The sequence below is a fragment of the Lactuca virosa genome, chromosome 7 (assembly GCF_052849685.1).
Source record: "Lactuca virosa cultivar CGN04683 chromosome 7, Lactuca_virosa_CGN04683_v6, whole genome shotgun sequence".
Classification (NCBI taxonomy): domain Eukaryota; kingdom Viridiplantae; phylum Streptophyta; class Magnoliopsida; order Asterales; family Asteraceae; genus Lactuca; species Lactuca virosa.
This window is the reverse complement of record NC_136432.1, coordinates 46,319,941-46,392,029: the sequence shown is the minus strand read 5'-3', so window position 1 is coordinate 46,392,029 and position 72,089 is coordinate 46,319,941. Positions and strand designations below refer to the sequence as shown.

The 72,089-nt window shown below is 36.6% G+C and overlaps 2 protein-coding genes across 5 annotated transcripts; both read left to right on the top strand.

Moving 5' to 3' along the window:
- The first annotated feature begins 44,612 nt into the window (after positions 1–44,612).
- On the top strand, positions 44,613–50,118 carry LOC145124857 (serine/threonine-protein kinase CTR1-like). 4 transcript variants are annotated; one of them, XM_079060326.1, is made up of 17 exons: positions 44,613–44,861; positions 45,313–45,607; positions 45,699–45,902; positions 46,090–46,278; positions 46,407–46,663; positions 46,836–46,910; positions 47,031–47,126; positions 47,226–47,315; positions 47,420–47,513; positions 47,595–47,853; positions 47,924–48,047; positions 48,146–48,165; positions 48,270–48,426; positions 49,078–49,366; positions 49,448–49,520; positions 49,637–49,727; positions 49,815–50,118. In XM_079060326.1, exons 2-16 carry the CDS (start codon positions 45,401–45,403, stop codon positions 49,714–49,716), a joined length of 2,214 nt encoding a protein of 737 aa, XP_078916452.1. In that variant the 5' UTR covers positions 44,613–44,861; positions 45,313–45,400; the 3' UTR covers positions 49,717–49,727; positions 49,815–50,118. The 4 variants fall into 4 exon arrangements, with proteins under 4 accessions (XP_078916452.1, XP_078916451.1, XP_078916450.1 ...); XM_079060325.1 differs by having other exon boundaries at positions 45,303–45,607; XM_079060324.1 differs by having other exon boundaries at positions 45,253–45,607.
- Positions 50,119–57,415: 7,297 nt separating this feature from the next.
- PEX7 (peroxin 7) lies at positions 57,416–58,669 on the top strand. The gene has a single exon (XM_079061549.1). The coding sequence runs from the start codon at positions 57,516–57,518 to the stop codon at positions 58,464–58,466; it is 951 nt and encodes a 316-aa protein (XP_078917675.1). The 5' UTR covers positions 57,416–57,515; the 3' UTR covers positions 58,467–58,669.
- Positions 58,670–72,089: the final 13,420 nt, after the last annotated feature.

Sequence of the window (72,089 nt, the reverse complement as noted above, 5' to 3'; positions counted from 1 at the left end):
GTGAAGACTGCAAAGGGTTTTGATGCGATTTGGGTGATAGTTGATCATTTGACAAAGAGTTCCCACTTCCTAACCATAAGTGAGAGTTCTTTTGCTGAGAAGTTGGCCGAGATTTATGTCCGAGAGGTAGTGGCTCATCATGGGGTAGCGACTTCCATTATGTCATATCGGACATTGGCTAAGCTGCAGACCAATGCCAGGAGAAGGGAGATTGCGCTGGAGACTCAGACGAGAGAGGAGAGGGATACTCAGAGGAAAGATAGGAGGCCAGTGAGACTTCGGGTAGTCTACAGGGTTGCTGATAACCCATAGCTGCTTATTTTGTGCTATATTATATGTGGTATTTTGGGGAACTCACTAAGCTCCGTGCTTACAATTGTTGATTAAATGTGTTTCAAGTACTTTTGAGGATCACGGGAAAGTGAAGGCTTGATTGTACACAGTCGCCTGTAGTTTATGTTACTAGATATTTTGGGACAATTTGATAATTTGATGACGATTTGTATTTGACATTGTAATTTTCTTGTGATGGTTTTTATGAACAATATTTTTATATGAAATTGAAAATGAAAAATTTGGTTGAAAAATCTAAATGTTACATTATTAGTTTTTCTCAGTACCAACTTCAATAGAACACATTTTGAATAATTGAGTCTGGATTGATTGCATGATTAGAAAATTCGCAGCAAAATTGAATTCGTTTTTATTATTGAATTTCAATTAGTTAATTTCACTGCAATTTTTAGTTTTAGTTTTTAATCCCCCCCCCCCCCCACCTTTATTATTTTATGCATTTGACTAGTATGTGCCATACGCAAAATGGCATCGACTCTTAGACTGTGTCCCTGAGGGTTCGACCCTACTTCCCTGTGCTACCCATTAGTGCATTCAAGCAGTGAAAATATTATTTGCATAAATTGTGTGCGACAACGGTTTAACAATCATCTTCAAATTTCTCATCCAGTCCATTTAGTTTGGATAGATCAACTTCTCTTTTGACAAAATCGACCTGAGAGTGAAGTTGGAGTTTTGAGTGGAGGTTTGAGTAGCAGGAGCATCACTGTTTCTAGACATCTATATTAAGAGAGATAGATTTAGTTAGTTGATATAAATCCTTAATATTTTAACCCAAATTAATATTCAAGGCTAGGATCCAAAATACAGTTTAAAATCAAAAAGAGGGATGACGTAATCTAATCATGGATTTATTAAGGTAGGTGAAACGAATCACCAATTTCAATCTTATGAAATTCCTAGATCATTTGAGATTCATTGAATCATATTAATGGCATGTTTAATCTCAGATTATGCTCTATAATTTTGTGGCTGGGATATCGAGAATCACAAACAAGATGTGAATAACCATGCAAACCCGCTCGACAACCTTGATGTCATTTATCATCTCAAATTGACGTGCTGGTAAACCACACACGCTCCATCAATAATGATAATTTTTCGAGTTGTTCCACCATCTCAACTTTATAGTCCCAAATTAGTGTGTCGATTAACTACACACGCTCCATTAACGACTTATAAAGAATGATGTGCGTTTTTAATGGATTAGCATACATTTCACATTTTTCCTAAAGTAACTAGAGTGAAATTTTTTAAAAGGTTCTAATAATTTATCTCATTATAATTTTAATGAGGTTATGTCCTATCGAACCCGCTCGGCTAACGACCTTCCATCACACAGGGGGCGGTGGGTGAAAAGGACACCCATTCAACGGTCATTTTATAGGTCGTTTCCTTATACCCCTTTAATAGCATGGCTTCGTGATTGAGGCGTACTAGAGATTCAACTGTCTTTTCTTTTACATATAGTAATTAAACTTTTAATTTTATATATATATATATATATATATATATATATATATATATATATATATATATATATAAGGTGTATTTTAAAACTTTTCAAAATACAATGTTTAAATATTAATTATCTAAATTACTCATATAATTAATTAATTAATTTAAACCAATTTGATTTAATATTTATCATTTAATTAAAAAATTAATTAAATCATTTAGGTTTTAAATAATTATCTTAATTAAAACATTAATTAAATAATTCAAATTTAATCCTATCCTTCTAATTTTCGAAAATTAGGGTTAGGGTTACCAAGTATCAATTGTTCAAATTTTAAGGCATTTAAAATAACAAGATAAGGAAACTAGAAACCCTAGTCAAATTTCTAAACTAAGGCATGGCGGCTAAGGTTTCAAGAAACCCTAGCAAAAGTCGAAAATTGCAAGAGGATGGGGTTTATTTTCGATAAACCCTAATCTTGATCAATTCACCTCATGCACAATCAATAGAAAATAATGGCTCTAGTACCACTGACCGGTTTTATATATTATTAAAAAATGTAAAGTGGAAACTCTTAACTCTTAAGTTCACATGCAACCTATACGGATCTATGTTTTCTCTAATTGATAGCAACATACATTGAACATCAAGAACCCTAGAGAAACCCTATGAATTTCGAAAATTACAAAAGTAGGGTTTACATACCTTAGAATTATTATAGCAAATAATTCTTTTGATCCTCTTCCCTTGCTTGTTCAGAAAGCTAGCACTAAAAGTTTAGTGCCTCTAATGGCTTGTACCCAAACCCTAGCAACAAAAAGACAAGTAAAAAGAGGAGAGGGGTAGGAAATTCAGCTATTCTCTTAGGAGTAGGAGTGGACAAAAATGCGGCACCCAAGGGGTCCTATTTATAACTGATAGGAAAACCCTAGAAACCCTAATTTGAAATATAATAATATTATTTGAAACTTGGTATGTATCTAGTTTCCAAATTATCTTGAAGGAATATTCTGGATCCTCTTTTGATCCCTTCAAAACCGTTTATGGAATTCTCTCTTATTCAACTATTAAATAATTACAGCTCAGTCCTTCTACTAATAATTAATCTAAATAATCCCAAAAATAATTCCAATTAATTTCTAATTAATTCTCAACTAATTAATATTATTTCTTAATATATTACCAAATCATTTATTACAATTTATTAATCATATGATAAATCAATTAATCAACCTCTCTCCAAATGTCATTTTATTCAGTTACTAGTTATGAGAGAAACCCAAAAAAGACTTTGCTTCTAATTCAAGTATATACCAATTTAGTTATGAGCTTAGACACCTTAATCGAACCTTAATTTCATAACAATAGTTGACAATGGTGTGCAAGAATTTTCTTGATTTGATGGCTCGACCATCTTTATTATCGCGGAACAAGTCTTTAAGGCTTTTCCAGACATTACGATTCATGAGTACCTTCTTGAGGATTATCTATAGAAGAAAATTGCTTATGGTTCTATATATATATATATATATATATATATATATATATATATATATATATATATATATATATATATATTATATGTGTGTGTGTGTATATATATATATATATATATATATATATATATATATATATATATTGACAAGTGAATCAAGCTTTTTTCATGAGTTTAAGGGTTCTGTCGGGACATTAAAGAAATGATCAGCCACACCGTATGTGAGGTAACAAGTCTCAAAATCATAGTTTGGTTCATACAAGTCAAACATAAGTGAGACATATGCTCGAATGTTAGTAATACTAAACGACTTGTTGGAGCTATCTCGAATGTTAGTAATATTGTTCCTACGCTGAGCGTAGGTGAGCTACGTCGAGCGTAGGTATGTTTATGCTAAGCGTAGTACTGCTGTTTAAAAAAAACCCAAGATTCTTCGATTGGGCACTATTTAAGCATCTCTAACTTTTAGGGCTTCTATGTATCAACCTCTATCCTCTAAAGATTGAAACCCTAGCCTTCATTTCCTTTTCCTCCATGCTTATTGTGGGTGCTGTTTTGAGAGTGTTCAAGGAAGTTCACTATTCTTTGGAGCTTGAGTGAGTTTCTCCAGAAGAGATCCAACTTCTTGTGAATCTTGTGGACTTTTGTGGTATGTGCTCGCGATTTTTCCTGTGTTGACTCGCGTTCAAGGCGTGTGGAATTTCAATAGTATTCAAGTAAGTTTCTCATTATGCCATGTATCCTATTATATATATCCTTTGTATGATAGGATAGAGGTACCATTAGAGTACAAGTATGCTTGTGGCCTAGGGTAAGTTCTTGTTTTGCCTTACAGTTTAGAACACTTGGTGCTTTAGTATGCTAGACTGGAAGATTCTTGACTGTTGATCGTATGATTATGTTAGGAGTTATGTTTGGTTAGGATAACTGGGGTGGGCCAATTATCAAGTTTATGTAGGAATGACCACTGAAGGACTTAATTGAGAAGTGGTCAATGACAGGGTAACTAGGGAAGGCTAGTTGCCAAAGGAATGTACTATGTTAGTTTATGAATGTGTTTATGCTATATGATTGTGTGGAAGTGATAGCTTGGGTTATATGTAGTCTAAGTTGGATAGCCTAAGAAATCTTGATCAAATGCTTGATTATGATGTTCTTGTCTGATTGTTCACTTTCGGGTAGATCATCCATTCGACTGTCTATCTGGTCCCTGACTATATATGACTTTATGTCTTGTATGGAAGACCAGGAGGGGGTTCATGGCAGTGGAGGTTAGGATGGGCCCGTTTAATCCCTAGGCGGGTGTAATGCCCGTGTTTCTCATTAGGCATTAATAAAATGACATACTTGTAATGGTCAACAATTGTAACCTTTATATGAAGTAAATAAAGAGAATTATTGAGTATTATGTGTTTTATGTGTAGTTGCATGTAATATACGTGCTTAAAGCGACATAATAAAATAGAAATAAAATATACATCTTAAATAGAATAATAATTATGCCTAATAGCCTTGATGAAAGAAGTAGTCGCGATGAGGATTTCAGGGATAGAAGGAAACCTTAAAGCTGACTTCGTATGGAGAAGTTATGATCGTTTGAAGTTTTGCATTCAACCCGATACGAAACCGAGCGTCGTAAATAATGAATCCGAGATAGGTTGCTTATTAGCTTAAGTAATCTAAAATAAAGTTGTAGTAATCATAAAACCGAGAGCCTTCATATAGAGAACGTCCAAATCTGACTTAGTAACAGGAAGTTATGAATTTTCGAAGTTTCAGTGCAACAGTGCAGACACATAAATCAAATTTTAGATCGGTTGATTGTTAGCTGAAATAATCTAAACGTGAATCGAAGATCTCGTTAATAGAATTTTTTCGATATAAAGACAGTCGAGAACGAATGTCGCATGAAAAAGATATGAATTTTAAATGAAGATTAGTCGTCTAAGCCTTCTAAAATAATAAATAAAAAACATAAAGTGATAATTATCCGACAGAGTCTAAACGAAAGTTGTAGATCTCGTAGATAGCTACGCGTAGATAAAAAAGAACGTCAAAAACGGGGTTCATATGAAGAAGTTACGAATTTTTGAAGTTTTCCGAGTGCACCTCGCGCAAATAAGGCGCGTCGCACACATTCTAGAAGCAGCCACATCGGACCATAGTATGCAGGACACATGTCACACACTGGAAGGGCCAACCAGGCCAGAGAGCGACGTGCCTCTGGTCTGGGCGCGACGCGCCTCCCTAAAACGCGCCCTATAAATACCAAATGCTGCTCCTTTCATTTCCCATACGCTCACATACTTCTCTCTCGAATCTCTCTGCATTTGGCCTGAATTTTCTTAGTGTTTAGGGTATTTTGGTGAAACCCTAAGGTCCCTGAGTGTCCGAAATCTAGTAGCTAGCAGGCTAGAGTTCTGCCAGTGCAATTTCTGGACTTTTGTCTAGGAAGTCTCTGTAAGTTAAATTACACTCAACTTTATCTTAGTGTAATTTATATTTATATTCATAGTCGTTATTATGAATCTATAAATAATATTTATCAATAATTCCAAGTCATTATACTGATTGATCTACTTACGAGGATGATGTTTAGGCTGGATTGAGTGAGGTGTTTAAAGTGGGATTTCCATACAGTATACTCTATAAACCAAACGAAGCCTACCTCTGATATGATCCTACCTGGTTGTTCCTTACTTGATAGATCTTGATGTAGACATTGGGATTGTTGAGGAATATAGACTATTGAATTAGTCATAAGAAATCTTAAACTAAGACTTAGTGATAATGGAACACAGATCACGTTAAAGGAAAGGCCAAGTGTTGAAGCGAAGTGTTGCCCAACTTTCTAGTCATCTACTTTAACAAGTGAGTGCACAGTTACTTTTAGCTTACACATAGATATAAAATATCTAGATGATTAAATATTGTGTGCCTATTATCTGTATTACTTGATGTATGTGTTAAAATAATTATATGATTTTTACTTGATTTAATCATATATGAATTTTTCATATATTATATAAAATATATTGGGTAGTGATGGGTGATGAAAATAATGAGAGGACTTGACTATCGATGAACCAGTCATCTAGCAGAGTACAGGTGGCAATCACTGACTATTCTAGACAGTCTAGTGGAACGCTAACAAGCTTACAACCTGTAGTAGTTAATGAACTATATGTTCATTTGATGTACTCTATCCCCCTATGGTTGCCTTATTGACATATATTACTAAAGGAATTCCCCAAGCAGTATTTTCTACCCGTTGATGTTGATGATCCTTAGGATAGGTCCCTTGAGATCAGTATTTTAGGATCAATATGTGAGAATAACAAGAATGGATAATCGGGTAAATTATTTGATGTGAATTATATAATTAAAGAACTTAATTATTTTGGGTTAAAAACTATATGTGCTCACCAGGCCCCTAATCTTGACTCACTCAGTTTCTTTGTATCACAAGTAGTGGTATGAACGCACTTGTAGGCCAATAGTATAATAAAATGTTGTAAGACCCACTAAGACTTGTTTATGCATGTGTATCTATATTGACGATGACATCTCATAGTTTTTAAATATAAATAAAATACATTTCTTCGGAAATGCTTTGATAAAGTTATTATCATGTTTTGGGAACAAATTCCGCAATAAGTTTTATACTATGAATTTAAATAAGCATAAATAAAATTTGTAAATTGTCCGTAAAAATGAGGATGTCATAGTGGGGCCCGTTATGTATGGTTGGTCGGGACCCGTTATGTTGGGCAGGGTCGGTTATGTAAAGTTGGGTAGGACCTGTTATGTGAGTTGGGTTGGGCCCATGAACTCTTGGGATGTGCCCGTTACATAAGATATATGTATATGGCTAGGAGATTGGTTGCTTGACCAAGGGCCGAGATCTTGTGTGGATGTGATATATGCCATTTTATGCATCTTTTAGGGTAGTTTTTATTAGCATTTAGCATTATAATTTGTAAATTTGCATTTCATTAGTTTAAATAATGTTCATCTCATGTTTTATATTAGAATTCTCGTACTGCTAGCATTTTTATGTCATTTTCAGATAATTCGAGTGGAACAGTATTTTGGGAGCAGCGTTGGATGTGTTTGATGGAGCATTGGAGTTAAATGGAACTTATGAAGGATACCAAGGAATTCTTAAAATCTATTTTGGTCAAGAAACATTCGATCGAATTGATTTTACGAAGATATATTGCTACATTCTAAAGCCTAAAGGATGTTGTTGTCAGCTTTGATCCCATGCCAGTATTTTGACCATAACTCATTACTCGTTACTCCAATTGATGAGATTCAAAATGTTCCGAAAACTAGAAAAAAATTCGGATGACTTCCGTGTTTACTTAAACTGAAGAATTGCGACCGAAACGTGCCAAAAATATAAAAATGCGATCGCGTTTTTGACTTCTACAATCGCATTTGTTGGTAGAAGTTTTGTAGGGTTGAAAAAGGTCATCTGGAAGAAAAAAAATCAACTTCTACGATTGAATATTCACTTCTGCGATCGCATTTTTGTGACGCAACTCTCGAAACTTTAGAAATAACATCGTACATCATTTGCTGACAAATCTGGAAAAAATCCCCATATCTGCGATCACATATCTGATATCTACAATCACATTTTCTGAAAACTTGTTCCAGAAGCTTCTGTCTTGCGTATAAATATGACCATCCTGATCAGATTTGAAGAATAGACAGTTCTAGACGATGAAAAACCCTTCTGAAGGCGATTATTGATACATTTCAGCGATTTATGGAGATCTGAAGGTTGTGTATCATCTCATACACTTAGTTTAGAAGATTAATCACTTCATTTTTCTTTTTATTAGTTTAGATTCGTTTTTAGCCATGTCTGTCTAAAACCCTAGTTTTTAGTTCTGTATAGACTAGTACTTTTCATGTGATCAGTTATCAGATTTGGGTTTCCTTGTGTGTTTCTATCTAGTTGTTTCAGTTTTGAACTTAATGAATATTTTTTAAATTCTTGTTAGTCTGATCACCTAGCTAGGGTTTTATCAATCCAGTTAATCAGTTAATAGAATATGTAATTATTATTGTCAACTGATAATAAGTAACAAGTATCAGATTGGTTCTGTATTGGGATTTAACTATGATATAAACTGAAATTTCATACCTTTATGCTTACGAGCATGTGAGAAGTATTGGGTATTAAGAGCTTATTTAATTTAGACAATAAAAAGTTAGGGTTAACTAAAGAGCTTGTTTTGGTTAGTTTAACTAGGTAAAAGTAATTATACTAGAGCTTGTTATTTTTTATTAGTACCAACTTAGATAGAACGCATTCTGAATAACCAGATTTGGGCTGATTGCATGATTAGGAAAGTCGCAACAGAGCTGAAATCGTTTTTATTCCTATGTTTAATTTAGTTTATTTTCATTGCAATTTTAGTTTTATTTAATAATCAAATCCCCCTTTTTATATTTTCTCTTTTGACTAGAATATGCCTTACGCAAAAAGGCATTGTCTGTTAGGTTGTGTCCCTGAGGATTTAACCCTGCTTCCCTGTGCTATCCATTAGTGCAACCAACAGTGATAAATTTATTTGATTAAACCGTGTGCGACAACGGTTTAACAAATTGGCGTCTTTGCCGGGAACACATTGCTTCTAATAGTTTTTATGCAAATAACTTTTTGTACAGGTACACCACTAGCTTTTGATCCAGAAATTGAAAGCACTGCAAGAAAACTGAAGAAAGAAGCAACAAATAAAAAACAATCAGCTGGTTTCTTTGGTTCGTCATCATCTTCATTACCACCAGAAATCAACACACCACAAGGCAGTCCCTTGTGGAACGAACCAGACCCGACTTTTCCATTTTTTCCGAAAGTACCCATATTCCTCAACACCCTCGGTTAAATTCGAGAAAACAAACTCTTCTGAAACACACTATGAAATTTCAGAAATACCAGAACCTTCAGAACCCAACTCTACAAAATCATCCATCAGTCGAGACGACGCAGAAAAGACTCTCAGAGAGTGGGCCACCCTAGAGGTCAATCAGCAGCCTTTCTGCATCACTTTTCCAGAAGCCCATAATTTCGAACTCAAATCTGGGCTGATACATCTCCTGCCTACGTTCAGAGGCTTGGAAAACGAAGATCTACATAAATTCCTTAAGGAATTTCATGTGGTATGTTACTGAATGAAGCCACATGAGATAATTGAAGACCAGATAAAGTTAAGGGCATTCCCCTTCTCACTTCAAAGATTCAGCAAGAGAATGGTTGTATGTGCTTCCATCTGGATCGATTATTACCTAGACAGAACTCGCGAAATTATTTTTAGAGAAATATTTTCCAAAACACGAGTTTCGAGTATCATAAGAGCAATCCTTGGTAATTAAAAAAAAGAATATGAGCCTTACACACTTACTAGGAGAGGTTCAAAAAGATCCTGGTTCGGTGCCCACAACATGGGATAAGTGACTACCAACTATATAACTGTTTATGTGAAGGTATGACACCCATGGAAAGGCGTTTGATAAATGCTTCAAGTGGCGGATCTCTAGGCGATATGACACCAACAGAAATCCGAGAGTTTATCGACAAGCTTGCAGTAGAGTCAAAGCATTCAACAACTGAAGACGAGTGGTACGCAGATAAGCCAAGGGGAGTAAAAGAAGTTAATAATGCTCATCTGGAGTCCTAAATTTCAGAGCTGACAAAATTTGTTTTATTATTAACAAAGGAAAAAAGCAGTTGCAAAGAAGCAATGTGGAATTTGCTTGAAGACTAAACATCCAACATATATGTGTCTATTACTGCAAGAAGACACTGCTATGGTAAAAGCTGTCAGAGGTTATCAACAGAGTTATCAGAACAATTTTCAGTAACGACAACAATATCAGATGCCACCCAGATTCCATCTGTAGCGAATTATCAGCAGTCGTCCTTTCAACAGAACTTTCAGAATCAGCAACAACAAAACTATCAGAGTCCGAATTTTCAGAACCAACCTACGAATCAACAAGCCAGTAGTTCCAGTGCGGCCTTAGAAGATATTGTAAAGAGTCTTGCCACGAGCACCCAAGCATCCAGAATGAAACCAGAGCTAGTATCAAGAATCTGGTACAATAGGTGTCTCAACTTGCCACTTTTGTGGGTCGGCTGGAAGGTCAAGGAAAGTTAGCGGGGCACACATAGAACAATCTAAAGCACAATGTGAGTGTTATTCCCTTGAGAAGTGGGAAGAGTTATGAAGACCCAAGAACATCTGAAGTAGAAAAAAGGATGAATAAGGATCATAAGAAGTTTTGGGTGATAAAGAAGTTGACAGAGATAAGGAACAAAAACTCCAAAACTAGTGAAGTCGAATCTGAAGGAGTACAAGCCCTTACCTCCATTCCCATCAAGACTGAAGAGTACGAAGCGCAAGTGAGAGGATGAGGATATCATGGAAATCTTTCGTAAGGTTGTGGTAAGTATTCAACTTTTGGATATTATAAAACTCATTCCTTGTTATGCCAAAATTTTAAAGTAATTATGTGTTTCAAAGAAAAAAATTAAAACTAACAAAACATTAAAAGTTGGTCAAAACATTTCAGCTATTTTGCAAAAGGGTTTACCTCTAAAGTGCAAGGATCCGGGAGTTTTTTCGATTCCTTGTAAATTGGGTGACCTTAATTTTCGAAAATCCATGCTTGACTTAGGAGCTTCAATCAATGTCCTTCCCTTTTTTGTTTTTGAAAAATTAAAATCGGGAACTTTAAAAAAGACCGAGACTGTTATCCAGTTGGTTGACCACTCGACAGTACACCCAAAAGGTGTATTGGAGGATGTTCTTGTCCAAGTGAATGATTTGAACTTTCTCCCTGATTTTTAAATTTTGGGCATGGGTAATTTGGACATATAAGATACAAACTCTATTATTTTAGGCAGACCATTCATGAAAACTGCAAAAACAATAATAGATGTTTTTAATGGCACAATTTCAATGGAGTTTGCCGAGGAAGTGATTAATTTTAAAATAAATGTGATGATTTTCCAACTGATAATATTTCTGTTATTTTTTTTGGATATCAGCAGTCCTCTGTCTGAGGACTGCTGTGAGTTTTCTAATATTTTTGTGCAAGAAAAATTTGTAGACAAAAAATTATCTGACACATCAGAGAAGGATCTAGAACAAAATAAGCTTGGGGAAGAAGACAAGAAGCTAATGTTTGTTGAAGAGAAATCTGAGAAAAAACTGAAACGAAAAATGCTTTCAAAAAAAGAAAATGTAGAGAGGTGATTTCAGATATGAATCTGAAAAGAAGAAAATCTTAAGAGAATGATGGGACTGCTAGAAAAAGGAGGATTAGAAAAAGAAAGAAATTTAAAAATTAGAAGAAAAACTTATCTGATAAAAATCTGAAGTCTTTCCATTTTTGTTGCACAAGTTTTAGATCCACCAATCTTGCCATATCTAAAGGGATCTGGAGTGACAACGAAAAAGATTGAGTTGCAGAGAAGTCCCAACCAAACCAGTTAATATATCTGGTTGGCCAAAGTCGAGCCAACGACTTTTAAAAAAGGGCGTGTTTCGGGAGGCAACCCGATCAGTAGTTTTTAGTTTTTATGCTTTCAACAAAGAGATGGTTGTAGTTCCGAGCAAGCGTGGGGAAATTAGAGGATCTTAAAAGATGCTGAAATTCAGATTTTTCGCCACATCTTCGTCAAAATCAGAATTTATGCAAACTTATTATGCACATTCATACGTAGCTGCACCCTTTTGTTTTTGTTTGCCTTATTGAGTTGTTCATTCCTCTCTGAGCATTGAGGACAATGCATCATTTTAAACTTGAGGAGTGGGTTAATGTAAAAAATTACACTTTTAGTTAAAAAAAATTATTTATTTTTTCAGTTTTTCAGTTAAAATTTTCAAATTTTATTTTCCTTTTTGCATTTTATTTTCTGCATTGCACTTGCATTTAAAAAATTCAAAAATCCTAAAAAAATATTTTCTGCTTTTATTTTTTTGCATCATTATAAAAGAAAAAAAAACCCAAAAAAGATTTTATTTTCTGCAATTATAAAAAATCGAAGAAAAAAAGAAAAAAATTTATATGATATAATGACATTCTTGCATTCGATAGCTCTGTATAAATGAAAAATAAAAGTTTGAAGTGATCAGATCGACAGTGGTAAGTTCAATAATAATTCCCATAACTAGGAGTCGCAAAAACATCATGATCTGAGATGCCGACTGTAAAAATAAAAAAAAATGGCGTACCAAAACACTGTGTGGGCGGTAATAACAGTTCAAAATGATTTGCTTATGAATGTTTAAAAATAACCTTTATCGATAAGTCTGAACCTATAGAACATGGTCCTATTTATTGACACGTATTACCCTTGCGGTAACAGAGAGCCTTATATCAGATCCACACAGTCAAAAAGAAAAGAAGGGTACTAACTGTCATATCTGATACCCAAGTTAAAGTTCAAACACTTATTCGAAGAAATCTTAAGAAATGTAAAAGTTGATTGAAAAACTCAAGCTAAAGATAAAGATTAAAAAGTCAAGTTCAAACAAATCAGAAGTCATCTCAAAGTTAAATCTGGCGAGAATGAAGAACTGTGTGATATGATCTTTGTTGCTCTCGAAAAAGTGAAAGCATAGGAGTTGGGGCCCTACAGGTTGGCCCACTGCTTCGGCGAAGGCTGATTTGGCTGTGTCGGGTTCTTAAGGATACTTCGATTCTAGTTCTTAATTATGTAGTCTCGAGGACATGAAATTATGAAATGTGTTAGTTTCGCTTGCAAGGCTAATTAAGGTATAAAGTTTAAATAAAGTTGCACTTGGTTATTGGTTCACACTGTCAAGTTTCTTCCTGACTTTGGGAATCTGTGAAAAATGGAAGGTATTGTGATGATTATCTAGGTAATGATTTCAATGGAGCTTTCCTCGATGTTAAGTTTGATCATGTGAAAAAAAAGAGTGAAATATTTTTAGTTCAAGTTTTTAGTTTCCTTTATTTTGCTCTAAGTTCTTTTTAGGTCATATACGTCTTTCCATTTGTTTATAATATTTAATCTTTTTATTACTTGAGGGAAAGTAAGGTTCAAGCTTGGGGAGATTTGATAGATGTCATTTTATGCATATTTTAGGGTAGTTTTTATTATTATTTAGCATCATAATTTGTACATTTGCATGTCATTAGTTTAAATAATGTTCAGCTCATGTTTTATATCAGAATTCCCGTACTGATAGCATTTTATGTCATTTTTAGATAATTCGAGTGAAACAGTATTTTGGGAGCAACTTTGGATGCGTTTGATGGAACATTGGAGTTAAATGGAGCTTGGAACTTATGCAAGATTACGAGGAATGCTTAGAAGCTATTTTGGTCAAGAAACATTTAATCGAATTGATTTTACGAAGATAGATTGCTACATTCTAAAGCCTAAAGGATGTTGCTAGCAGCTTTGACCCCCTATCAGTATTTTGACCATATCTCATGACTCGTAAGTCCAATTGACGAGATTCAAAATCTTGTGAAAACTAGAAAAAATTTCAGACAACTTTAGTGTTTACATAAACTGAAAAATCGTGACCTAAACGTGCAAAAAAAGCCAAAAATGCTATCACTTTTTTGACTCTTGCGATCGCATTTGTTGTTCGAAGTTTTGCAAGGTAAAAAAAGCCATCTAGAAGAAAAAAATCAATTTCTGCGACCGTATATTCACTTCTACGATCGCATTTTTGTGACGTAGCTCCTGAAAATTCAGAAATAGCTTCGTACATCATTTACTGACAAAACTAGAAAAAATCCCCATATCTGCAATCGCATATCTGATATTTGCGATCACATTTTCTGAAAATTTGTTTCAGAAGTTTCTGTCTTGCATATAAATATGACCCTCCTGATCAGATTCGAAGGAGAGACGGTTCCGGACGACGAAAAAACCTTCTGAATGCGAGTTCTGATACCTTTCAGCGACTTCTGGATATCTGAGGGTTGTGAATCATCTCATACACTTAGTTTAGAAGATTAATCAGTTCATATTTCTTTTTATTAGTTCAGATTCGTTTTTAGCCATGTCTGGCTAAAACCCTAGTTTTCAGTTTTGCATAAACTAGTACTTTTCATTTGATCAGTTACCAAATCTGGTAACTGATCGTGTGTTTCTATCTAGTTGTTTCAGTTTTGAAGTTAATGAATGTTTGATTTTAAATTCTTGCTAGTCTGATCACCTAGCTAGGGTTTTATCAATCTAGTTAATCAGTTAATATTATACGTAATTGTTTTTGTCAACTTGTAATAAGTAACAAGTATCATATTGGTTCCCTGTTTGAGATTTAACTACGATATAAACTGAAATTTCATACCTTTACGTTTCCGAGCTTATGAGAAGTATTGGGTATTGTTGGGAATTTCACACGGATCTTAATGCAACTTTTCTGATCTTAATTAAGAGTTTATTTAATTTAGACAATAAAAAGTTAGGGTTAAGTGAAGAGCTTGTTTTGATTAATTTAACTAGGTAAAATAGAGTATACTAGAGCTTGTTAGTTTTTCTCATTACTAGCTTAGATAGAACACATTATGAATAACCAGATCCAGGCTGATTGCATGATTAGGAAAGTCGCAACAGAGCTGAATCATTTTTTTACTTAATTTTAATTTAGTTTATTTTCACTGCAATATTAGTTTTATTTAAAAATCAAATCCCTCTTTCTACATTTTCTGTTTATTTTCACTGCAATTTTAGTTTTATTTAAAAATCAATTTTTGTTTACGCTAAAAGGCATTGTCTGTTAGGGTGTGTTCCTAGGGATTCGACTCTCTGTGCTATCTATTAGTGTAACCAGTATTGATAAAATTATATGCTTAAATCGTGTGTGATAGCGGTATGATGCATTGTATATATGATGAAATATGTGGTATACTAAAGAACTCACTAAGCTGTATGCTTATAGTTGTGGATTAAACATTTTACAGACCATTCGTGGGAAGAGCTCGACGGGACATTCATTTCCACAGTTTTGTAAACTTAACTCTAATATTGTATGATCTTAATCAAACGAATGTTACTTAATGGTTTTTGAAACAAAAGTTTTAATTAATTATTATATTTTAAAATTAAAAAATCTCTTTGTAATTTTCGGAACGTTACAAAAGCTTTGGGAAAATATTGTTACAACTCTCTCATACCATATGACATAGAGTATTTCTTATGAATCATCGGTCTCATTAATTGAACAATATATATACATCGAGTATGGTCGGTCCTTGTAGGACCAAGTATGTATAAATACAATACATGGACCTAGTACATATAAAATACATACAATACACACTAATATAAGTTTCAAATTGTACATGTAGTCACATAACATTAATTCACATTGTTACTAGGTGTGAATTTCATGGCATCTCTTTTAAATTCCTCTTAGTTAATATGAATGTTATTTTTTCAACGTGAATTCTATATTTTTATGTGGCTTGTTAATGACATTTCGTATATGCAAGAAAAAGAATTCATAATGTGAATATCACGTTATATAATATGAATTTGATATTATCAGTTGAAATTAAATTGCTTTGATGTGTAAGTTCCAATATAGTATTTGTAATGTCAAGTTAGGCATGTGAATTCCATACATTAAGGGGGTGTTGAGTGTAATGAAGCAATCACGAGAGGATCTATTAAATTTGCATATGGCATATAATGAACAAGTTGTCTACCAAGGCATGGTATCAATTAAGTCTGGTAACTATTTAGATAATATTAATTATTAAATGTGACATCACATGAATCTGATTTATAGAATTTGAATTCAAACTTTATCATTGTGAATTTAAAACTATTTTTATGAATTTTATATTATATAGTGTACTTTTCAAGTTTCAAATAGGTATATCATGTTTTCATATGTACATTCGTCACTATTAATGTGGCTTTTTTCTTTTTTAATGTGAATTTCGATATATGTGATTTTAGCTCCTCGGTTGCATGTGTAACATGTTTAATCCTGATATGAAAAAAGACACCCTAATATATGTAAAAAGGGACAAATAAACTAAAAATTCTATAGCAAAGCCACCAAAAAAGTGAGATATTTTAATATCAATTTCTCCTTTTTGCGGAAATCCAAATTACCACCACATATGAGTATATCGGTTCGAACCCAATTCATAAATATCCTCTTTCATTGTATTTTGACAAAATTGCAAAAATGTGGTTATCAAAATTATGTGTTTTGGTCCGAAAAAAGTTTGATGGTGTATCAGTGGTCGAATCTTGGATACATTGTGTGGTTTGATCATTATCAACTTGAAAAGACTATTATACCCCTTGCATTTGTTTTTTATTTTAATTTTATATTTATGTTAATGATTTTACTTAATTAAAAATAAAAGAAGGCCCCACTCTCTCTCTCTCTCTCTCTCTCGATTTCCTGATCACACACACACAATCGTTTATTTTTATTCTTGAATCACACACCGGGTTTTCTATTTAACACATACACACACACGAACAATCGATTTTTTGTTTTGTTCTTCAAGAACAAGCAAATTTTTGGGTTTGTTTCTAGAACTACAAATCGATTTCTGAATCTGAAGAAAGCTTATGGATTTTCAAGAACAATCGATTTTTGAAAAATCAATTTCGTCTGTATATTTTCATATCATTTCTAGGTTTATGGGGTTTATGAAATCATAGAAGTAGATGATAGCACTTAATCAAATCGAAGCTGAAATCATCACATAACTCCATCGAGTCACAAGAATCAAAGCTAAAATCTGAGTTGAAGCAAGAAGAAAGTGTGTGTATGTGTGGGTTGTGTTCTTGGTTCATCAAAATCCTTCATTCCACTCTGCCACCAGAATTGGAGCTAAAATCGGAGTTGACCTGATTTACGTTTCAGAGAGTAGATATGTGAAGGAGATGATGTAACGTTAATGAACAAGCATGGGCAAGGTTATGATGAATAAGCAGATGCACAGGTGGGAGGCGGGTCACGTCATTAGAGTGTGCATCTGGGTCTAAAGCCATTGGTACTAGAGTTTCTTAGGGTTGGGCGGTGATAAACAAGCATGGGTGACAGTAGGAGGTGGGTTTCTCGTCGGAGCTACGGCGTTGAGTTGGTGGTGATGTTCTTAGAGCAACTCCAACCATAAATCACTAAATTGGTGATTTGTTAACACTAAAATAGTGTTTGCATTCCAACCAATCACTAAAGTTGTGATTTTTAGAGGCCAAGTAGTTTGGCCTTCATGTTTGGTGTGTGAAGTTACCCCAAACACTAAAATAGTGTTTTTTAAAGGTTGATTGGAATGAGAACACCACTTTATTGGCCTTTATAATTGTGTTTTAGTGGTTGGTTGGAGTTGGTCTTAGTAAACCTTTATAGAGGGAGAGGATAGACCGGTGATATATATATATATATATATATATATATATATATATATATATATATATATATATATATATAAAGAGAGAGAGAGAGAGAGAGTAAGTGAATGATATTTTCTTTTTTCTTTTTTTAATTAAAATAATAAGAAGTTAAATAAAAGAAATCAAAAAAGAATTTTTTAAGGGCATATTCGTCATTTTAGGTTGGGTGTGGACCAAAACTATAATAAAATATCAACTAGAGGGACAAAACCACACAAGAGATCCAAAATTGGACCGCTTAAGCATCACCAAACATTTTTAGACCAAAACCATATAACTTTGACAACCATAAGGACCATTTTTGCAATTTTGTCTTGTTTTTTATTTGGTTATATTACAACCTTCATGTTTATTTGTAAAGTAAATTATTGAAATTCTCTCACTATTTTGGTTAAAATTGTACGTTTTATTCATTTTTCTCTTTTTTATATTCAATCTGTTTTCTTCTTACGATTTTCGTCCTAGGTAGACTTGAAAAACTACTATAACCTTACTAGATATTTTTATGTATTTTTTAAATCTTTATTATTTATTTATTTCCTTATTATTATAAAATTAATAAAATTTCTCATTATTTTTGAATTTTTTTATAAAGTGTAACATTCCGTTTAAAATAAAATAAATAAAATAAAATAAGTAAATATATAAATAAGATAAATAAATAAATAAATAAATAAACCCTAAAACCCCAAGGTGTATTTTATATTTTATTTTGCTTTAGCCCTAAATACGTAATAATTTATCAGTGTTAGCCATGAGGAGTTAAATGTTATAATTTTGGGAATTTGGAGTCTATGTTGTAATATCTGGACCTAAAATGCAAAATATTTTGTAGAGGAGGGGATGTTGGGTAATAAGTGGATTTAAATTGAAAATGAACTTTGGGGGAGGGACTCGAAGTGAATAATGGGCTTAAGTTGAATATGGACGGGGGCATAACCCGTAACCCTCCTCTTGGCATTCATTAAAAAACACAGCCTCAAACCTAACCCTAACCCAAGAACCTTTGCAGCCGCCACCCTTATACCCCCTCACCTCCAGTCGTTGCCACCTCCACTGTTGAAGTCGGAAACCACCACCGAACGACCGCCGCTACAACTCTGTCGACGGGACTAAAGGCCTACGTCGTGGATGTTATTGTTGTTGTTCTCGGTCGCCGTTCCTTCCCTCCTCCGATTCGTCGTTCGTCACGCCGTTGGTATCGCCGTTTGGTTGCGTCGCCGCCGCTATCGTCGTCTGTTGGCGTCGCTGCAGTCGCTGCTTCGTTCTACTGTTCCTTTCAGCGTCCCTCCGTCGTCGTCCTCCTCCAAGATCAAAGTGCAGTTGCGTGGTGGGTGTTTCCGCTTGTGTGTGTGCGTGTTTCAGTATGTGTTGACGTGTGTTGTTGGCCGAAAAACAATAGGACTACCATGGCAGCCAACCATGGTGGCTGCCGCCCTTTTCTGCCCTTTTCTGCCACCACCAGCCACCGTGTGAGGTAGCTGTGTGTATTATAGTGTGAATGTGTGTGTAATATGGTGTGATGTTGTAAGAACGGTTCTTTGCCAGAAATTGAAGAAAACCCACCAGCACCACCGTGAGGTGGTGGCTACCACCTTCAGCCGCCGTTTGCCACCATCTTGGTGGATGTGTTGGGCATTTTTCCTTGTTCGTTTGATGCTAGTGTGTGTGTGTGTGTGATGTAGAAATTTTTATGTGTGCTTGGATTCTTGGAATTATCACTTGAACCGTCGTCGCCGCCGTGTGTAGGTGGCTGCCGCCTCAGACCGCCGCCGAACACCATTTCCCAAGCTGGCATTGGGTGGTGCCCGAGTTTCTAAACATTAAATTACCTAAACAATTAACTTTATCCCGAGTGGCACGAGTTTGGGTTTGGAAACCCTAATTAGGTTTTAGAAAACCCAAATGTCAAGAAACCCCTAGTTTTGGATTGGTCGAGACCCGCGTTGAAACTATTAATTAAACTTAAAATATTACTTAATAATTCTCTACAATTAACTTAATGTAGCATTGGACTTAATGAATTAAGCCCTTGTAACACCCGGATTTTTAGGTACATTATTTTGTATTTTAATCTTGAGATTTATGGAGAGACTCGACGAGTTGAGGGTCCATTACTGAAAGCTGGAGGAGGAGAGTATTCGCTGGAGGGCGAACTTGCGTAACGGGATTGGTGATCGAGAAGGTTGAACAGCTACTTAGGAAATCTGGGACGATCGGTGTGGAAAGTATGGGTAGATGTGGCAGGTAGTATGGGCCCGTACTACTGAAAGCAGAGGACCCATACTCGAAACAGGGAGAATTCCAGAAGTTCTAAGTAGCGGATTGAGAAGAGAGAACATGGTTCGAGTACCATGATTAGTAGCGGATTGAGAAGAGAGAACATGGTTCGAGTACCATGATTAGTAGCGGATTGAGAAGAGAGAACATGGTTCGAGTACCATGATTAGTAGCGGATTGAGAAGAGAGAACATGGTTCAAGTACCATGATTAGTAGTAGATTAAGAAGAGAGAACATGGTTCGAGTACCATGATTCGTAGCGGATTGAGAAGAGAGAACATGGTTCGAGTACCATGATTCCTAGCGGGTTGAGAAGAGAGAACATGGTTCGGGTACCATGATTCATAACAGATCGAGAGGTGGCCACAAGGTTCGAGTACCATGACTCATGGCGGTTAGTGCTTCTGGTTTTACCAGTTATTCCGTTATGATTGGTTAGACTAAGATCAGATGTGGAAGAGTATGGGGCCAGAGGGACATGTTGAACGAGTTTCAATGAAGCATACCTTGAGAGGGAAATCGAGTTAGTTTCCGAGGGATTTTTGGTGAGATGCCAGTTGGAGTCGCAAGACTCAGGGATGAGTAGAAGATGGTGATTTATGGAGGATTACGGTCTGAATTGAGCAATCGGCCGATAGAGGAGATGTCACTTTCTGTGACCAGAGTTGTGCTATTTCCATTTCCCGTAAGAAGCAGAAGAGATATTGAGACTTTCGGTTTCTGAGCTTGGAGGTAAACCATGTGGGGTAGCATTGGTTGCGATCTTTCACCAGAGTATCCGGGCAGTATGTCTACCGCAAGGTAGTATTATAGTAAGAGAGGATCATCAGATGATCAAGGACAAGGATATACCCTATTTGAGTATAGTAGGGCATGTGTTAGAAGCGGTGCCAGGTAATCAAGAGGAGCATTTTTGGGGCGGTGGTTTTCGTTTTCTAAGTTATGTATCGGCTGGAGAGTGAGGTCTCTTGCTTTTACGATTATTCCCGCGTTGGGAGGATTTCGAGATTTTTGGTCAGAGACAGGATATTTGGAGATTGCTTGGTTCCATTGGGAAGGTCCTTGAGTGATTGCGTAGTACGTTTCAAGATTCAAGTGTGAAATACCTGGTGAAACAGTCTATGGAATAGATTGTTGGCATGTCAATCGGTGATGGTTCGAACCCTGAGTGGGGGAGAATTGGGTATTCTATTAAGGGGATCAGCGATCCGTTCAAGTGCGGTTAGAGAAATGGTTATGGAGATCTACGGTACAGACACATGAGGCCAGGGTTATTGGTGGTCGAGGCGAAGGCAGAGCGAGATAATGCATGTTGTATGTGTTAAGGAAAGGATGAGTGTCCCCACGGCAGGTGGCTGTCGGTCGAAGACCGTGTGGTGGCTCATAAGGATACTTTCAACAGTTAAGAATTTCTGGTTCAATGTATGGTTTGTTATATGCACTTTGGGAAGGGTAGAAGTTGATTGGGCAACCAGTTTCTGGTTCGGTATGGGTATTCTTGCATGGGATTTTGAGAAATAGAGGAGGGAGTTTCGGATGTTCGTCAACGTGTTCTGAGTCGTTGACGATTCTTCCCTGTTTCAATTGAGAGTTGGAATATTCCGAAGTTACGTGTGGTGTGAAATGAAGATTAGTTATGGGGTTCTGAAGGAATGCATTGAAGTATCTGTGTATGATGTCGTAAGTAGGAGATCAATGGTTGAGGCAGGACACCATGAGGTTCTGTGATGGTACTGAGGTATCCGGGTATGATGTTCTAAATTTCGGATTATTTTGAGACTTGAGTTATGAGATGGCGAGTGGCGTATCAGGTATCTACGGTTCCAGTGGGAGCCCTTTCAGCTAATTGACATCAAGCGGGATTATCTGAGAATGTGAATTGCAGCGAGAAAAAGTGTTTTGTCCCAATGGTGGTCGTCAGGAGTAGTGATGCTTAGCCTGGGTGGGTGTGTGTACCTATCTATGTTGGGCCGCGAAGCGTTAGTTAGTGAACGTAGTGCAGTAATGACCTGAGGGTGAGATTGTGGGGTAATAAGCGAGGGGGTGTTGTGATACTGTGGGGAGCCGTAGTACTCACTAGTCAGCGAGAGGGTGTTGTGATACTGCGGGAGCTGTAGTACTCACTAGTAAGGGAGAGGGTGTTGTGATACTGCGGGGATCCGTAGTACTCACTAGTCAGCGAGAGGGTGTTGTGATACTGTGGGGAGCCATAGTACTCACTAGTCAGCGAAAGGGTGTTGTGATACTGCGGGGAGCCATAGTACTCACTAGTCAGCGAGTGGGTGTTGTGATACTGCGGGGAGCCGTAGTACTCACTAGTCGGCGAGAGGGTGTTGTGATACTGCGGGGAGCCATAGTACTCACTAGCCAGTGAGAGAGTGTCGTGGTGCTGCGGGGAGCCGTGTTATTCGTTAGTCAGAGCATGACGCAGGAGAGTTCTTAGGCTTGAGTAGCCTTATTGGATTAAGTCTTTGGGAACCCGGTGGCCAGACCGGGAAAGAGACGAAGGTCTCTATAATGGCCGGGAATCATTATATTCTGAGTTAGGCTGTGGAGACCGCAATCGGAAGGAATCGGAGAAGTGATGTACGCGTGGGTTGCGGGTCATGGGTCGCGAGTTGAGTGTTTCGTTGGGACGAGTGGTTCCAATTCTGTGCCGGGCCAGACTCTCGAGTTGAGTTTGATTCTAGTGGTGTATTGAGTAGGCGGAATGAGATTCCGGATTTAGAGATGGATTTCATTTTGGAGGGGGTATTGTTTCTCATCTGGTGTCTTAGACCTGAGTGGGTCAGTTCGTTGGTATGGGAAAACTGCGAGACGCATAGGACTAATGGGTAGTTGACGACAGAGGTCGAGGTGAAACGATTTTAGTTGGGATTATAGTAATCGCTTGGGGTAAAGTGACCTTCGTGACTTGTGTGTCACAGTGGGCCGATATAGTTATTGTGAGAAGGAAGTCAGTGAGACTTTTTGGAGCATGTCGGGTAACCTTTGGAGGTTCAATTGTTGGGTCGAGAGATGACCTAGTGCTCAGTGTTAAAAGGGGATATCTGAGGAGGGAGTTGGGGTTTATGTTTGTTAGATATCGGAGGATACTGCTAAGCAAGCATGATCTTTTCTTGTGTCTGAGGGCAGGGTGTTGAGAGTTCATCGTTAAGATGGGTTTTGTTTACAGTTCAGTGGATGGGTTCCTGGTGTGATGTGATCTGTTCATTCTTTGAGTATGTTTTGGATTGTTTAATGTATCTAGTTTAAGTGATCGGCAGCCGATTTTTGGGCATGGTCTTGGTTTATCTGTCTCAACGAGAGAATCGGAGGGGGAATGAGTTATCGGGGTCTGTTATTCGAGGAGCAATTATCATGGTGATATCTTGAGAGGACGGATTGGCAGTGAGACAGGCCACTAGAGTTTCCAGAGTCTGGAGAGTCAGAAGGGGGCGTCGTAGCAGTAGAAAGGTCCGTCTTATTTTGGGTTTGGAAGTTCCTGTTTGGATTCAGGTGTCCATGGGTAAAGATATCTGAGTGGTATGAAATCCTTTCAGTGGCGTTGTTCCGGTTATTGGGATCGATCTATGTGTTGTTGGGGGCGATTTCGAGGGCGAAATCAAATTCAAGTGGGGGAGAATTGTAACACCTGGATTTTCAGGTACATTATTTTGTATTTTAATCTTGAGATTTATGGAGAGACTCGACGAGTTGAGGGCCCAACTCGTTGAGTCGAGTCGAGTTGCTCGCATGGAATTAATGAGTGGACTCGACGAGTCAGAGAACCGACTCGCCGAGTAGGTTCTGGGCAGAGAAACCCTAATTTCCCGGGGTTGGGGCCTATATAAGGGAACTTATGCCCCCATTTACACCTCACTAGTTACCCTACACCCCTGAGAGCAAATCCTAACCGCCAATAGAGCTAGAGAGTGAGTGAGGAGCTAGTTTGAGGGGTTTTGTGCATCCTTTGAAGGAGATTTGGAGAGATTGGTGTGTTTGATCAAGGAGGGGCTGTAGATCCAGAGTTCTCCAGTGGTTAGCTTCAGTGCAAAGGTAAAAAGCTCCTATCTTGACCTTTCCTTTGTGAGATCTTAGTTTAGGGAGATTTTGAGGGTTTTCTCCCATCCATTCTTGGCAATGAGTTATTTGAGCATATCATGAGGTTGAAACCTTAGATCTGGAATGTAGAAGGACTTGAGAGACCAAAGATCCAAGCTTTATTGAGCTAGAGTCTAGCTTTTGTGCATCTAGCCCTTGTGGGTGCTTGTTTTGGCATTATGAGTCTTATATGCCATGTTTAAACGTAAAGCTTGCAACTTTACGTGACAATCGACCCTTAGGATGGTAGATTTGGTGTTTGGAGTGATGGATCTGCCTTAAATCGTTTGAATGAGGAATCTAATCGAAGGGACTCGCCGAGTCCATGTCCTGACTCGACGAGTCGGTGAGGGTTTGTCCCGATGGGTTGATTGTGTGATAACTCGGCGAGTTGGGGGTCAAATCGACGAGTTGAGCTGGACTTTTTGAGACTTCTGAGGATATGAGGGAACTCGACGAGTCGCAAGAGTGCACTCGACGAGTCAGGTCAAACATGGACTGTTGACTCGAGCTTGACTTCTATTGACTTTGGGGTTTTGGTCAACATGAGTAATAGATACCATGGAGGGGTAAAATGGTCTTTTATCCACTTCAAAGAGTTAGAGAGAGAAAGAATAGCCTTAAGTTATTTGAGTAGTGAAAAGAGTATTAATTAGAGATATTCATCCTTTGTGTTAGGCGGAGGCTAGTTCGAGATCCGAGCGCAAGGTTATTTGTTCACCTGCTTGCGAGGTGAGTCTTCTCACTATACTTTGCCTAGAATGGTATCTATGTGTGACCAGAGGGTCTTATGTGTTTATTTGAGTACCGTGATATTACTGCATTATGTATGTGTGATTTATGCTATGTGTATCTAGAGTTTATAGAGTTAGGACCGGAGGGTCCACAGAGTTAGGACCAGAGGGTCCATCAGAGTTAGGACCAGAGGGTTCATCAGAGTTGTGGGACTGGAGGGTCCTACTGATACACATTGACCGGAGGGTCTTACAGAGTTATAGCCTCGAGTGGCTAATATGTTGTATGTGGTATTTTGGGGAACTCACTAAGCTTCGTGCTTACCGTGTTATGTGTTATGTGTTTCAGGTTTTCTCAGGATTGCAGGAAGGCACCGGCTTGATTGTACACACCAGTGGAAGAGTTACGATTTGAAGATCCTGGATTTTAATCAAACAATTATGGAGTTGCGATTTGTAAATTAACTAAATGAGATTTTTGTGAAATGTGTTATGAGAATTGTGCGATTTTAAATGAAAAATTTGTTTGAAAATTTACGGTGTTACAGCCCTTAAGGGGTTTAGTGTGGAACACTAACCCTAGTTATCATTTCATGTGGAAACCCTAGAATCGGGGACCTTTATTTTGAACAATGATCGGGCGCATAATTAGGCTGTTGATTTGATTATTATTTCACCCGAGAATGACAAAGTCAAACCTTAATTAGTCCTACCCTTAGGTGATTGAGTCCTTAATGGTTTAAGTGTTCTTACTTAACCCTAATCTTCATTTTATATGAAACCCTAATCGTCATTTCATGTGAGGTGGTCACTGTTGCTAGTGACTATGGCATGTGATCGGGTATTGACTCAAGTATCTTCCTGTAGGTGATTGGAAGTAAGTTGAAGCTGGTAGAGTTCTTCGTTGCTACATTGATTATCTACGCGCATATCAAGGTGAGTTTCGCCTCACTATGCCCGTGGGTCGAAGGCACCAATGCCAGCCCACTAGTTTTGGTTATCTGTTAGTAGAGGGATACCTTAAGGACTGTATATAGTCATGTAGGATAGACTGAGGACTCTTGATCCAGGCTCTCTTACCTGTTCCTCGTTTGGTTGTGGTTCTAGAGTGGGATCATCTGTCCGGGTGACTATCTCACCTCTGAGTATATACGGCCATGCATTCCTTGGATTGTTGATATTAAGTATGTTGCTATGTTGTAGTGATCTGTTAGATCTGTGTTTAGGTATTGAGTATGCTACTATGCTGTAGTGATTTGTTAGATCTGTGTTCTGGTATCGAGTGTGCTGTTATGTTGTAGTAATCTGTTAGATCTGTCTCCTAGTATTGAGTATGTTGCTTCGTGGTAATAATTTGTAGAACTGTATGTTATATGTGCTTGCTGGTTATCATCTATGGAGTGCCCTTAGGGACTATTTGTGTTCATGTAGGATAGCCTGAGAACTCTTGGTCTAGGCTCTCTTGCCTATTCCTTGTTTGGTTGTGGCTCTAGAGTAGGACCATCTGTTCGGGTGGCTATCTTACCTCTGGTTACTTATGGTTACGCATTCCATGGGGGTAAGCTGATAGCGGGAGTATATGATGTGAGAGGATTAATAGGCAGTAATGAGTTGTATGATTGTTGTTTACCTGTATTATGTGCCTACTTGATCCTGATTGTTTATATGTCGTCATATTGTGTTTGGTTTGGGTTGAGGCAGTCCTGCTTTGTGCAGTAGGCCAAGATACCCGATGCCGACCGGTTGTAAGCCGTAGGCACGGAGGCTCGGGAAGAGCGGTAGGGTTGAGGCGGTAGGCCAACAAACCCTGGGTATTCCAGTCCGATGGCTGATTGGACCTGTTGTATATTGGCATTCCAACCTGGGGTATTCTATCCTGAGGATGACTGGACCTAGAGGTTGATTGGGCCTGGGTATTGCAACCTGATGGTTGACTGGACCCAATATGTTTGATTGTATATGTGATATGTTTATATGGTGGTATTTTGGGGGAAACTCACTAAGCTTTATGCTTACCCAGTTGTTTATGGTTTCAGATATTATTGGTTATTGCTGGAAGGCGAAGGCGGGACTGTACACACTCATCAACAACATTGAATATTCCGCGTTTCTACAATACTCTGATTTTTAATAAATGTATTTCGGAATAAATGGTTTTCTTAATTAATGGATTAATAAATTGGGAAGTTTTACCTTAATAAAAATGAAAATTTTTGGTTTTGAAAATGGTACGTTACAAGTTGGTATCAGAGCCCTGGTTTGAGTGAATTGGAGGAACACTTGTGTGAATCCAGTCTCATACTAGGATCTGAGAGTTTTGCAAAATGTTTTTGAAAAAGAAATTTTAATAAAAGAGTTGGGTTAAGGACACGGGCTCAGTTTCTTGTCATGTTCTTGTTTGATGTTTGGCTTGGGATCGGGAATGTGGACCTTGACCTAACTTTGATTTTTCAAAAAGACGCGGTGTGTACAGTTGTCTAGAGCCCGAACAGGAGAGTGGTCCCCAAAATACTCATACTTGTCATGTTTGCTGAGTTTTTATTTTTGCTGATGTTTGAACTATTAGAAAAAGCATGCTAGTGGATACGGTTCTTTTAGAAACTGTTGGATAGTGATGCCTGATTTCTGTGATGCCTTCTGATTTAGGGAGCTGCTTACCTGATATATGTTTTTCTTGATTGTGTGATTGTTGTGTGTATGTTGATTAGTTGTATATGACCCGATTGGATAGCCCTAGAATGATTGACTTGGCCTTACTTCCTGTTCCTTGTTTGGTTGTGGAATTAGGGCTGAGTCGATTATTCGACAATCTATCTGATCTCAGGTTGTGTACAGCAAGCCTGCACAAAAGCAACCAGTGGTGCAGGAGTGAGGGTAATCCTAGGGAGAGTGCCTAGGAAGTTAGTGGTAGCTCATAGGAGAAGTGGGCCTGGTGTGCAGTACTCTATATTGTGATGTGTGATCTTTTCTTGGCATATTTCATTATGGCAGCTATTGGAGGTTCAGGATCAGAATCTGAAGCAAGTGGTCAGGATGGGCCAACATTGACTGAGGAACAAGTCAAAGAGATCATTCGTGAGGAGGTTGTTTCTTTTGTCCGAGGGCAGATGCCGGAGTTGGTTGGGTCTGTTAAGGCCACTATGATGGAGTGCTTCGATGACCGATATGCTACACTTTCTGAGGTTGCTATTGCTGCAGCCACCGCAGCTTTTGCTGCCGTTAGGGCACGAGGAGAAAGAGCTTTCCAGTATTGGGACTTCGATAATACGAAGCCCTTAGAGTTTTATTAGGCCTTGGACCCAATTATGGTGATGAGATGGCTGTTTGACATGGAGGGTTGTTTCTTCACGTGTTCTTGTCCGGATGATCAGAAGGTCAAGTGCGCCCTGAACCTTCTCAGGTTGGGGGCAAGGGATTGGTGGAGACTAGTGAATAGTTCTTATACTCCTGAGCAAAGGGTCGCGATGACTTGGGAACAGTTCTCGGAGATGTTCCGTGGAAGGTATGTTCCCCTGGTAGAGAGGGAGAGACTGGACCAGGAGTACTGGGATCTGAGACAGACAACCGAGTCGGTGAATGAGATCACCAAGATGTTCAATGAGAGGGCTTTGTTCAGTCCTGAGTTTGCTGCTTCATAGCAGGCTCAGATGACTCGATACTTGAGCATGCTCAAGATGGATATTCGATAGGTCGTGTCCACGCAGCACTATGGATCTCTCGCTGATCTTCAGGATGCCACGAGCAGGCGAGAAATTGAGATAGAGACGCAGGCGAGGGAGCAGTGTCAGACTGCAGATTAGTCCCAGCCTGCAGCGAAGCGGTTTAAGTTCGCCGACCAGAGTTCGGGATCAGTTGGAGGGAAGCACAGATCTGTTGCATGTAGCAGGTGTGGCGGGGATGGTCATTTTGGACGAGACTGTAGGCGGAGTACGCGAGTTTTTTTTCATTGCAGTCAGGAAGGCCACGTTAGAGCTCATTGTCCTTTTCTCAGTAAGGCACTGGATCCTACACCCTTAGCTTGGCAGTTACCCGATGGTCGTCAGGGGACCGCCGGGGTCCCGAGGACCGAGATTTGAGTTGGCAGTTCTTCTATTTAGCAATTGTGGTAGTATTGGTATTTATCTGTAATTTCTGTTTGTGTTCTAAGGTTCAGTTGTAATTTTGGATGATCAGTTAAATGGAATTATCTTATTTAGCTTTGTTTCAGTTGATCTCTTGTTATGTATGGATTAATTATCTTTGTCCTCGATTGTATGCGAGATGGAATGTAAGAATGTTGTGTGAATTCAGATTCTCCTATGTATGTGGATATCAGTGGTTGGGATCAAGTAGGGGTGCAAACGAGCCGAGCCGAGCCCGAGCCTGGTCAGGCTTGGCCCGGGCTCGTTTAAGTTATATGAGGCTCGAGCTCGAGCTCGGTTCGATTCGAGCTTCTTGTACTGAGCTCGGCTCGAGCTCGTAAATAATTATACAAGCTTGACACAGGCTCTGGCTCGGCTCGTTTTTTTGTCTGACGTGCCTAAATAAGCTTAAACTCGGCTAGAGCTCGTTAAGAAGCTCGTTTACTAATACCCTAAATCCCTAATCCCCAAATATGTTTTTATTTTAATATATAAAAATAATAATAATGTACTTTATATAAAGGCTCGTTTAGGCTCGCGAGCCTAATCGAGCTAAGTGACATAGGTTCGAGCTCGAGCTCGTTTAATAAATGAGCTTAATATTAAGCTCGATCTCGGCTCGGTCTCATTTAAAATCGGTTTCGAGTCGAGCTTTTAACGATCCGATCCCGAGTAGCTCACTAGTAGCTTGGCTCTCTAGCACCCATAGGATTAAGTCATAAAGTTCGAGTTAGTCGGAGTATCGAAGGACTATGAAGTTCTCAGTTTCTAGCATATTTCAAGTGGGGGAAAGTGGAACATCATAGCAGGAAGACTTTGGGCCAAGATTCGGTATCAGTCAGATTTCTATGAGTTCCAGACTTCCGCGTAACTGCAAAATCTGATGGGTTTTATACAAACAATCCTATGTGTGCATGCAACCCTAGTTTGGATCTATGTTTTCTCTATTAGACATACAAGTATTGAACACAAATAGAAAACCCTAATATGCATCTAATGGATTGAAATCTACACATGAAAGATTAGATCACATACCTTTGTTGCTATATAGTAATAACAACCAAAACTTGAAGATCATTGCTTTTGAGAACAAGTACCACAAGCGTAGTACCTCTAATGGCTCACAAACACACTAGGGAAAGATGATGAATATGAGAGAGGGTAGAGAGGAGTAACTTCCTTAGAAATTCAGATCTTCTAGGGTTATAGAAGGTGCCCGAATTCTTGAGGCAAAGGGCTTTATTTATAATTGAGGCTAGCTAGAGTTTTAAGGTGGAAACCCTAATTCCTTAGCTTAGGGCCTAAGCAAGTCCATGGGCCCCTTCCTTAGGGCTTGGACGAAAATCTCTAGAACCTTCTAGGGATTTTCGGCCCTCCCTAATAAGGGTGATCTAATGGCCCAAAACCACAACTATCAAATATTTGCAAAACAACCCCTGCACTTTTAATCAGTTCATTTAATCCCAAAATTAATTCCGAATTAATTTTTGATTAAATACTAATTAATAATATGATTTCTAATTAATATATTATTCTAATAATATATTAATAAATCATCTTTATGCACCAATTTATTATTCTTAATAATAAACTCAGCCTCTTTCTCCAATAGTCATCCTGTCTAGTTGCCAGTGTGAAGGCAACCCAAAAGGACCATGCTACCATCAAATCAAGTACATACCAATTATAGTTATGGGCTTAGACACCTAATCCAACAGTCTCCCATTTGGATAAGTATAATAACTATAATTGCAAGTATGACTTCAAAGTTTGACTAGTAATCGTAGCTTTCAAAAGTCGTTGTCAAACTCTGACCTAATCAGTGACGCGTCCTTAGATAAGTGATCAATTATCCCACCATTCTACAAGATATCGTATGGACATGAGACATGTATTATAATCAATCTCTTTGTTCAAGATTTGTTTCCCGATTTCCGATTCATAACGACTGATTCAGACTACAATTGAACACATCAACTTAGTCCAGACTTGGCCAAGCACTTCAGATGTCATCACTAAATCATCAAGGGTCCCACAGATATCGCTTTTATCCTATTTAGGGTAAAAGGAACGGATAAACTCCGACTCATATGCTTGCACTATTTACTCATCAAGTCACACACAACAATACGTTTTATAACATCAAGTTACTAATGCGTTTACGTATTATCAATGCACAACCGAATCGTAAACAACAACTCATATGTCTCCGTTTCAAGAATATAAGATATTATCGTCTCAAAATTACTCGTGATAAAATCCATGAAATAATTCTCTGAGCGTGGGTTTAATCCAATACTCAAATCCTATTTCAGGAGTACTCATGAACGTTGCAGAAAACATTTGCAATGTCTAAACACTTAGACAATCTACAAGCCAATTCAGGACAGTCTTACTTCATTACTTACTTCTAAAGTATGATTGACTGTGGATAGTTTGAATAATCCAATTACCCGGGAAATAAAACATGCAAAATGAAACACAAGAATAACCTAATTAACTATGGTCTCAATACATTTGAATATAAATAAAAGCACTTTTATTTAATCACCATATTAATTAGACTTTACTCATTGTATAATGTTTCGAGTAATCAACTTAATACTTGAATTAAAACATTAGTCATGCCATGCACAAAACACGCACACTATGTTTATCTATGGTCTTTTCTTTGTGAAACAGATCAATTGAACACATTTCCAATGATGCTCATTTCACATTTCCAAAATCCATATTATAAGTGTAAGAATGCCAAATTCTTGCCACTACTAGAATCTATTAGAGTCTAACCTTTCATGCAATGATCCTTTTGTAAGGTCGAGGCACCAAAGTCACAGAGACTTTGCCAATGATATTACAAAGCATTCCATTGGGGATTGGTTACAAAACAATTCCATGGAAATGAAGTCTCACATTCAAAGCACATTCCTTGAACATCCTTCTTGCATAAAGGTTTCTAGCTAACACATAGATCTCAATATCCAACTCCCATAATGAAAAACATTTCCATATTTCCATATGACATCCTTTCTTAACAGAACTCCATCTATCTAGAATTACATCAATATGGTCCATCCACTACTATACTTCCAACTGTCCATAAGCAACCAATCTTTAGCGAATCTCAGATTTTCCTTTAACAGTTGTTTAATAACCTTAGTCATATCAGGTTCTAGTCCTTTTCCCTCTTAATGCGCTAGGTATTTGGAAAAATTAGAACAAGTGAATATTATAGCACATGCAATCGATCCTATACCCGAAGCATATATGATTCGTTTCATGATGTCTCACATGATACTTGATCAGTCTCTTGCTATAATATTTCCATATATCGAATTTTCTATGTTGAAACATTTCAACATGATATTCATATATGTTAATGACTAAGTTCCATTAAAATTTCAATCTAAACTTTTAGATTTTAAATGAAGTATTAGTGCCCTCTCCCGTATGCCTTACTATAGCGAAACAACTTTTAAACTTTGCAACTTGCAAATTTATAGTCTTTGTTTCCTACAACCAGCATTGTCTACTTGCAACACATAGTTTACAATTATGCTCCCACTAGCACAACAACTATACTCTTGCTACCATAACAATTATGCTCCCAATAGCCGTGACATATACCCAGAAATCAGTTGGACTTCTAGAAATCAATATCAATTGACTTTCTTACCAAAGTTCAGGTTTCTGATACGTGGTGCTTCGATAAGTCTTTATCTAGACTTCTCAAGCTCACACACCTTTCATTAGATATCTCATGTGTGTGTCTAAAACCTTTCTGAACTTGTAGCGATAAGTCCCAAATGTTCAAACTATTTTCCAATTCTCACAATTCGAACTATGAAAAGGGATGCCGTAATTATAGTTGAATTTGAGAACGCAATTATCATAACTGATAACTCTAATGATATTAATCAATCCTTTAAAATCTACTAGTGAAAGCGTTTCCTCACAATCATTTTCATGAAGTAGAGAGAAACCTCTTAACACTTAGATTTTATGGTGTATGTGTTCCTATCTATGTGAATTTCTCATTTCCATCCACTATCATAAGACAAGGTTTATGACAAATTCAAGCTGATATGGACTGAACTCGCTCATCTTAATTTCTTGCCATCTGGTAGCACAAGGGCCTACCAGTGCTTCCAAGTTATTGAGCAGCTCACCCATACAGATCAACGTACTTTCACTGATAATGGTGCATTGCCTTATGCAGTCAAATGAGAACTCATAGAACTCACATGCATAATCAACTTAAATGGAATGGACACAAAAACAAGAATATGTCAACACGATAGGTTACAAACCTCAGGTCATGTGCTAGTGATAACTAAAAGGTTTATTCTTGATCAGTTCCTAAAACTATTCAAGACCACTCCTACTGACCTCTTGACATATAAGATTCTCTGTCAAGGAACATTCCTCGACAAACAATTATTCAAGAGTTAGTGTGGGTTCTTAAGAAAACACTTCATCTAATTGGTCTTAGTTGGTATTTGTTTTAGCCAAAACATCACAACTACCAATTTCAAATGTGCAAGAGTAAGAAAACATTTCTACTCCACATTTCATGAGGTGTTATAAACCTACTTTGAATACGTTACTCAAGGTACAACTTGGAGTAACTAGAGTATAACTCTAAAACTTAATTTTGGAATTAAGTATGACTCATCTTCTTGATTTAACCATTTCAACAATACCTGATTCCTTTTTTTAGTCATACAAATGCACTAAAATGTTCTTAGAGGATCAATTGTGACATGGTTCCATGATCATAAAACACGATACTAAAGTACTCTCATTTCCTTTCAGAGGATCAATTGTGACATGGTTCCACGATCATAAAACACGATACTAAAGTACTCTCATTTCCTTTCAGATTGGATAAACTTTTATCTTTTTGCCTAATTGATTCTTCTTATTCGTCCTGCTATACTTTGAAACTTTTTAAGGTATCAGAATTATACTTAATCTTATAAGCATAACCATATTTACTGAACCAACAATAAATCATGATGAATAGTCTTTATCGTCCTTTGTGGTGGATCTGACCAGTGCACATCAATGTGTACTAGATCCTTTAGTCTTTCACTTGACTCACATATACACGTGAACAAGGAATTTAGTCTTAATTTTCCAAAGATCAAGATTCTCATACATCACACAATTCAAATCGTATGATTCCAAGTTTCTGTCCAATTGAACCTTGGGTGATGAGAATCCTTCCTTATTTGGTAAATTATGACACTACCACAAGGTATATAACTAAGAATCAAATCCATTTTCAACATTGCTAATAATAGAAATATAAACACCAATTTTCATAAAGGCCATTGCAAGTAATCATAAAGTAAATAAGATAAACCACAAAATTTACTTTCTTGATAATGTGCGGAAAAACTTGTCCTTACAATGCAAATACACATGAAAACTATGTTTCTAAATATTCCTAAGCAATCTATCATAACTCCTAAGTAGCAGCTCCAAATCCTGATCATTGAACCATGTGACTGAAATCCATTTCTTCATATAAGAATTAGCCTTTACTCTTCCTTAAGCTTCCTTCTTTCTCTTATATTCTGCAAAACATCAAAATGCAACTTTCACATCATGTATTAAGAATCTACGAATAGAAACTTAATAAAGTTAGATAGTGGATGTACCTGAAGTAGAGTCATACAATTTGGCTTTACCATCTCTAAGATCTCTCAGGTAGTCAGGGCAGCTTCGCTTCCAATTCCCATTCAATCGACAATAGAGACAGATGAACTCTTTAGGAGTGACACGTGAAACTATCTCAGAACTGGCTTTTTCTTACGGTCAGACTTTTTGACCTTGCCAGATTTCTCTCCCTTAGGAGAAGGAATCATTTCTGGACTATCATCGTTGTCATTGCTTACGTTCATGGAAGTTTGGAAGGTAGATCTTTCAAACAAATTTTCTTGACTAGTGCGCCAAAGCATTGCTGCTTCAGCAACAATTAGCAAATATGCCAGATCAATAAGGGTCACGTCATGGTCTATCATATAATATTCCTTAATGAAATGACTATATGACTCAGGAAGTGATTGTAGAACCAAGTCAACACCTAACTTCCTTGGGAAAACGACACCCAACATTCCCAGTCTGTCACTGTGCAACTTCATCTTCAGGACGTGTGTACACACATAACTTCCATCTCGGTGTCTGCATGCCAAAAAGGGCTTGAGTGATCTTGAACTTTTCAAGTCGACAAAAACGCGGGTCAGGGAGAATCACTGGAGGAGGTGGAGGAAGTGAAGTATGATTTCCAGTTCCACCAATGCACGAGGAAGGGAATGATCTTTCACCTTGATCGACACGTGGAAGATCATCTTCAAAAGGAAATCTTTTTTCAAAAGATTGAGGAAGACCATAGTTGTCAGAACTAGACATCTACAAAAGGGAAAAATTCAAGTGAGTTGATTTAATCCTTAATATAACACCCAAATGAAATATTAAGGCTAGGACCCAACACAATAATTTACAATTCAGAAGAGGGACGCCGTAATCTAATTATAAATTATTATGAAGGTAGGTAAATGACGATTTACCAATTCCACCACGAAAAACGAAATTTAAATAAATTAGGTTTTATTAAATGAAATTCCTAGATCTTTGAGATTCATTGAAATCTTCAATGACATGTTTAATCTCGATTATGCCCTTCAAGTTCATGACTGAGATACCGAGGATCACAAACAAGGTGTGAATAACCATGCAAATTAGCTTGGTACTCTCGATGTCATTTACTACCTAATCAATGTGCCGGTTAACCACACACCCTCCATTGATCAATGATAATTTACGAGCTACCCATTGCCACTCTTTGTTAGTCCATATGAGTGTGTCGGTTAACCACACACACTCCACTAACGACTTGACAAAGTGCAATGTGCAATTTCATGGATTCGCATCAAATTCACATTTTCCTAAAGCAACTAAGATTAGGAATTTATAAAAAACATTTAGTTACTTTATATTTATCATTATACTTATTAATAAGAAGATTAATGGTCTATCCTACCCGTTCGGCTAACGACCATCCACTAGTCAAGAGTGCGGTGGGTAAAAGTGGATACCCAATGGTGGTCATTTTCTAGGCCGCTTCCTTAAACACCCCTTATAGACTAGCTTCGTGAATGAGGCCTACTAACGGTAAGACTGACTTTTCTTATACATATATATATATATATATATATATATATATATATATATATATATATATATATATATATATTATTAAACTTTTAATTATATATGTATATATATATATATATATATATATATATATATATATATAGTATAAGGGTGTATTTCAAACATTTCAAAATACTACGGTTTTTTTAATCTAATTTAAAATTTTCGAAAGTAATACCTTTTAATTTAAAATCTTAAATATTAAAAACCTTGATTTAATAATTATCCAAAATTAAAAAATTAATTTAAATTATTAAATCTCATAAGGATTATCCATTAAATTAAATAAGTAATTTAACCTAATCGTTTTATCCCCTACATTTTGAAATTTTGGGAATGGATAATTCAAAACCATCAGTTATCCATTTAAACAATTAAAAGAAAATACCTACCAAAAACCCTAGATTTTCGAAATCTAATCTCGGGGAAGGCATTTTCGAAATTTCTAGGGTTAACAAACCCTAAAAATCGAAATCATGAGGGTCAAAGGAAAAGGTTTAAAAACCCTAATCAAATTTCGAACCTAGGTTTTTGAAAACCTAATTTCAAAAAATCCAAGCCCTAGGGTTTAATTTCTATAAACCCTAATTTTTCAAGTTCAATCTACTGTATCAAATCTAATTGAAAACAAAACTAAAAGCTCCGATACCACTGATGGGTTTTATACAAACAATCCTATGTGTGCATGCAACCCTAGTTTGGATCTATGCTTTCTCTATTAGACATACAAGTATTGAACAGAAATAGAAAACCCTAATATGCATCTAATAGATCGAAATCTACACATGAAATATTAGATCACATACCTTTGTTGCTATATAGTATTAACAACCAAAACTTGAAGATCCTTGCTTTTGAGAACAAGTACCACAAGTGTAGTACCTCTAATGACTCACAAACACACTAGGGCAAGATGATGAATATGAGAGAGGGGAGAGAGGAGTAACTTTCTTAAAAATTCGGATCTTTTAGGGTTATAGAAGGTGCCCAAATTCTTGAGGCAAAAGGCTTTATTTATAGTTGAGGCTAGCTAGGGTTTTAAGGTGGAAACCCTAATTCCTTAGCTTAGGGCCTAAGCAAGTCCATGGGCCCCTTCCTTAGGGCTTGGACGAAAATCTCTAGAACCTTCTAGGGATTTTCGGCCCTCCCTAATAAGGGTGATCTAATGGCCCAAAACCACAACTATCAAATATTTGCAACACAACCCCTGCACTTTTAATCAGTTCATTTAATCCCAAAATTAATTCCGAATTAATTTTTGATTAAATACTAATTAATAATATGATTTCTAATTAATATATTATTCTAATAATATATTAATAAATCATCTTTATGCACCAATTTATTATTCTTAATAATAAACTAAGCCTCTTTCTCCAATAGTCATCCTGTCTAGTTGCCAGTGTGAAGGCAACCCAAAAGGACCATGCTACCATCAAATCAAGTACATACCAATTATAGTTATGGGCTTAGAGCCTTAGACACGTAATCCAACAAAATCTTCGGGTTTCACGGCAAATCATCATCAGCTGTTGGATTTTCCCTTCGATTTGTATTAGTCTTAGTTGTGATAGCATATGCAGGGCGTGTTTGTGCTTAGACCCTAAGGTGTTAGGAGCTCAGGTTGAGGGTTTGCGTGTCTGTTATTGTCTGATCGGGGGTGATCCCCGGTGTTGATAGTGGATAGCTCAGTTGGGCTGTCGGAGCAGAGTAAGAGTGTGGTTCAGTTCAATTTGAGATCAATTAGAGTTCATTGCGGTGATGCCCTTTATGTGCGGGGTGGCATGCCGACGTTCGACCAAGAAGCTTTGGAACCGATTAACTCCGTGAATTTTCATTCATCTTGGCTGTTGTATGGGAGTGCGTCATGAAGAAGAAGCGAGAGCCGATTTCAGGGACAAAATCTAATTTAAGTGAGGAAGAATTGTAACATTCCGTTTAAAATAAAATAAATAAAATAAAATAAAATAAAATAAAACAATTAAATAAATAAATAAGATAAATAAATAATAAACCCTAAACCCAGAGGTGCATTTATATTTTATTTTGCTTTAGCCCTAAATCCGTAATAATTTATCAGTGTTAGCCATGAGGAGTTAAACGTTATAATTCCGGGAATTTGGAGTCTAGTTTGTAACATCTGGACCTGAAATGCAAAATATTATGTAGAGAAGGGGCTGTTGGGTAATAAGTGGATTTAAATTGAAAAGGAACTTTGGGGGAGGGACTGAAAGTGAATAATGGGCTTAAGTTGAATATGGACGGGGGCATAACCCGTAACCCTCCTCTTGGCATTCATTTAAAAACACAGCCTCAAACCTAACCCTAACCCTAGAACCTTTGCAGTCACCACCCTTATACCCCCTCACCTTCAGTCGCCGCCACCTCCACTATTGAAGTCGGAAACCACCACCGAACGACCGCCGCTATAACTCCTCGACGGGATTGAAGGCTGACGTTGTGGCTGTTGTTGTTGTTGTTCTCAGTCGCCGTTCCTTCCTTCCTCCGAGTCATCGTCCGTCAAGCCGCCGGTATCGCCGCTTGGTTGCGTCGCGGCCGCTATCGCCGTCTGTTGGTGCCTCCACTGCCTTTAATTCGTTCTACCTTTCCTTTCGTCGTCCCTCCGTCGTTGTCCTCCTCTAAGATCGAAGTGCAGCTGCATGGTGGGTATTTCCGCTCGTGTGTGTGCGTGTTTCAGTATGTGTTGGCATGTGTTGTTGGACGGAAAACAAGAGAACCACCATGGCAGCCAACCATGGTGGTTTCCGCCCTTTGCTGCCCTTTTCTGCCACCACCAGCCACCGTATGAGGTGGCTGTGTGTGTATTATAGTGTGAATGTGTGTGTAATATGGTGTGATGTTGTATGAATGGTTCTTGGCTGGAAATTGAAGAAAACCCACCACCACCACCGTGAGGTGGTGGCTGCCACCTTCTGCCGCCATTTGCCACCATCTTGATGGTTGTGTTAGACATTTTTCATTGTTCTTTTGGTGCTAGTGTGTGTGTAGAAATTTTTGTGTGTGCTTGGATTGTTGGAATTATCACTTGAACTGCCGCCGCCGCCGTGTGTGGGTGGCTGCCGCTTCGGACCGCCGCCGACCACCATTGCCTAAGGTGGCATTGGGTGGTGCCCGACTTTTTAAACATTAAATTACCTAAACAATTAACTTTAGCCCGAGTGGCATGAGTTTGGGGTTGGAAACCCTAATTAGGGTTTAGAAAACCCTAATGTTAAGAAAACCCTAGTTTTGGAGTTGGTCGGGACCCGCGTTAAAACTATTAATTAAATTTAAAATAATACTTAATAATTCTCTACAATTAACTTAATGCAACATTAGACTTAATGAAATAAGCCCTTAAGGGGTTTAGTGTGGAACACTAACCCTAGTTATCATTTCAGGTGGAAACCCTAGAATCGGGGAGCTCTATTTTGGACAATGACCGGGCGCGTAATTAGCCTGTTGATTTGATTATTATTTCACCCGAGAATGACTAAGTCAAACCTTAATCAGTCATACCCTTAGGTGATTGAGTCCTTAATGGTTTAAGTGTTCTTACTTAACCCTAATCGTCATTTTATATGAAACCCTAATCGTTATTTCATGTGAGGTGGTCACTGTTGCAAGTGAGGCACCAATGTCGGCCAACTAGTTTTGGTTATCTGTTAGTAGAGGGATACCTTAGGGACTGTATATAGTCATGTAGGATAGACTGAGGACTCTTGATCCAAGCTCTCTTACTTGTTCCTCGTTTGGTTGTGGTTCTAGAGTGGGATCATCTGTCCGGGTGACTATCTCACCTCTGAGTATATACGACCATGCATTCCTTGGATTGTTGATATTAAGTATGCTGCTATGCTGTAGTGATCTGTTAGATCTGTGTTCTGGTATTGAGTATGCTACTATGCTGTAGTGATCTGTTAGATCTGTGTTCTGGCATCGAGTGTGTTGTTATGCTGTAGTGATCTGTTAGATCTATCTCTTAGTATTGAGTATGTTGCTTCGTGGTAATAATCTATAGAACTGTATGTTATATGTGCTTGCTGGTTATCATCTATGGAGTGCCCTTAGGGATTGTTTGTGTTCATGTAGGATAGCCTGAGAACTCTTGGTCTAGGCTCTCTTGCCTATTCCTTTTGTGGTTGTGGTTCTAGAGTAGGACCATCTGTTCGAGTGGCTATCTCACCTCTGGTTACTTATGGTTATGCATTCTATGGGGGTTAGCTGGTAGCGGGACTGTATGCTATGAGAGGATTAATAGGCAGTAGTGAGCTGTATGATTGTTGTTTACTTGTATTATGTGCCTACTTGATCCTGATTGTTTATATGTCGACATATTGTGTTTGGTTTGGGTCGAGGCGGTCCCGCTTTGTGCGGTAGGCCAAGATACCTGGTGCGGGCCGACTATAAGCCGTAGGCACGGAGGCTCGGGAAGAGCGGTAGGGTTGTGGCGGTAGGCCAACAAACTTTGGGTATTCCAGCTCGATGGCTGATTGGACCTGTTGTATATTGGCATCCCAACCTGGGGTATTCCATCCCGAGGATGACTGGACCCGAAGGTTGACTGGGCCTGGATATTGCAACCCGATGGTTGACTGGACCCAACATGTTTGATTGTATATGTGATCTGTTTATATGGTGGTATTTTGGGGGAAACTCACTAAGCTTTATGTTTACCCAGTTGTTTATGGTTTCAGGTATAATCGGTTATTATTGGAAGACGAAGGCGGGACTGTACATACTCATCAACAACATTGAAGATTCCGCGTTTCTACAATACTCTGATTTTTAATAAATGTATTTCGGAATAAATGGTTTTCTTAATTAATAGATTAATAAATTGGGAAGTTTTACCTTAATAAAAATGAAACTTTTTGGTTGTGAAAATGGGACGTTACATAAAGTCCTAAAAGTTTTTTTTTGAACAGAAAAATCCCGATTATTTTACATTTTTCCAAATTAACAAAAAAATCATTTTTTTATTTTATTTTAATAGAAAATGACAGATTATGTGATTTTTTCCAAAATAATAAGACTTTTCTGTTTAAAAAAACTTTTAAGATTTTATATAATTTTTTCCTAAAATATTGGGACTTTTTTGCATAAAACCCAATTAATAAAAGGTCAACAAAGCACAACTACTTTAAGCGTATGTACAACTACTTCACGAGTGCACCTAATCCTTTCCCATTATTCAATCTCATATTATTCTTCTTCAAACACCACCAAACTCCGCCATCAAACACCACCTCCACCACACTATCATTAACTATCACCACTACCACTATGTTCTTATTTTATTTGTTTGATGCTTAAACCAGAGTTTGAATATGCTCAAACCTAGAAATTGAACCAAAATAAATCATCAAGTGCTCAAGCCCATAAATTAAGCCTGCTCAAACACCATCAACCTCCGTTATCGATGCTTAACCCTTCGATGCCCAAAAAAGCATGCCCAAAAACAAGTCAAACACCAAAAAATGAAAATAGTTGTGGTGGAGGTGGTGTTTGATGGTGGAGTTTAGTGGCGTTTGAAGACGGAGAATATGAGATTGAAGAATGCGGTTAGGTGCACAGATGTAGTTGTATATAAGCTTAAAGTAGTTGTACTTTATTGACCTTTTAATAATGTTATATTAGGAATTTTTTGAAAATTAGATGAAAATATATAGTAAGAATATAATAGTTTTTCCATGTCTATTAGGGACGAAAATCGCAAGAAAGAAACCACATGTGCGGTGCGAAAGCAAAATAAGAAAAGAAGAAATGAAACGTACAATTTTAACAAAAACACTATGATAATTTCTGTAATTTACTTTAACAAATAGACATGAAGATTGCCATACAACCAAATAGAAAAGAAATGAAACATATAATATCGTAGAAAATAAAAGTGCTTTCATTATTTGTGGAAGAGTTGCTAGATACTTGTAATGAAAACCAAAATCAAGCTGAAAAATGGTTCTAGAAATAAAAAATTATTATAGAAATCGGAAATGGTGGTGGTGGCTCCGATGAATTGATGAAATTCATCAGAGTTTAAGTCTGAGTTTTCGTTTTTCGTTATCAAGCTGCATATAGGTCTTTGTTTTTGAATATTAACAGGGATGAACAAGAATGGTTCAAATGGTGGGTTATTTCAAATAGAGAGAAGAAATGATGTGACGATGACATAGATAGGCAAGAAAGGGATGACGACAATGATTTTAGATTATTTTGTATGCCGGAGTTAAGAGATGGCAACAATGGAGTCAGGTTATCACTATGGGGTTTTTGTAAATAAATAATTAATAGTTAAAATGAAATATAGTTTTTAATGAATGTAACGACAATTTTGATATTTTCTCAACTTACATGATATCACTATGTGGTTTTTGGACTCGTTTATTTTATCACTGCGAATTTACTATAAGAGATGAGCATTTTTTTTTTGATAACGTTGTTTTTCCTAGCAGTAGCTTGGTATTAGATGGAGACGTTTGTATCGAAAAAAGTCAATATTTTTATGTGGAAGGTGTCGCAGAATCGTCTTCCTACCGAGACAATTTGGATGCTTGTGGAATTGAAATTGTCTTCATATTGAGACAACTTGGATGCTTGTGGAATCGTTTTCCTACTATGTAATGACTGAGGAAAACGTTGATCGACACTTTCTCAAGTATGATGTAGCTGCGCAATTGAGCGAGAAATTAGCAATTAATGTGATTTTACAATTGTTGCTTTTGATTTGAGCCATATTTTATTCATTGGTTAGATAACTTATCTACGATAAATGTGTTGGAGTGAAGGCTATTTTTTATTTTATTTTATTTTATTTATTATTATTATTTTTTTTATAACTATTTGGTGGTGCATTTGGAAGTCCAGAAATGATTTTTTTTTTGCCTCGACTACACCTAAAAGGGGATTTGATTTTTGATAGTATGGGGGTGTTTGACTTATCTTTTGAGAGGCCAAAAGTCATTTTAGGAAAAGTTGCAAAAAGTCAGGTTTCTGACTTTTCCAAAAAGTTTATTTTCCTTATATCCAAAATCCAAAAGTAGCTTTTAAAAGTGCTTTTACCAAACATCTTTTACCTTTTATCTTTTCCTAAAAGGACTTTTGGCCTCTTAAAAGATAAGCCAAACACCCCTATCTTTCCATTCCTTTTACGCGGTATGCATAAAGACACTAAACTTAAAGCAGGTTGAGTCGGTTAACTTCAAAACCCAATGCTTTTTTTATTTTATCATTTGACAATGTTTATTTTTTCATAAGATATGGTTGGTTTAATATATTTAGCGGTTCAAAATAATAACAATAATAATGAAACCAAACCTAATTAAACCAGAAATATTAAAAACATCAATAATATATTATTTAACTATCAAAAGTTTAACCCATAGATGCAAGCAAATCTTTTGAGATGATATATGTTCAAATATAGAAATAAAATAGGGCATTATAGTAAATTGGTATAAATATGCTTTTTAACAGTTTGAAATTGGTTTAAATAAGTCATAAGTTGTTTAAGGACGTGTTTGGTAACGACGTTTGAAAGCTTATAGTTTTTAGCATTTAACAAAAAACTCAATTTAAACAAAAACATTCGTTTAGGAGCATTACGAACATTTAACTTTTAGTTTAAATAAAAATCTCAAAATCTAAAAGCTATTCAATATAACTTAAAAAAAACTAATTCATGTAACTTTTAAAAAAAGCTATTGAGCATTTTTAATAAATTTTCCGAATTATGCTTAAAAATATATTTATATGTTTAAAATTTTAAACAATTATTTTTATACAATTTTACAAATTTCAAAAGCTTTCAGCTACTTTTGCTATACGCTCATATAACAAATAAAGCTACAGTTTTCAACTTCCAGCTACCAACTATTAGCTATTAGCTTCAAACTAGTTTTGCGAAACACACTCTAAGTAAATTAGAACCTAATCACTTATCAAAAACTTCAGACAATAAGGACTTTTAGTTTCTAATGTACATTTTCATTTTATAATGTTTAATGGTTAGGCAACTACAAATATAAAACTTCTTTGGCTTATTAATACATGAACCATATTATATCTACATGCCATTCAAAAAATATATAAAACATATCATATAGAGGTTGAATTTACAAATTCTTGATCTCAAGTTGGCGACTAGGCCATGCTTAGCAGCGTATGTACCAAATTAGCACACATCAGTGTTTGAATGGTCAATGTTGAACTGTTTTTCCTTTACAAGTTTAAAATATGTGAAATAATATACAATCCAAAAGATGAACTTTTTCCTTGATTTTGATGAAGAAATGCCAAATACCATGAAAGTCGTGGTGAATTTTGAGACGATTGATAGGCCCAAACTGAGGCCTGATCTGATTCGCTTGTCGTGGACTCGTGGGTAACATTAATTTGAGAGTATTTTAATATTATATTTACGATCGCAGTGTCTCATACTGTTTAATTTACACTCAATAATACAAGACATAGTCTCCAAGTGACATAATCTTTATGATTATAATTTTGTCGACCGGGTCGTTAACGGCTGATTTACAAGATTAACAGAAAATTTACACTTCTCTCTCTCTAATAGAGTTGAAATTAAGCATATATCACGAACTACAAGGGAAAAGAACAGTGAGGAGTGATCAGATTTGAAGAAATATTGTTTGACGATTCAAAATGCCTAGAGATTTACTGGTACATTCGATCTTTTATCCTGTTTCTATTGCATATTCGCTTTGGGTTTCTCCGCCATTACTTTTCTTTTATCATCTAACAATCTTATGGGCGTTTTTGCTCGTTGATTTGCATCGCCATTGATGGGTATATATATGTAGAATACTTTCTTTGGATATTGGTAATGTTTGGTAATGGGTTTTTGGTTTTATTTCTGTGGGAAATGTTAAGGTGCGTAGTGCATACCAGGTGTTTGTAAAAATGCAATACCCATAAAGGAATTGAAAAACTGAAGGGTTACATGATTTCTTTCTGTTCCTCTAGTTTTGCTTTTACATGTTATAATGGTTCAATAAAAACGGTTTTGGATTGAGATCCGTTTTTAGCTCTTTATCATGTTGTTCATTAACAGGCCAAATGATGTCTCCATCCATGAAAGACTAACTTTAGCACCCGTTGAAGAATTTTGTAGAAAGGAGTTCAACAAGTAGGACACTTGATTAATGTTTATGGGCTAAGAAGTGGGGCAAAATGATCTTATGTTTTGAATTACCAAGGAGATGGAGGAAACACAAACAGACACTGTTCAAAACGACTCAAGGAATAAATCTGTTTCTTCTTCTTCAGATGGGGGTCTTAAATTTAAAAGAATGCATAGTGATCGCCACCTGGCGGATTCAGGAGGAGCACAAAGAGTGTCACAAGCCCTTTGGTCAACTGGAAATCTTTATGAGCCAATTCCTAGTGGATTCTATTCTATTTTACCTGTAAGGTGTCCAAATTCTCATTAAAACATACACATAATACAGCTTCACTTCACATCTAACATTCTCAACATGTTTCCATATTATTATGTAGGAAAAAAGACTCAAAGAGAAATATGACATGATCCCTTCTCTTGAAGAGCTTCATGTGTTAGAATCAGAGGGGTTTAGGCTCAATGTTATTGTTGTTGATATGCATAAAGATAAGAAGGTGTCAATGTTACAGCAGCTGGCTTTGACTTTGGCAAAAGGGTTGACTTCTAATCCAGCTGCAGTAATTAAAAAGATAGGCGGATTGGTAAATGATGCTACCTAGTTTTTCCCTTTGGAACATATTTATCTTAGTAGTGTTTGTTATGATGGAATCATGAAAGAAATGGAGTGATTCATTCCATTCCTTTTCCTTTTCCTTTCTATTCCATTCAACCAAACATACCATAAAGTTTGTTAATCACTTCACCCTTGATAATATGTCCTTTTTGTAGGTTTGTGACTTCTATAAACTCCCAAATGTGGAGTTAAATTATGCAAAAACTGCTTGGGAGGAAGTCTACAATGTACATAATCAAGGTATTCAGATGCTAGGTCAAATAAAGCATGGTTTTTGTCATCCACGTGCCATTCTTTTCAAAGTTCTTGCAGATACTGTTGGCCTTGACTGTAGAGTTATGGTGGTATGTTCTTTTTTCATTCAATCTTTTTGCATTTTTCTATCATGCCACTTAATTTAGTGTTAAATGCAAGAAATAGCCTTGTAGTTTCATTGTATATCATTATTTCTCTCTGTTTTTTCTGATTGCAGGGTTTACCAAAGGAAGCAGAATCAGAGAGAACAGATTCACACAGACACGTGTCTGTTATTGTGGAGCTGAATTCTACTGAATTACTGGTTGATATAGTGAGGTATCCAGGGCATTTGGTACCCTTTTCAACCAAGGCAGTATACATGTCTCATGTGTATGTCATTGGTCAAGGTGATTCTGGAGAAAATGACTCATGTGATTCTCCTATTGAACCCAACAGCCCTGTACATGGTGCTGCAGAAAACACAGATGAAGGGTAATAAAGTAATTTTACAGCATCATACCATTTCTTACATAAAACAAAACAAGTTGTACTATGTTTGGTGTGCATTGGACTTGGACTGAGACTGATGTCAATAGTATAAAATTTGCCCTTGATATCTCACTTGTGCAAAAGACGTAAATGCCCTCTTTATTATATTTTACAGTGACACTAATGCAGCAAATGCAACATGGGGGCGCAACAAAAATGCACTTGCTGAACAAAGCACGCCTAGTTCAAGGTTCTCTCTTTCCCTCTTTTATTCAAGGGTATTTCCGTCATTATGCTTAAACTATAAAACATTTAAATCAACAAATCATGTTTATTTTTATCATTTGTTTGTTTTATGTTTTACTTTCAGTCCAGAGCATTATTTATTTAGAGGGCATGGAAGATCTATGCTTGGTGGTCATAAAGATTCTCCCAAAGGATATGGACATGGCATGACAGTATCAAGGTTCTTTTTTTTATTTATTTATTTAAAATCTAATGCAAAATAACAATTAAATTTTGTGTTTTAATATTCTATTTGATGGATTCTGATGAGTAATTCCAGGTCAGCAGGGGCATCACCTACAGGAAGCCGAAGAAGACGAAGGAGAAGTAGTGCTACTATGATTCCAGAAATTGGTGATGACATTGTAAGGTTGATACTTCAGTAACCCTGAATCTAATCATCTATGATTAATTATTGGTTTTTAAATATGAACTTTTTGATAGATTTGATAAATAGTGTAATTATGAAAATAGGGTTGTGAGAGCAATGAATGATACTTTGAAGAGAAATCATCCTCCAAGGGAACTTGTTGATGAACATGGCACTAGTCCAGATCATCAGGAAAATGTATGTGTTTCTTTTTTGTTAGTAAAACTGATGATTTAATGTTTAATCTTTTTATTTGTTTATGGAATTTGATGATTTTAGGCATCTGGTTCACATAACCATAGGAGGCAAACGAGTTGTCCAAAAGCCATCTCTTTGCCTTCATCTCCTCATAAGTATAGGACTCGTGTTCTTGGTTCTGATAAAAATGGAACTGAAAAATTAGAAGGAAATTTTGATATGATCACAGCATGGAATAAGTTACTTGAATCTTCCTCCATTGGGAATGAACCATGGTTTCCATATCATGAATGGAATATTGACTTTTCTGAACTCACTGTTGGTTCACGTGTTGGCATAGGTACTATCCCCTATCATCATCATCATCATCATCATCATCATCATCATTATAAATACATGCTATCTTGTAGGATTTTTTGGGGAAGTTTTCCGAGGTACTTGGAATGGAATAGAGGTTGCTATTAAAGTGTTACTTGAACAGGAAGTAAGTGCTGAAAATATTGAAGATTTTTGCAATGAGATTTCCATATTAAGGTACCTTTCACACAAATTTCCTTCACCTTCAGTCTCAAAAACTCTATTTTCTACTCTGTAGCTGATTTTTTTTTTTTTTTTTTTTTTTTTTTTTGCAGTCGACTTCGCCACCCAAATGGTATTACACTCTTTTTAATTCAGATAAGATTTATTTTAGCATATTATATTTCTTGTTTGTTGATTACCACACATTCATGTAAACTTTTTTGTTATGTAATGCAGTTATATTGTTCCTTGGTGCCTGTACTTCGCCTCCTCACTTTTCATTGATCACTGAATACATGGACATGGGGTCACTATATTACCTGATTCATGTGAGTGGGTTAAAAAAGAGAATCAGCTGGCGAAGGAGACTCAAAATGCTGTGTGATATATGCAGGTATCATCCTAAACCTCCATTTTTGTTCATTTTTATTCCCTGCTTGTTATGCATGACAAGATATGACAAAACAGGTTGTACTGTGTTTGGCGTGCATCAGACTGGGACCGAGCCCGATGTCAATGGAACAAAATTGCATTTTTTTGTCCCAATTAAGAAGCTGGTACAAGATGAGACAGGGACTCGCTCTTGATCTCTTTTTTGTAAAAAAGACGTAAATGCCCTCTTCATCCTTATCATCGAAAATAGCCCTAGAAAGCTTGTCCAATCCCGTCCAGTCCTATGTAACAAACGCAGCAGCTGCGCTGCGTTTGTTACACTGGCCATGACAGAACTGGACTGGAGAAGCTTTTCCAGGGCTATTTTCGATGATAAGGATGAGGAGGGCATTTACGTCTTTTTCACAAACAAGAGATCAAGAGCGAGCCCCTGTATCACCTTGTACCAACTTCTTAATTGGGACAAAAAAATGCAATTTTGTCTCATTGACATCGGTCTTGGTCCCAGTCTAATGCACGTCAAACACAATACAACCTGTTCTGTCATGTCTTGTCATGCATAAGCATAACAAATGGGGTCTATGTATTTGTACTATAGAGGCATTTGCTAACAAATCGTAATAATGGTTTGTTTGTTTACTTGCATGTATAGGGGTCTAATGTGTATGCATCGAATGAAAATAGTGCACCGTGATCTGAAAAGCGCGAATTGCTTAGTGAATAAGCATTGGATAGTAAAAATTTGTGATTTTGGGCTGTCACGGGTACTAACAACCGCAAACATGAGAGATTGTTCGTCTGCAGGGACTCCAGAGTGGATGGCACCCGAACTCATTCGCAATCAACCCTTTACTGAAAAATGTGATATTTTCAGCCTCGGTGTCATAATTTGGGAACTATGTACTCTTCAAAGACCATGGGAAGGTGTCCCATCAGCCCAAGTAAGTCCTTGCTTTTTTTTTTTTATCTGTCTGTATAAAGTGTTGTCTGGATAAATGATGATTAAAACATATTTGTTACAGGTGGTTCGTGCAGTTGGTAATGATGGAACACGACTTGAAATTCCTGAAGGTCCTTTGGGAAACCTAATATCAGGTATGCAATAAAAAAATAAGAAACAAATCTTCTCTATTAAGTCCTTCTTGACTTGTTTCTTTATTATGTAAAAAATAAACAACCGTAAGTTGAGTTTATATTGTATATTCTTTCAGATTGTTGGGCAGAACCAGATCAACGACCTAACTGTGAAGAAATTTTGTCACGCTTAATGAGCTGCGAGATGCTGATTTAATATTTTGGATTGTAAGTAAAATTCTTACAAGTCTTTGCGTGAAAACTATTTTAATTTCTAGTAATTTGGTTGTATTATAAACGTTGTGTTGTTTTCAGGTGGCTTTCAAACATGAACAAAATGATTGGATAAAGTTCTGGAAGTGCAATACTTCAAATTTTGATCAACAACATTTAAACATTTTTGCATTAGTAGCAACTGATTTGCTTTCTTACCATCCAAATGAATAAATGTAAGCTTAAAAGACATTCAAAAGCCTAAACTAGATAGAAAGTTTATGTAAATATTATCTTTATAGTTTAAAGAGTGACTTGTGTTTGAGTTATCAAATGTAGCTAGTCAATTAATTTGAATGATTTGGATATGGTTACTATGTCTAAGCAATCAATGTTTATTTATAAATGGAGGTGGTAATTTAGGAGGTGTTTCATAATTGATAATTTGATATGCTTCTTATTTAGTAAGGAGATACTAAGTTTAAAGGCAGATGCAAAAAGAGCCTCATGGGGTAGGTGCCCCCAACGACTTAGAAATTTTTATAAAAGATAGGATGTAGATTGAATCTGTTTAGTCTCATTTTCCGACCTAAAAATGATTATATGAGATTTTAATGGAATAAAAAGAAACCAAATTTAATGGTATAACTTTTTTTTGGTCTATTTATCTTCGATAACTCATTACACACATTAATCATAAGATTAAAATTTGTTATTATGAAAAATGCTCTAAATAGCTCTTACCAAGATAACCCAATAATGTCAAGAAAGTTTCATAACTTCTAATTCAACTGTTTTGTGCATATTTTATTTATGCTTTGAAAATTTAATCGAAATGTAGATTATATTTAATATGCATAACGTCTGGGACCATTCGGTGCAACTTTTAAAAATTATATGGACGAGTTATGTTAAAGGGACAATGACTTAAAAGGGTAATGCATTTTTTGATTTGTACACATTTAGCCACTGATTTTTTTTTCGTTCACATTTACCCCTTCAACTTGTTAAACTGTACACATTTAGTCCTTATGACCGGCTACTCCAGGTTAGCCGGTAAAAATGACTTAATAGGGTAATATATATCTCAATTTGTAAACATTTAGTCCTATATATATATATATATATATATATATATATATATATATATATTGCAAAATAAGTCATTTTTGTTTTTATACTCATTCAGTCTTATGAATGATTTCTTTAGATTTTTCTCACGACATCTTACGTGGGATAGCCATATGGAGGTGAGATAGGTTGAGGTGGCCATGATATATGTTGTAGGCCAAGATACCTGGTGCGGGCCGGTTGTAAGCCGTAGGCACGGAGGCTCGAGAAGAGCGGTTGGGTTAAGGCGGCATACCGAGTTACTGACAAAACCTAGGTATTTCAGTCTGATGACTGATTGGACATGTTGCATGTTGGCATTCCAGTCCGATGACTGATTGGGCCAAGGTATTCCAATATGATGAGTGTGGGCTCGTTATGCATGATAATATGTTTGTTGTATCGAGTATTTTGGGGGAAACTCACTAAACTTTTGATGGGTTTTACACAAAATAACATCCTATGTGCTCATGCAAACCCTAAAACTTGGATCTATGCTTCTCTATTGTACATGCAATTCATCCAAGACTTTCAAACCCTAAACCTTGTCCAAGTAAGTATTCTGACTAAGTCCTATTAGTTTCTTACTTCTGTTTCTCACTATCCTTATACCCAAAATATAGGCAGCCTCTCCGAGGTCCTTCATAGCGAAGCACTTCCCAAGTCAGGACTTGACCTACTGCAGCGTCGGGATGTCGTTTCCTATGAGTAGTATGTCATCGACATACAATACGAGGAAGCTTACTATACTCCCACTGGCTTTGACATATACACATGATTCATCCTCGCTTTGCAGAGAACCAAACTCTTTGACTTTCTCATCGAAACAAAGATTCCATCTGCGAGATGTCTGTTTCAGTCCATAAATAGACTTCTCAAGCTTACACACTCTATTGGGATGCTTTGCATTGACAAAACCCTCTGGCTGAGCCATGTAAACATCATCAGCCAAATTCCCGTTAAGGAAAGCGATTTTGACATCCATTTGCCATATTTCATAGTCATGAAATGCAACAATGGCTAACATCACCCTGATAGACTTTAACTTCGCAACTGGTGAGAAGGTTTCATCATAGTCAACTCCGGGAGTTTGAGTGAAACCCTTCGCAACCAATCGCGCCTTATAGGTGTGTACATTCCCAACCATGTCGGTCTTCTTCTTGAAGATCCACTTGCACCCGACCGTCTTACGACCTGGCACATTGTCAACCAAATTCCAAACTTGGTTGTCATACATGGACTGAATCTCGCTGTCCATAGCCTCTTTCCATTTCACAGACTCCGGGCCTGCCATGGCTTCCTTATAGTTGTTAGGTTCGTCCAGATTCACTAGTGTACAATCACTAATGAACGTATCCCCTTCGGTAGTAATATGAAAACCATAAAACTGGGGTTGAACCCTAACTCTTTCGGAACGTCTAAGAGGTAAGGACTCGTCAATCGGTTCAACCGGAGTTTCCTCCTCGGGTTGAGCGCCAGTGTTAGAGGTTCCTTCATCGCTCGACTCTTGAAGCTCTTCAAGATCGATTTGCCTCTCACTGTCCCCTTGGCTTATGAGTTCTCGTTCTCGGAAAACCCCTCTCCTCGCAACGAAGACAACATTGTCACTCGGTCTATAGAAGAGATATCCAAAGGACTTCTACGGGTAGCCGCTGAAAATACATCGCTCACTATGAGGTTCGAGCTTGTCGTGAGTCTCTCGTCTTACGAAAGCCTCGCAACCCCAAACCTTGATGTGTGCCAACGAGGGAGCTTTCCCTGTCCACATCTCGTGAGGTGTTTTGGCAACCTTCTTCGTGGGGACTAAGTTAAGGATATGGGCGGCAGTCTCTAAGGCATACCCCCAGAATGAGATAGGTAGCGAAGCACGACTCATCATGGAACGAACCATGTCTAGCAAGGTTCGATTACGCCTCTCAGCCACACCATTCAACTGTGGTGTCCTAGGTGGCGTCAATTGCGAAACGATTCTGCATTCCTTGAGGTAGTCGTGGAATTCAAGACTTAGGTACTCTCCACCTCGATCAGATCGAAGTATCTTGATTTTCCTGCCCAACTGATTCTCCACTTCTTGTTTAAATTCTTTGAACTTTTCAAAGGTTTCTGACTTGTGATTGATTAAGTAGATATACCCATATCTGCTATAATCATCGGTAAAAGTCACATAGAAGCGGCTCGCATCCCTTGTGGTGGATCTAAAAGGTCCACATACATCTGTATGTATGAGATCCAATAAACCCTCACCCCTCGCACAAGTGCCATGAAGGGTGACTTGGTCATCTTTCCAAGTAAACAAGATTCGTACACGTCATCGTCCCTAAGGTCGAATGACTCCAACACTCCATCCTTTTGGAGTTGGGCTATGCGTTTCTTGTTGACATGTCCAAGACGACAATGCCACAAGCATGCTTTATCCAAATCATTGGAAGAATCAATACAAAACACATCATTTCCTAAATTGTCTACAACCATCACAGTTTCATATATTCCATTACAAGGCAATGCTTCAAAATAGAAAACACCATTAAGATAAGCATTAATAGAACACTTTTCATCATCAAATGAATATCTAAAACCTTGTCTATATAAACCATGAAATGAAATGATGTTTCTTGCCATATCTGGCGAATAGCAACAATTATTTATCTTCCCATGATCAAAGAGTAAACTCCGATCTTGGTGACAGGCGACAGGCGACGATCTTTTGTTCCCCATGATCAAATTTATCTTCCCATGCTCCACATCCCTATTTCTTCTTAGGCCCTGCAAATCAGAACAAATGTGAAAACCACATCCTGTATCAAGAACCCAAGTAATAGCACGTGATGAATCATTAGATTTAATAGTGTAAATACCTGCGTAGGACGACTTGATGTTTCCATCCTTGATGTCTTGCAGATACTTCGGGCAACTTCGTTTCCAATGCCCTATTTCATGGCAGTAGTGACACTCTACCTCCTTGGGGTTGGAGTTGGGTTTAGCAGGACCAACCTTGGTTCCACTAGAAGAGGAGCTATTTTGGGACTTTCCCTTATGGTGGCTCTTTGAGGGAGCCTTCCTCTTCTTACCCTTCCCTTGCCCAATTGCCAAGACTGGGGCAGCAGTAGGAGTTGGAGATGATGCAACAGATTTATCTTTGAGGTTGCTCTCAGCAGTCCTCAACAGTTATTAAAGCTTGCTCAAGATGACTTCCTCCGTGTTCATGTGGTAGGTCATGCGGAACTGGCTATAGCAGGGAGGCAAGGAATGAAGGATGATGTCAATTGCCAGCTCTTCATCAAAGTTAACATTTAGCTTTAGCACGCGATCGACATATCTCTGCATCTTTTGCATATGAGCAGTAAGGGACTCTCCATTACCCATTTTGGTAGTGATCATCGAAGTGATGATCTCGTACCTTTCTTGCCTAGCGCTTTGGTGGTACCGGTCCAGCAGATCCTGGTGCATTTCATAGGGGTACATGTCCTCATAGGACTTCTGGAGTTCTGCAGTCATAGTCGCTAGCATGATGCAATGGACGTTCGTTGCATCACGCTCATGGGCCTCATAGGCCGCGATCTCTTCAGTAGAGGCAGTGGTGATGTTGATTTCCTTCAGCTTCTCATCGAGGACATACTCTTTGTCCTCGTAACGAGTGACCATTCGAATGTTGCGGATCCAATCATTGAAATTGGACCCGTCAAAAATCACTCTCCCACACAAGTTCATGAGTGAGAACGAGCCAGAGGAAGTTGAACCAGAAGCGTTATTGTTGGCGTTCGACATCTGAAAAGGAAAAAGAATAAAGTTTGATTAGAAATGAATCCCTAATTAAACACCCAAATGAGAAATTAGGGCTAGGATCCAACAACATTATTTACAAATTAGAAGAGGGATGCCGTAATCTAACAAGTAAATAATTTGAAGGTAAGTGAATAACGATTCACTAATTTTCCACCATGAACTTTTCAATGGCATGTTTAAATCTCGATATGCCCCTCAAGTTTGTGACTGGGATGCCGAGGATCACAAAGCGGGTGTGAATAACCATGCAAATGTACATGGTGCCCTCAATGTTACAGTCACCTATTCGACGTGCCGGTTAACCACACACACTCCATCGAACTATGACAAACATTGAGTCACCCTTTGCCACCTTTGCTTAGAACCCAATTAGTGTGCCAGTTAACCACACACGCTCCACTAACGTCTTAGCCAGGGTACAAAGTGTAATTTCATGGAATTGCATCAATTCACTTTTGCCTAAAGTAACTAAGATTGAGAATTTTATAAAAACATTTAGTTACTTTATAAATTCATTATACTTTTAATGAGGAAATGATTGCCCTATCCTACCCGTTCGGCTAACGACCCTCCACCAATCAAGGAAGCGGTGGGTGAGAGTGGACACCCATTAAACGACCATTTTATAGGCCATAACCTTATACCCCCTTATAGATCGGGTTCGTGAATGAGGCCTACTAACGGTAAGACTAGCATTTAAGTTATATATATATATATATATATATATATATATATATATATATATATATATATATATATATATATATTAATCTTATAATATTGTAAAGTATAAGGTTGAATTTTAAACTTGTAAAATTCTAGGGTTTGAAATTTAAATAGTTCAAATTAAACTTTTAATCAAAAATTTAAATTTCAAAACTCGAGGACAAGTTTTGAACTTTTCAAAACACATAAGATCAAATAGAAAATAATTTAAAATTAAACATTTAATTTAATGATTATCTAAATTTGACCTAATCAATTTTTATTTACAAGATAATTCATCAAATAATTTAAATAATCAAATATTATCACATAAGGAATTTATTATTCAATTAAATGGTAATTATCTTTTGTTTTGGAAAGGATAAACATTTAACAACAATAAAATTCGGATTTTATTAGTAAAAAACGATTTTGGTAATTATCCTTAAGCAAAACAGCAAGAAATCCCGAAAATCCCTCTGTCTGACGTCCCGGCTCGCCGAGTCCCCTTATGGACTCGTCGAGTTCATCCTACTCGTCGAGCCCACTATGGGACTCGCCAAGTCTGTCAGTCAGGGGGCCAAAAAAATCGATTTTAAAGCATGAATGAAAACACAAAGCATCAATACAATAGAAGCCAATCAAGGCTCTGATACCACTGATGAGTTTTACACAAAATAACATCCTATGTGCTCATGCAAACCCTAAAGGTTGGATCTAGGCTTCTCTATTGTACATGCAATTCATCTAAGACTTTCAAACCCTAGATCTAGTGTATATAATTCGAAATTGACATAACAAGACAGATCTAGATGATTACCTCTTCTTCAAAGCTTGAATCTTCTTGTCCTTGGAGCTTAGAGTCACAAATGTCACTCCTCTAATGGCTTACAGACACCACAAGCAAGATGATGATCTTGGAGAGAGGTTGGAAGCTCTTGAAGTCGGCTCTGGTACTGTTAGAAGTAGGGGGTAGCCGATTTATGAAGCCTAAGGGGTCTATTTATACTTGTGCTGTTAGAGTTTCAGTCAAAACCCTAATTGGATAGCTTAGGCCTTAAGCAATCCAAAGAACCTTCCAGAATAAAGGCCTTGGACGAAATTAGATGGACTCCCACTCTAATTTTCGTCCACCCCTTAAATCCAAAAGGATTCTCAGCCCAAATCAACTATCACACAATTGACAGTTCCAGACCCTTTTATTTAATTAATCTCTTTTAGCCACATAATTAATTCTTAATTAATTCTTGTCTAATATTAATTAAACTATATGATTTCTCCTTTAATATATTATTCATATAACATATTAATAAATCATAATAACCTCTTTATTCATAAATCATCCTATCATGTTGCTTTGGTGAAGGCAACTCAAAAGGACCATGCACAACCAGGTCAAATACTTACCAAATATAGTTACGAGCTTAGACACTAATCCAACAACTTTGTATTTACCCAGTTGTTTATGTTTTCAGGTTATATCGTTGATCATGGGAAGGCGAAGACATGACTGTACACACTCATCAACAATATTGAGGATTCCGCGTTTCTTATATTACTCTGATTTTCAATAAATGTATTTTGGAATAAACGTTTTTTCTTAATAATGGATTTATAATTAGGGACTTTTGCCTTATTAAAAATGAAAAGTTTTAGTTGTAAAAATGAGACGTTACACATAAACATTAACATTCCCACACACTTCATCAATGACTGTCCCACGTAAGATGTCGTGAGAAAAACCTAAAGAAATCATTCATAAGTACTGAATGAGTACAAAAACAAAAATGACTTATTTTGAAACAAAAAAATATTAAGGACTAAATGTGTACAAAAATATTAAAGACTAAATGTGTACAAAATGAGAAATATATTACCTTATTAAGTCATTTTTCCCGGCTAACTTGGAGTAACCGGTCATAAAGACTGAATGTGTACAGTTTAACAAGTTGAAGGGGTAAATGTGGACAGAAAAAAAACCCAGTGACCAAATATGTAAAATCGAAAAATATATTACCCTTTTAAGTCATTATCCTATGTTAAAAATTAAAAAAATTAGACTAAAATTACATATAGATATAGATGTAGACCACGTGGACCCAAAATGTAATTTACTCTATCAAATATTCCGATGGTGTTAAACTGTTCCAGATAAAACACATATTCCAAGGGCACCATTGCCGTCACCGGAACCCCAACTCAACCATGCCGGCGTTCAAAACCCCGTTCAACGGCTACGCCGTAAAGTTCAGCCCCTTTTACGAGCAACGACTCGCGGTCTCCACCGCTCAAAACTTTGGCATCCTTGGCAATGGACGGATTCACGTAATCGACCTTTCTCCCGCCGGACCGATCGCCGAAATCGCCGCCTACGATACCGCGGATGGTGTTTACGACGTTTCATGGTCAGAATCTCACGATTCACTTTTAGTCGCAGCCGTCGCCGATGGTTCGGTCAAGCTATACGATCTCTCCCTCCCACCTACTTCCAATCCAGTTCGATCCCTCTCCGAACACACCCGCGAAACCCACTCGGTTGACTACAACGCCGTCCGTCGAGACTCGTTTCTATCGTCCTCCTGGGACGACACCATCAAGCTCTGGACAATCGATCGACCTACCTCCGTCCGTACGTTTAAAGAACATGCGTATTGTGTTTACTCCGCCGCGTGGAACCCCCGTCACGCAGATGTTTTTGCGTCGGCGTCCGGCGATTGCACCGCCCGGATATGGGATGTGCGTGAGCCGGGATCAACAATGATCCTCCCAGCTCACGAATTTGAAATTTTATCATGTGATTGGAACAAATACGATGATGCAGTGATCGCGACTTCATCGGTTGATAAATCAATTAAGGTATGGGATGTCAGAAATTACAGAGTTCCTGTAGCTGTTTTGAATGGACATGGATATGCAGTGAGAAAAGTTAAGTTCTCACCACATAGAGCAAGTGTAATCGCGTCATGTTCATATGATATGACTGTTTGTTTGTGGGATTATATGGTGGAGGATTCGTTGATTGGGCGTTATGATCATCATACAGAATTTGCAGTTGGGGTTGATATGAGTGTTCTTGTTGAAGGGTTATTAGCAAGCACTGGATGGGATGAATTTGCTTATGTTTGGCAACATGGGACTGATCCAAAAGCACCTTGAACTTGAAACGGGTGATCATTCATCTCATACTCCTTTTCCTTAATCACTGTAATTTGTGTTAGAATTCAAGATTTTCTTGATAATTAGCATATAATTCCATGGTTGTTTTTGGACACTTTGCCTGTTTGTGTGTTGTTGAATGATCAATGATATGCATTAAATGTTCAAAAGATCATTGGAAATCAAAAGGGTGATTGTTGATCTCTTACACATTTTCATTTTAATTACTGTTGTTATGTTAGAACTTAGAATTTTGGTGTCTCTTGATAATTATCAATAGCATAATTCTATGGTTGTTTTTGACACTTTGCCTGTCTACTGTTGAGTGATCATTGATATGCATTATATGTTCAAAAAGATTAATCTTGTAGAGAAATATCAAGACCCTTTATCATGTACCTGTTGTCTACTTTTGAATGTTTGGATGTGAGTATTGCTTCTTAAAGAGTCATAATAAGATAATCAGAATATCAGATAATCAGCAGCTTAAACATAAGGATAGTTTGGAAATTTTACATGTATCTGAGTAATCCTTTTGCTTCTTGTGATTTGTATTCAATTTCAAGTGTTTTTTGTTGGTTTAAGTTAAACTGATAATTAGCAATGATTCTTTACATGCTTCTTGTGATTTATATATATTTCATATGTATTAGAGACTTGTGAACTCGAATCCCAACAAGTGGTAAATGAAAATGCATCGTGTCTTACTGCATTAAGAGGTTATCTAGTTTATTTTATCTAGATTTGGGATAACCATTTGGAATCCCAACAAGTGGTAAATGAAAATGCATCGTGTCTTACTGCATTAAGAGGTTATCTAATTTATTTTATCTAGATTTGGGATAACCATTTGATTACGCACACCAGGTGCTCGACAAAATGCCTAATTTCTATAGTGAAGCTCTGTGACACTCGACAACCACATTCATATCGATACCCCATATAGCCTCAAAGGCGATTGAAATTGTTATTTTTTTTTTTAATTCAAAGTGTCTACTGAATTTGTTATCCACCGGGCAGAAATACCAATTTAAATAAAAAAACAAGTTCAATTACTTCTTACAATTCAAACAAAATTTAACAAATGCGCACAAGCTCAATAATTTAGTGCCTAATTTCCACCAGTTTTTTTTCTTTGATTTTTTCATACATCGGAGATCACATTGATCCTCAGGGATCATATACTTTTAATCGTAAGGTTCATATACATTTAATGTGTATATTTAACTAAACAATATATTAACAGTTTAATAGAAATAATGTGTGATGAAAGTTCAATAAAAAACATGGTTCTAAAAGGTGCATCATGGCGCGATGCATAGTGTAGCCGTTTTGAAAACGTCCGAGACAGGTTTGATAGACACGACGCCCAAAATAACGTGTCAAGGTGCATCTTATTATGTTTTTTTGAAGTTTTTTTATTTTTATTTTTATTGGGCTTAAAACAATTGAGTTTTTATTAACTTTTTTTATATTAAGTGTTAATATGACATTTCTAAAACTTCGAATATTTGATATAATTCTGTAATTATGTGATTTATCTTTTTTAATATTTATAAAATTGTCGCATCGTGAAAAACGTTACGACTCGTCAAGGTTCATCATGGCTTGAGGCTTGACTTTGCCACCAAGCGATGCCTTGCGCTATTTAAAACATTGATAAAAAGGTGAAAGAGTGTGAAGAGTTAAATATTTTTGGGTTATTGCTATAAAGCCCCTAATTTTACATAAAATGTCCGGTATATCTTAAGTCCGTTTTTTAGTTCATTAATGTCCTAACATACCGGAAAAATTGTTTATTTTTGTCCCTTACCCGGTTTTATCCCTACAGCCGGTCACCCCAATCTACGTGGCATGCTAAATGGGTATTCATGCGGACATGGCTGCAACATGTGTTTCATTTAAAAATTAATCACTTTGGAGGAAGAATGTAGGCGGATTCAAACCCACAACCTAGAGTTTCATAAGGCATCGACATTACCATCGAGTTGGACGCAATTTTGTGTTTTTAATACCGAGCAACTATAAACTTGTTTTTTTTATGCATGTGTTGGTTCAAATTAAGGTTTGGCTATGTTTCACCGTATTTTTTTTTATGTTTTCGTGCTTAATTTTATGTATGTTTCCTACGTATAAGTTTGGTCATATATAATAACTTTCATTCATAAACTTAAAAAAAAAACGTATTATATTTAAATTCGTCTATGTTTCAACATAATTTTTTTACGTTTTGTGTTTAATTTTATATACGTTTCCTACTTATGAGTCGGGTCGCATATAATAACTTTCGTTTGTTAGTTCAAAATAAAATAATTTTTATGTGTTTTTATGTATGTATCGACATAAATTGAAGGTGGTTAACGTTTCGACATATTCGCCGTAAATTTAGAACTTTTGTTTAGTAATTTTAAAAGAACTTACTTGCTTTTGTTTATGTACGTGTCGGTATAAATTCGATTTCGTATGTTTCGACGTAGATAAACATATAGATAAAATTAAGCACAAAAACGTGTATATATATATATATATATATATATATATATATATATATATATATATATATATATATATATATATATATATATATATATATATATGTCAAAACATAGATAAACTCGAAGATAATATGTTTTTTTTAAGTTAACGAATGAAAATTATATGTGATTCGATTCATACGTAAGAAACGTACATAAAATTAAGTACACAAACGTAAAAAATTATGTCAAACATAGACAAACTTGAATATAATACGTTTTTGTTTAGTTAACGAACGAAAGTTATTATATGTGATCAGATTCATACGTAGGAAATACACATAAAACTAAGGGTATATTGCAAGAAAGTCAATATATTACCACACAATTTCGATTTTGACACCAAGTTTTTTTTCTCAATTATGTCACTATATTTAGAATTTTGTTGTATTATCAATCAAATGACTGGTTCTCACTGTTCTCTCGGTAACTTAACTACTTTTCTCGAATTGCAATAAAGTCACTAAATTACCAAAATTTTGATTTTAACACCGAGTTTCAAATTGCAAGAAAGTCACTATATTACCACAAAATTTCGATTTTGACACCGAGTTTTTTTTCTCAATTATTTCATTACATTTACAATTTTGTTGCAATGTCAACTAATTGACTGATTCAAGAGATGTTATTGTGGCTCAGAAGCTCGATTTATAAAACAAATAAAGAATGACAATCTAATGGTTCAAACTCACTTACAAGTCAACGAAAATGATATAATCACCCTTTCGGAAGATAATATTGTGGTTTAGAAGCTCGATCTGTACAACAAATAAATGAAGACCCCTACAAGGTCGATTTAGTGGTTCAAACTCACTAAGCATCTATTGGATCGACATCATAGGGATCTTCATTTACTTGTCGTAGAAATCGAGTTTCTAAACCACAATAACATCTCTTGAAATGCTGAGTACGCCCTTTTCACTAAATTAAGTGAGTTTGAACAACTAGATTGACCTTCACACACCATTTGCAGTATCAATCAAAATTGGTTGCAGTGTCATCCAATTGACCATTTACCATCAATCTAGCAGGTTACCAAATAAATAACATAACAATATTGTGATGTGGAAGCCACACCAGATGTTATGTGATAGGATTGAGTTTTAAATATATGGTTTGCATCGAACCTAATTTTACATGTCTTTTTAGGTCAATCCAATGGTTCAAACTCACTTAAAAGTCAACAAAAATGGCAGACTCACCCTTTTAGGCGACACTTTTTATCATAATGTTTAATGTTTAATTCTTGCTAGAGTATTTTCTTCACAAATCGCGTCCGAAGGTCAATCTAGTGGTTCAAACTTAGTTAAACGTCAATGAAAAAGGTGTACTCACCCTTTCATGAGATGTTATTGTGGTTTAGAAGTTCTATTTGTTCAACAAGTAAATAAAGACCCATACACGGTCGATCCAGGAGATGCTTAGTGAATTTGAACCACAAAATCGACCTTATAGGGGTCTTCATTTATTTTTTGTACAAATCGAGCTTCTAAACAACAATAACATCTCCTGAAAGGGTGATTATGCTCTTCTTTGTGACTTGCAAGTGAGTTTGAACCATTGGAATGTCCTTCATTTATTTGTTGTACAAATAGAGCGTCTAAACCACAATAACATTTCCTTAATCGGTCAATTGGTTGACATTGCAACAAAATTGTAAATTTAGTGACATAATTAAGAAAAAAACGGTGTCAAAATCAAAATTTTGTGGTAATATAGTGACTTTCTTGCAATTTGAAACTTAGTGTCAAAATCGAAATTTTGGTAAACTAAGTGACTTTATTGCAGTTCGGGAAAAGTAATTACCAGTAGAACACAGAGAACCTGTCATTTGGTTGATATTGCAACAAAAATATAAATATAGTGACATAATTGAGAAAAAAAACTCAGTGTCAAAATCAAAATTTTGAGGTAATATAGTGACTTTCTTGCAATTTGCCTTAAAATTAAGCACAAAAACATAAAAAAATTACGTCCAAACATAGACAAACTTGAATATAATATGTTTTTTTTAAGTTAACGAACAAAAATTATTATATGTGACCAGACTCATATGTACGAAAATACATAAAATTAAGCACGGAAACATAAGAAAAATTACGTCGAAACGTAGACAAACTCGAATTTAAACCAACACGTGAATTATATGTATAAAAATGTATGCATAATTCATAAATGATGATCATGATGATCATGACGACGACGACGACGACGACGACGACGACGATGATGATGATGATGATGATGATGATGATGATAATAATAATAATAATAATAATAATAATAATATTATTATTATTATTATTATTATTATTTAATTCTTCCAGCATAATATACATTAAATATCTTAAGTAATGCATTAAAACACAAAAACTCCTCCGGGTGGTAGAAAGTCACGACCTGTATAGGAGGAAATGCAGGACCCCAATATGTTGGGGCAAGGTCGATCAACGAGTTATGGGGAGTACCGAGGTGGTACTCAAGACGACCGAGCTGATTCAGCATGTTCGTAGCAGACTTTAGATTCAGCATGTTCGTAGCAGACTTTAGACAACTCAGAGTCGGCAGAAAAGCTATGCTGACAAACGCAGATCAGACTTGGAGTATTCAGGTTGGGGATATGGTTCTCCTGAAGATGTCACCTTGGAAAGGTGTCATTCGATTCAAGAAGCGGGGCAAGATGGGTCCCAGGTATATCGGTCCCTTCAGGGTTATAGCACAGGTGAGCAGGATGGCGTATCGCTGGACCTTCCGGAGGAGCTTAGTCAGATTCACATTACCTTTCATGTCTCGCAGCTGCGGAAATGTTTGGCTGATGATTCTGCAATGGTTCCGTTGGAGGACATTCAGATGGATGGCCGCCTGAACTATATACATTGAGAAACCTGTAGCGATCCTCGATGGGAAGATGAAAAACTTATGGAACAAGGTTGTCGATTTGGTTAAGGTGCAATGTCATAACCACAAGGGTTCAAAGTGGACATGGGAGCCGGAGGACGAGATGAGGGAGCATTACCCAGAGTTATTTGGAGCAGCGTACTTCGAGGACGAAGTCTGATTCAAGTGGAGGAGACTTGTAACATCTAAGTTTGTTTTAAGTTTCCTTTTGGTCCCTAGTGTAAAAATTTCTTTCATATTATTCCCTTGGTTAGTACGCGGGGCGTACTCATTGAGTACGCTTAGCGTACTAGCCACAGCTTGGTCGCAGATCATTAACCACGTATGCTGGGCGTACGTGGTGTACGCATGGCATACTCATGTCTGAAGCAAACCCTAGTTTTTAGGTTTTGCACCCTATTTAAGGACCTTAAGTCCCCCCAATTCCTTTACCTTTACAACCTCCATTGCCCTTGAAGTGCAAATCTCGAACCCTAAGCCACCTTTAGTGCATTGTGAGCTTCCTTGAGAGTTTTTGGTGATTCTTTAGAGTTTTGAAGAAGAAGGGAGCTTGGGAAGAAGCAATGACGTGGGAAGAGCTTGTAGATCCAGAAGTTTGGCACCATTTCTGAGCCATTGAAGGTATAAAGCTTGAACCATGACCATTGCATGTTTAGATCTAGTTTTAGGCTAGAAAATGTCATCTTTTGGTCCCATAGTTTGGATTCTTGGAGTTGAGGAACTTCAGATCATATAAGCTGTCCTTTTGAGCTCTTGGAAGTTTTTTAGACATAAAAATCGAATCTTGATGGTTAAGCCTCAACCATGCAAGTGTTGGGGACCAACCAAGTGTGCTTAAGCACTTGATTCATGTTTTGAGCCCCATCCTTGCATGCAAAAGCATAAAGTTTGCAACTTTATGGCTTCAGATGTTCCTAGGGGTCTGGATCTAGGTTTTGGACGTAAGGTCTTAAGGGATTAAGACATGGAGTTAAGTTTGGGTTGGCAGGGCAGTACGTCATGCATACTCAAGTGTACTCCGCACGTACTGGGTCATTGCCTCGACCTTGGTCAACACTAGCGTACGCTGGGCGTACAAGCCAAGTACGTCGTAGATACGCGATCTATGGGCTTGGAAGATTGTGGGCTCGTTTGGTGTTGGGTTTTAGACATGAGTGTTGGGTTTTGAGCATTCTAACACTCCTATGGTGTACATGCAACCCTAAATACCTTGGATCTATGTTTTCTCTAATATACATGCAAATGCTAATATTCCAAGGTATTACCCTATCTAGCATACAATCATAGATACTTGGGTAATAATATAGATATAATACATACCTTTTGTAGTGTAGCTTGACTCCATGGGGCTTGAGTGCCTAGTGCCTCAAATGTGACACCTCAAATGGCTCACACAACATCAAATGCTCTTGGAATAACTTAGAGAGAAATCCACACTTCAAGAAATCGGCTAGCCCTTCTTTTTCACACACTAGTGGCCAATTTTGGTGAATAATATGATACTTATATAGTATGTTACAATTAGGGTTACACCATGTAAACCCTAATTGTCGTGACCTTTCGTTTCCATGACCCATGGAGCATCCTATAGGTTTAACCCAACTTGATTATCCATGGAGCTTTGGCCCACTATATAAGTTATGGATGATTTACACAATCAACCCATATATTTAATTAGTCTTCTTTTGATCACATAATTAATTCTAAATTAATTCTTGATCAATGCTAATTAAATGTTATTATTCTTATTATTAATATATTAGAACTTATAATATATTAATAACCATAAGTGTCTTATTTCTCTCATTTAGTCTATCCAAGTGCATGATGCCATGCAACCCAAATGGACCATGCCTGGTCGGGTCAAGTACATACAAAATATAGTTATGGACTTAGACACTAATCCAACAGTCTCCCACTTGGATAAGTCTAAAACTATTATTTCGTATGACTTCAAGAACCAACTGGCAATCGTAGCTCTCAAAAGCCGCTGTCGAACTCTGACCTTGTAACTGAACTCTGACCTTGTCAATGACTTGTCCATTAGATAAGGGATCATATATTCCTCCATTCTAGATATCATATGGACTGCGACATGGATTATAAATCATTCTCTCTGTCCATCTGTTGTTTCCCGATTTCCGATTCATGATGACTGACTGATTGAACAAATCAAATCAGTCATGGCTTGGCCAAGCACTCACATGTCTCATCACTAAATCATCGAGGGGCCCACAGATATCGCTTTTATCCCGAAGGTAAAAGGAATGGATAAACTTCGACTCATATGGCTTGTTCTACTACTTGTTGAATCATACACAAAGGCACGTTTTATAACATCGAGTTACCAATGCGTTTTCGTGCAATCAATGTACTATCAACTCATAGTAACAACTCATATCTCTAGGTTTGAAGAATATACGATATTATCGTCTCATGATCACTCGTGATAAAATCCATGAAGTGATTCAAATGAGCGTGGGTTGAATCCAATACTCAGAACTTATGAGCACTCATGAGTGTTTAGCACCACTTTGTCCACCAACTTGGACCTCTACAAGCCAACCCATGACAGTCTTGATTCATATCTACTTCCAACATATGACCGACTGTGGATGGTTTGAATAACTTAGTCATTCAGGAAGAATAACCTAGTTTATTCTGGAAGTCAAAACATGCAAAATGAAACACAAGAATAAATGAATCTAATATGGTATCAAACTATGAATATAAATAAAACACTTTTTATTTACCACCATACTGATTACTCATTATTCATTGGTTCGGTTTTATCAACTTTATACTTGAATTTAGAAAACACTAGTTGTCCCATGCTCCAAGCATGTACACTATGTTTTCTAAACAATAGTTTTGCAATGCACTCTATGTTTGTCTATGATCCTTACTTTGTGAAATAGGTCGATTGAACATACTTTCAATGATTCTCTTTTCACACTCCCAAATCCTTATCGAAAAATGTAAGAATTCCAAATTCCTAACATTTACCAAAATCTGTTTAGATTTTAAACTTATATGCACAGACCCTCTTGTAATGAATATGTACAAAGTCACAAAGACTTGTCATCAGTCATTACAGGTTATTCTAATGGAGATCAATTCCATGGAGACGAAGTCTCAAAGCACATTGCTTTGAATATCCTTCTTGCATTAAGTTTTCTAATCTTACACATATAACTTCCACCTATGGAGACAACTCCATATTCCTATTTTGACTACTACTTCTGAACAAGAGTTGTCTCTTTTCCAGAATATGTCAATATGGTCCTTCCAATATTAACAGTATACTTCCAACTGTCCTTGAGCAACCAATCTTTGGTAAAACCTTAGATTGTCCTCGACAATTGCTTAATCACTTTAGTCATATCCAATTCTAGACATTTTTCCCCTTAATGCCCCAAGGCATTTGGAAAAATTCAGAAAGGATAAATATCATAGCACATGTAATCGATCTTGTACCCAAAGTAAATGGGACAAGATTTATGATGTTTCACATAAAGACATGATTGTAGACCAATCTTTTGCTACAATATTTTTATTTGCCATGTTCTCAAAATTTGACTATGAAGAGGGATGTCGTAATCATAATCGAATTTTGAGAACGCAATATATAGAATTTCCTTAAGTTGAACCAATCCAACATGAAATTCATATATATATTCTTGACTAAAACGATTAAAATCTCAATCTAAGCCTTTTAGAATTGAAATGAAGTATAATTTCCTCTCCCTTAATTATAGCAAAACAACTTTTTCAACCCCTGCAATCTCACGAATTGAAACTTTTGTTTTCTATAATTAACATTGCTAACTTGCAATACTTATCATAATTATCATGCTCCCACTAACATGATGATTATCAGCATAATACTTATGCTCCCACTAGCTTTGACATGTATTCAGAAATTAGTGGACTTCTAGAAATCAATACTTTATTGACTTTCTTACCAAAGTTCAAATTTCTGATACTAGATTGCTTTGATAAGACTTTATCAAAATCATACACCTTATTGTAGATAGCCCACTGGTGTGTCTAAACAATTTAAGAACTATGAAAAGGGATGCCGTAATCATAGTCTCAATTGGTTAGACCTTTGCTATTTCTCATAAGTCCATGTTAGTGTACTCTACTAACGACTTTGAGAATGCAAAGATTACTATCTACTTAAAAAACTACTTAGTGAAAGTGTTTCCTCACCATCATTTTCATGAATCGGAGAGAAACCTTATGACACTTAGATTTTTATGGTGTATGAGTTCCTACCCATATGAATTTGTCAAAACCATAATCACAAGACAAGGTTAGTGACAAATCCAAACTCATATGGATTGAACTTGTGCAATCTTAAGTTCTTGCCACCTGGTAGCACAAGGGCCTGTCATAGCTTCCAAGTAGTTGTGCAACCAATTGAGAACTCTCAGAACTACTATGCAAAGTCAACTTGAATAGGCACAGAAATGTCAACACGATAGGTTATACACCTCAAGTCGTGTGCTAGTGAAGAATTCCAGGTTTTATTCTTGATTAGGTCTTGAAACTTTCAAGAGCTTTAGGACTCCCACTGTCCTCTTGACATATAAGACTCACTTGCCAAATATACAAGAAATAGTGCGGATTCTTTATCAAGACAAACACTTCACACAATTGGTCTAAGTTGGTCTCTGTTTTATCCAAAACATCACAACTTACCAATTTCAAATGTACAAGAGTAGATAACCTTTTACTCTTACATTTGACTAGTGTTAATAAACCCTCTTTAAGATATGTCACTCAAGTTACAATCTTGGAGTATGACTCTAAGAATTGTTTTGGAACGAAGTATGACTCATCTTTTTTATTTAACCATTTCAACAATTCATGACTCCTCTTCTTAGTCATAAAAATGCACTAAGATGACCTTAGAGGATCAATTGTGATATGGTATCTTAATCATTAAGATGATCATAAACATGATACTAAAGTACTCTCCCATCTTTTCAGATTTGAGAAACTTTTATCTTTCTACCAAATTTGATTCTTCTCATTCGTTCTGCCATACATTGAAGTATTTTCAATGTTTTTCAGAATTATACTTAAACTTGTAAGTATAACCATATTTACTAAGCTTTAGTAAATCATGACGAATATTCTTGTCCATCTTTTGTGGTTAACTTTGACTAGTGCACATGAATGTGTACTTGATCCCTTAGTCCTTCTCTTGAGTCACATATACATGTGAACAAGTAACTAGTCTTAATTTTTCCAAAGTTGAAAATTCTCATTCATCATACTATACACCTTGTATGATTCCAAGTTTCGGTCCAATTGAAACTTGGGTGATGAGAAACTTTCCTTATTTGGTAAATTAAGACACTACCACAAATGAAAGAATCAAAACCATTTTCCTATATTACTAGCAATGGAATCATATAAGCAACAATTTTTTTTCCACAAATGCCATTGTAAGGATACTTAAAATAAATATAAAATTAAAAACTTTTATTTTATTTCAAAACTTTGCGGAAAAAACTTATCCTTATAGTGCAAATGCATACGGAAAAACTTGTTGTTATCTATTCCTAAGCAATATATCATAACTCCTAAGTAACAGCTTCAAAATTCTGATGCGATCGAAATACCTATGCGATCAGAATCAGCATATACTTCGTTTAAGCTCTCTCTCTATTCTTTGAATCTTAAAACATCAACATGTGACCCAGTCACATCATGTAATGAGGATCTTAGAATAGAAACTTAACAGAGTTAGACAATGGGCTCTACCTGAAGTAGAGTCAGACTTATTGACTTTAACATCCTTAGGTAAACTTGGCAGCTTTGCAATCAACGCCCCTTCCTTTGGCAAAATAAACATATGGACCCTTTGGTAATGGGACTATCTCAGACTTAGCCTTTCTCTTTACCATTTGGTCAACCGGGTTGACTATGGCCAATCCCTTTCCATTGGGAAGAGAATGCTTTTTCTGGATTTCCAGTGTCACCATTGTCACTGTCCATAAAGTTTTTGGGAAGTTGATCTTATAATCAAATTTGCTTTACTAGCGTTCCAAATCATTGCTGATTCAGCAGCCCCAAGCAAATAGATATGATCATTAAGGTTCATGTCATAGTCTGTTTCATAGTAGTCCCAAAGGAACTCACTATGTGACTTAGAAAGTGATTGAACATCCAACTTTCTCAAGACTTTGACACCCAACTCTCCCAGCTTGTCAATATGTGACTTCATCTCTAAGATGTGATCGCATATAGACCTTGCTTGCCATTAGGGCTTGAGTGACCTTGAACTTGTGGGTTAGGGAGAATAATTGGAGGAGGTGGAGGAAGTAAACTTCCAAGAGATTTGGGAAGATCATAGATGTCTGAACTAGACATCTTTTGGGAGATATTCAAGATAGTTGATCTAAAGTCCTTAATATAACACCCAATATGAAATATTAAGGCTAAGATCTAACAACCTATTTATAACTGGAAGAGGGATGCCGTAATCCGAGTTATAAAATAGTTGAAGGTAGGTAAATGACGATTTACCAATTTCCACCATGAAAAACGAAATAATGAAATTAGGTTTTTAATTGGATTTGAAACTCCTAAATCTTTTGAGATTCATTGAACTTTTCAATGGCATGTTTCAATCTCGAGTGTGCCCTTCAGGTTTTGTGACTGGGATGCCGAGGATCACAAAACAAGGTGTGAAGTAACCATGCAAATATACTTGGTACCCTTAATATTTACCCCTCAATCGATGTGCCGGTTAACCACACGAGCTCCAACGATACTATGATAAATATTAAGTTACCCTTTGCCTACTTTGTTAAATCCAGGTTAGTGTGCCGGTTAACCACACACGCTCCACTAACGGTTTAAACAAAGTGCAAAGTGTAATTTCATGGATTAGCACCTTATTCACATTTTCCTAAGTAACTAAGATTGGGAATTTATAAGTGTTTAGTTACTTAGTATTTATCATTAATACTTTTAATGAAGGGAGAATTATAGTCATTGTCCTACCCGTTCGGCTAACGACCCTCCACCAGTCAAGGAAGCGGTGGGTGAGAGTGGACACCCATTAAACTGCCATTTTATAGGCAGTAACCTTATACCCCCCTTATAGACCGGCTTCGTGAATGAGGCCTACTAACGGTAAGAATGACTTGCTCTTATACATATATATTTATTATTAACTTATAATACTATAAAGTATAAGGGTTGAATTTTAACTTTTAAAATTCTAAGGGCTAACTTGGAATTAAAGTATTCATGGGGAAAACTTTACAAATTCCAAAACTTGAGGGCAAGTTTTGAAAATATTCAAAACTAATTAATTCCATAACTTATGTGTTTAAAGTAGTTTTAATTAAAAAAAACTCTTCAAGTTCCATAACTTGAGGACAAGTTATGGAAGACTTTAAACTAATAAAAGAATGTAACTTTTCTTTATTTTTGTAACTTATGGAACTAATTAAGGTTACACATTTTATCATTTAATGAAGTGACTCTTGAACCTCCATAACTTGAGGACAAGTTATGGAGTCATAAAACCATTTCATGAGGACAAGACTCTTCATTTTTGTAACCATTGCCAACTTTTTATGAGTTTTATGAAACTTAAATGTGACTTTTCATATAACTTGAGGACAAGTTACAAAAACACATTTTAGAATCAACTCTTAGATTAAAATGGATTGAAAACACATAATCAATTAACTTTTCTATTAATCTAATAAACTCATATGAACAAAGATAATTCACATCAAATTTTTTTCAAGTAATTAGCATAACTTTTAAACTAATACAATTCGATTTTTCAGCTAATTTTGCAAGTATAACAAGAAAACAAGCCTTGGCTCTGATACCACTGTTGGGTTTTGAGCATTCTAACACTCCTATGGTGTACATGCAACCCTAAATACCTTGGATCTATGTTTTCTCTAATATACATGCAAATGCTAATATTCCAAGGTATTACCCTATCTAGCATACAATCATAGATACTTGGGTAATAATATAGATAGAATACATACTTTTTGTAGTGTAGCTTGACTCCATGGGGCATGAGTGCCTAGTGCCTCAAATGTGACACCTCAAATGGCTCACACAACATCAAATGCTCTTGGAATAACTTAGAGAGAAATCCACACTTCAAGAAATCGGCTAGCCCTTCTTTTTCACACACTAG

What these genes read in the sequence shown, in the direction of transcription:
- LOC145124857 (XM_079060326.1), top strand. Translation starts at nt 45,401, where the DNA reads ATGGAGGAAACACAAACAGACACTGTTCAAAACGACTCAAGGAATAAA. An exon ending in GCAGAAAACACAGATGAAGG is followed by an intron (nt 46,664 to 46,835) that starts GTAATAAAGTAA and finishes TATATTTTACAG; the next exon opens with TGACACTAATGCAGCAAATG. An exon ending in ATTGGTGATGACATTGTAAG is followed by an intron (nt 47,316 to 47,419) that starts GTTGATACTTCA and finishes TTATGAAAATAG; the next exon opens with GGTTGTGAGAGCAATGAATG.
- PEX7 (XM_079061549.1), top strand. Translation starts at nt 57,516, where the DNA reads ATGCCGGCGTTCAAAACCCCGTTCAACGGCTACGCCGTAAAGTTCAGC.